Source organism: Triturus cristatus, chromosome 6 (genome assembly GCF_964204655.1).
Source record: "Triturus cristatus chromosome 6, aTriCri1.1, whole genome shotgun sequence".
NCBI lineage: Eukaryota > Metazoa > Chordata > Amphibia > Caudata > Salamandridae > Triturus > Triturus cristatus.
This window is the reverse complement of record NC_140589.1, coordinates 1,578,696,992-1,578,769,080: the sequence shown is the minus strand read 5'-3', so window position 1 is coordinate 1,578,769,080 and position 72,089 is coordinate 1,578,696,992.

Genomic DNA, 72,089 nt, shown 5'->3' with positions numbered 1-72,089 from the left:
TTCTATGATTGCAATCATTTTTAGCACTCTAGTCTCTCTGAACTTATCTAATTTACTTTTGGTACTACACTTTTTCTTCACTCTTTTTCCTAAGTTGATATCTGTTGCTTCTAATTTTATTTATCGTATGTGTTTTAAATGCATGCTCAAAAAAAGAAAATTGTTGCTCACTTGTCTCTTACTTAATGGTGTTCCATTTTCTATTTTTAATGGTTATGACCCTACCAGGCCCGACAGTCAATTTTGGTCTGATGTCTATCAGAGATGTTTACAATGCTCTGTTGATCATTTTATCTTTGCAGGAGACTAATCAGTTTGTTGACCATATTATTGACAGAGTTTCCTCCTCCACTTACGTGCCTAGCAAGTGTCAGAAATTGTCTCTTTGTGCCGTTACACAATGCGTATTGACAGATACGTGGAGACTTTCCAACCAAAAACTGTGCGAATACACATACTGCTCCCTCATACACCAATCTCAATCAAGAATCAATTACATATTTATTTCACACTTTATCACAAAATTTACAGTCAGCTGATATAGTCTCTATTCTAATATCTGGTCACTCCCCAGAATCCATACTTTTAGATATTCTAACCAACACTGATAGATCGAATCAAGGGAGATTTAATAATGTTCTTCTTGTAGACCCTTCTTTCACTTCTGCATTCTCCACACTCTTCCTTGACTTTTCCACTTGAATGATACCAACAAACCTGACTTTCTCGAAATCTGGCAGGCATTCAACATCTCTGCTTGCATTTTATTATTAGATATGTTTCAAAAAAGTAGAAATCTTCTCTTAAAAATAACATTGAATTGCTTCAGCGTATTAAACAATTTGGGGCATATTATCATCAAAGTGGGGAAGAGAGGCGTTAGCCGTCTTAGCTTAATGCCTCTCTTCGCCATTTCGGAAACGCTAGGCTGAACCATATTACCAAGGATATGGTGCAGCCTAGCATTTCCCCCTGTGCTGGCGATAAGTTTTACAACTTATCGCCAGCGCAGGCACCCTTGCACCAGTGTTCCTTCCTGCACATAAACAAAACATTAAATGCCATGTTGAAGCTTATGTGGGTGCTGCTTCATGCAGCACACATGTAAGATACAAATTGGCATTTTTAAAAAGAGGTTTCTTCATGTACAGGAAGGGACACCTTCCTGTACATAAAGAAACCTTGGCATTTTGCTCTTTCCACGTGTGCTGCACAAGGTAGCACACATGGAAAAAGCAAAAAGGAGGAGAAATTAGGCATTTCTCCTCATTTCGCCACCTTAAGACCAGAATTTTTCACCTATTATCGCCAAGCTTGATAATAGGTGGCAGCATCGAAGTGAATGGGTGTTGAGGTGGAACGCCCACCGCAACACCCACTGCACGCCCCCTTTCACAATAAGTTTATCCAAGGCAGCGTTAAGCCAATTAACGTGGGTTTAAGCCACGTTAATTGCCTTAAGGCTGCCTTGGTAATAGGGGGATGCAAATATCACTGTATTATTGGCAGAAAGTGCAGATAACGCGGCGATGAGGGGCTTGATAATATGCCCCTTTGAGTATTCTTATTACACTTGAAGGACTAATAAGTCCCTTCAATATCTCATTAATGCTCATCTTCATTATTATAAATCGTCAAGTGATGCTGCATCCTTTTTCTTCTCAAATCTAGTGCCAACTATTATGGGGGCCAGAATGAATGTGGTAAATTCTTAGCTAACTATCTCATGATAAAAAAGAATAGAAACAAAATGAATCCATAAAGGATGCTTATTCTACTTTATTATAGAAAGAAGGGATCTTAGACCAATTCGTACACCCCTGAACATGCCCATACAGACTCTGACATTACTCAATATTTATTTCACTCACAGAAAGATTTTAATAAAGCTACTGATTTCTCTGAAGTAGAATCCATTAAGTATGCGTATTCTACTTTATTATAGAAAGAAGAAGGGATCTTAGACCAATTCGTACACCCCTGAACATGCCCATACAGACTCTGACATTACTCAATATTTATTACACTCACAGAAATATTTTGATAAAGCAACTGATTTCTCTGAATTAGAAAATGATATAACCTTATTTGAAACTCTTATTGCTCTATCTCCTAATAAATCAGACAAAGCTCCAGGGTCTGAAGGCTTTACTGCTGAATTTTTCTCTCATTTTTCCAAATTACTCCTTCCTAAATTGTCTCTCCTCATTTAATATTTTCTGCAATCAGGGAAATCTTCTTGTTCCTTTTCTAATGCCCTCATCTGTCTTATTCCAAAGGAAGGCAGAGATTCCCAGCTTCATAAAAATTACCAACCAATTTCACTTGTTAATATTGAATATAAAATATTTTCCAAAACCTTAGTTCTCTTGGAATCCCTTTTACCTTATTTCCTCAGAAAAGAACAATCTGGATTTGTCAAGGGATGATATATAACTGATAACACTCATTTATTTTTTTATGTATTTGCCAAATCTCAGAAATCACTTAATCCTCTATCAGCAATCACCCTTGATGCGGAGAAGGCATTTGATTGTGTCAACTGGTCTTTCATTTTCCATACATTGAAATGGTTTGGTTTATTTGGACCCAAAGTTATCTCACTAATTTCCCTTTTATATTGTTCTCCTCAAATGGCCATACATGCAAATGGACATACCTAATCCTATTCCCCTGTAGTTAAGCGGGTTCATCAGGGCTGATATTCTTCTATTTATATCCCAGCCTCATGCTTCACTTTCCGCCTTTCTTCAAGAAGTCTCCTCTTATTCTCTCATATCTGATTATAAACTTAACATTTCAGAAATGTAAAATTGTAGCCTTAAATGAATACACTTTCAGACATCATTTTTCAGTGACAAATTACTTGTGGAATGCTTCCAAACTCACATATTTAGGGTTAGACTGGAAGAGTGTAAGCTTAAAATCAATACTATGGTCAATCATTGGAATACATTGAATCTTTCCTGGTGGAGTCGTTTGGACCACAATTTGCGCTCCCTACAGTGTTGACTGTAGTGTTACAGCACACTCAGTATTGACTGTAGTGTTGAACCAAACTTTGGTGTAACACTACAGTCAACACAGAGGGGAAAGCAAATTGTGGACTTCATGTACCATGATGCAAAGGCACAAACATTTCTGGGATATGATGTAGTGTCCAGTCACACCCTTTTCCCTGCCCAAACTGATTGTTATGACCTTCTCTACCATTTATCACACAATCCTAATGTTCCTTTTTGTACAAATGTAATTCCGTCCCATTGATTACACTATATCCGGCCCAAACCGGAGAGTACAGCCCGAGCCAGTGAGTAGGGCCCGGGTGGGGAGAGTACGGCCCAAGCTGGAGAGTACGGCCCGACTGCGAACTTAAAGATACGAATCCTAAATGAAGTCTGTGAATACCAAAAGTCGTAAAGTTACATTTTTGTCTCAGATTGCCTTTGTGAATCGGGCTCTAGGATTACTGAACATCAGAGCAATGTCAGATGCAGAAAGATGACAATGAAGATGAGTGCCTAATACATGGAGTCAGGGCACGCACCTGACGATCTACATTGCACTGTCTTTGAGGCCCATTCACATATAAACAGGGACGCCCTAATCCACAAAGAACAGCAGTGGATTTTCTGCCTTACTAAACATTTAATAGGGCTAAGTGACGAGATACCTTTGGTTGATGTGACTTTATTAAAACTATGACTGCACACCAACCGCTCAGAATCACGTCCCTTCATGTGATGTGAATTAAATTATCGACATCATTTATAAGCCCTTTCAACACCACACATTTCATCCTCACGACCAGTAGTGTAAGCCCTTTCTTTTGATATTGAACTAGGTATTACTATTACTACCTGAAATACCCCTGAATTATTTTTTGTCATTAATGTAACACCTCTACGACCCACGTCTTTTGGATATTTGTTGCAAAACATGTCCCTCATATCTAAAAAGCAGTTTTGACTTTTGGGGTATTCCCCCCTTCTTTAAAGTGTTCTCTTGGTCCACATGCTGAGGGACACTGCCCCCACGAGGTTTAATGTAAGACCGACTAGTCCATGAACAATCCACATCATACAACCCAGGTGTAATCGAAATAGCAGACCTCTCAATCACCTTCCAGAGGTCCTGCTCAGTCCTATGGTGAACAACTTAGAACACATGCTATCACTGTGGACTTCCACAAGGTATTCATTGAAACAGCACACACCACCATGCCAATTCTCATTGTCAACAGTGACGCACCGGATACCCTGTCACACCCAATATGCTGCCTATCATCGGAGTCACCGATCCACAGTACACGCTACAGCTTTGGTATAATCCGAAAAGCGGACCTCTTAACTACTTGTTAGAGGTCCCATTCATTCCAATGGTGCACAACTTAGACTGCATGCCCTCACTGTGGGCTCCCACTAGGGATTTAATGACATAGGCAAAATCACTCTACTTGTTTCGATTGTCATCAATGGCTCGCCGGTCACACCTCATATAGCATCCATCATGGGATTCACCGAACCACAATACCCACTGCAGCTAATGGTCACCTAGGCCGGTAATACATTTCAATATTCATACACCACGGAAACACCACTCCTGTATCAGCAGAACGAGGGGTAGATCAGCCGCTAGATGATATCACCAACAACTGTAAGTAACATGTGCTTCCTCCATGACTCGCCCCATATTTTACTCTCTGATCTGAACTGGAGCTTTGCATCTATTTCTCTCGCTTGTTATGATTTTTTTGTTACCCTCCTATTTAGTCTTTTTTGTGTGCCAGTGAGTGTCCGTTCTGGACCACACGATTGGTGTCCCTCATCCGTTGTGATTTGGTAAGTCCTGTTCATGGGACCTCTAGGCATTTGTCACAATTTACTTTGCACTCTATCACCTGGGCATACACTTCTATGTTTTGGCTTATTCTGTGGTTTTAACTTTTGAGGTCTACATTCCACACCTGGATTGATGGGGATGGCAACCTGCGTGTCTCTGTTGACATTTGACACAGCATGATGATACTGTATTTAACATTCTTTTCCCGCATTACCTCTATCCTCTCCAGGTCTCCCCCCAGAAGGTATATTATATGTTAGTGTGATTTATTTAGGGTATTGTACTATCTGCAAGCACTGGTCGTCTATCCCTACATGAGTAGATAAGGATTATTGGTCCTGATGAAATGCCAGGGTCCTGTAGACAATACCTGGCATGAAACATGTTGACCCTTTATTTCCTTACAAACACTATCAAGTGTTGGATTGTACCATTACATCCATCTTTCGCCTGAACCCACGTTTTACCCATAACAAAGGAACACAATGACTAAATAGCTATTTGGGCTCCTTTAGCTATTTTTACTGCACATTTTTCTTTCAATCTACTTACACTCATTTACACATTTCACCACCACACCTCACTTTTCACATCCGTAAAAAGAACAGAACTCCGGCAAAGAACCCCCTCACAGGGCCTATTGGGCATTGCAGCGCCAGCCCAATGAGGACATGCCCGATGATGAAGCATGACACCCCTTGCGTCCTAGTAGACCTTGATTCCTTCACAGCAACTCAAAGAATAAACATTGTAAAGAACAAAATGTATTCCCTAAGACTTCATGGCACTAACGAACGGCATTAAGACGCAAATTATCTGATTCACAAACTCTTGACTTAATAGTAAATTTACAACTGCGGAGACTAAATTCATTTGAGACCAAATATAACATTTCTACCTGTTACTAATCAAACATTAGCACTTGTTAAATAAAATAAGGTTACCCAATGGGAGAGGCAAGCCTCACAGTAGTGAAAAGAATGTAGGTGTTTTTTACCACCAGTATAACACATATCCTAGCTTTTAAATACAATGCACCCTGCCCTGTGGGCTGCTTAGTGCCTACTATAGGGTTTTCATAAGTATTTAAAAGGGATGTTTAGGCCTAGCAATAGGTTTGTTTAGCCAGGTAAAATTGGAGTTTAAAACTACACACAGGCTGCAAAGGCAGAGCTGAGATGTGTTTTCAAGGGATATTTAAGTGGATGGCACGATAAGTGCTATATGCCCACTGGTAGCATTTAATTGACAGGCCCTGGGTACATGTAGTACTACTTTTCTAGGAGCTTATAAGCAAATTAAATGTGTCAATTATGTGTTAGTCAATTTAACCATGTTTAAGGGAGAGAGTGTGGGCACTTGAGCACTGGTTAACAGTGGTGAAGTGTGCAAAGTCCACTAGCCAACAAAACAGATTTCAGCAAAATAGTAGGGATGAAGGCAAAAAAGTTTAGGGGAAGACCATTCTAATGATGTCATGTCTAACACTCTCATTCTGCAACAGCAAACCTATTTCAGTGGGATGTCGCTGAGAGGGAATCCGGCCTCATCGACTCATGTTTGTCTACAGCTTGTAGCCTTGCCCGACTGGAGGAATCCAAGCTCCAAAAAAAGTGACTTACTCTTGAACATATAAATCTTCCCCAGGTGAAGTTTTCTTGTGGGGAGAAGCCACCCCCAAACTCCCCTTGTAGTGGTTGGTTTGTTCGTTGCGCTGGCATGCTACACAACTTAAGGGGTCTGGTCTGAAACAATTTGCCAGGGCTGTTTTGATTGATGAAAATGTAGTAGGAGCTGCTCAATGAGGATGATATCAGCAAAGAAAAATTGCAGAGGCTTTGCAAGGAGAGGGCGATGAATGTGGCAAAAACGGCCACAGAGGTGGACCTCCAGGTAGTCGTCAGAGCCTTTAAGCAAGTCAAAAGGATGCAGTCCACCCGAGCAGAGCTGGAAGAGTATGGTCCTGAGGAGGAGGAGGTGGACTGCAGCACCCTGAGGAGAGGATGCCAGCCATGTTCACATGGAGAGAAAGCAGTGTGTCCTCTCAAAACCTGCACCCTGAGGAACTGGTAGACATGGAGACTGAGAGCAAGGCATGGCTGCAGGTGGCCAAATTGAAACTGGAAGCAGCCAAGGAAGAGGCTGCTACAAAGATCGCTGCAGAGGAAACTGCTGCCAGGAAAGTAGAAGGGGAGGCTGCTACCTAGAGAGCCCTGGAGACCGTTGTGTCCCTTCTTTGTTTTGACTGCAAGTTGGAATGTCATGTAGTTCCTAGGACCCCCCAGGACCTGCACATTTTGGATGACCTAAACTGAGGGCTTGGTGTGCAGACAGACTCTGGACACCCCCACATGATGAGTCAGCTGTTAGACCTGCTAGCTCTTCAGTGCCACTATCACCCCTCTGTACTATACAGTGTTGTAGGTAGTTTCTGGCAACCACTGAACATGACAACCCCGATTCCTCAGGTATTGTTGAAACAATACATTATCTTTCGCTCAGTCACTCATGCTTGCTTTTGTCAGAATACATAGAATGACGATTGGAATGGTTTCAATAATTATTTATTGGTCAGGCATCAGTCTAGTATGAAACATGTTAGCTGCAACAATCAAAAAACTGGAGCAGACAAATATAATCACTAGTACCAATATCGTAAAAATTAGATACATTTCTACCATAGTGCTAACAAGATTAATAAAAGCATATTGCATAAAACAATAGCATTGGCATACTCCTACGATGCGTATCCTCCCTAACCGTGCCTAGGCTAGCGGTGTAGGTGAAGAATGTATTTGTAAGTGCTAGATATATCTTAATGGAACCTAATGGAGCCAACAATTCCCCTGGAGAAGTGCTAACCCTTCAGCTGATGGTTCTGAATGAAGGACCCCGTCTCTGGGTCGAGGGTGGCACCCCGCAAGGGATGTCAGATCTGCTTGTCGAAGGATCAGCCTGCAGAGTCTCGGTCCAGCATGAAGGCCTCCTTGCAGTAAATGTAGTATCAGGGCACAGCCCAGATGGTCATCCATCCAGAGGAACAGAACACCTCCCCACACTCAAGGTCTATTTCTCAGTTCTGGGAGCAAAATAACACCTCATCAGTGGCCTATTCCCTCCTGGGTGACAGCTGGAAGTTCATGTAACTGGTCTTCTAAATGCTTTAGGTGTCAAAAAAGAGTGACTTTTAAATGATCCCTGTCCAAAATATGTATTAAAAAATATGACTTTAAGAATAAATTGGACTTGTAATAAATATTTCAAAAGGCCTAAGAAAGAACTTTGTAGTTGTTTTACTAGGGGGAGATAAAATTATTAAACGTAATATTGCATTCTTATGCTTTCCTAAGAAACAGCTAACCCTGCTACAGTGGCAGTTGCTTTTGGGGGCCTTTTCACTGTAAGGACATGTTTAACACTACACTTTCAAATGTTCTACTTTGAAATACCATGCACCCTAACTTATTGGCATTAAAGCTTACTTAGGGGCAACATTAATATTTCAAATGAGTGTTTAGGCATGTCTAAAAGTTTTATTTTGACAGGACAAATTTGCAGTTTTAAAACTGCGTAAACAAGCTACAGTGGTAGGCCTGCAGTCACTGTAGTGGTTGGCATAATGGGTGTTGCAATCCACTATTGACATTTAATTTACAAGTCCTTGGCATACTTTGTCTCATATACTAGGGACTTGTCTGTAAGTTAAATATGTTAATTCGGAATATAGCCTATTGCAACATGATTAGGAGTCATACTCATACACTAGGGCCCTCTATCATAGTCCCAGTGCACAGGGATCAAAACCCTGCAGCATCAGCCCAGACAAATGGGAGTAATCAAGCAGAAAGAGGCATTTTGCTACACCTGGTAATTGCCTCGTTCTGTTTCCAAGCTCTGTTGTCAGCAGCACAATCACTAACTTGGAGATTCTTCGAGTTAATGCATGCACTGTAGACAAAAACAAACAAACACATGTACTAACCCGTCCGGCCTCAGTCAAAATAATAGTGTAATTATACTGCTCTTGGTTTAAATCTGTATTGGGTGCAAACTCATGCTTGCACCAGAAATGGGATTTAAGCTGAGATTGCAATTTGGGCCCATGAGTAACACGAAGGCACATTGATAAAGTAAATTCTTTCCTCCTAGGGAAAAGTCACAACACTACAAGGAAGACATGAAAACTAGGTTGTACAGTTAGAGCAAAAAACAACGATTGAGGGGGCATATCATCAAGGGCAATATCGCCACTTTAGCGGCACTTTTTGCCGCTAAAGCGGCGATATTTTTATCGCCCTATCAGCAAGCTGTCACTAACAGCTGTTAGCGACAGTTTACTGGCAATATCACCACTTGTCAGCATGCCTCTCATCGCATCGCTAATGAGATGCAAAGGAGGTGTGCCTGACAAGACTCCCTTGGGAAAATATCACTAACCCAGCTTCGTCATATTGACAAGGAGGGTTAGCGATATTTAAAATCATGGAGATGGATTATGTGGCTAATACCACAGGCCCTATCATCTAGGATATCGCCGTTTTCCATGGTGGAAACCGGCGTTATCCCCACTATCTCTGGAATTATTATCACCTCAGCGATGCGCGTTGTTGATAACGCGCTAACCGGGTGATAAATTCCAGAGATAGCCGGCGATAAATATGCAAGCACTAAGCGCGCTTTGCGATATTTATCGCCGGACCTTGATAATATGCCCAGAGGTTCTTGGAACATATGTGCTATTAGTTAGAAGTATAGAATGAATGAATGAATAGTTTATTTGTGCAGTTAATCAAAACCATTACAAAATGCAACATATTTAAGAAGGAAAAAAACATCTTTTAGAAGTATAAAACAATAAATATTTGTTCAAATGATTATTAAAATCTCCGTTTGTGTTTGTTTAAAAACTAAAAAAGTGATTATAAAATCCTTAATGGGCAGAGCGAGTCAAAGGTTCAGTGTTAGCCAAGCATCCACGGCCCAGGCCCCCCCTTTTGAAGAACTCCGAAGGGTGCGCCTCACTCGGCGTATGGACAGTTGCCCTTCAATAGTATGCAGGTATGTTGAACAAATTTCCCAAAGCTAGCCATGTGCTTTACAATATCCAAAGTGTAAAGTTGTTGAATTGCGTCTTTTGCTGTACGGGTGCCCAATTGGAGGAGGAACTGTCTAAGATGGATTCTATGAACTGACTGAAGGGCTGGACAGCAAAATAGAATATGGGCCAAAGATTCTCATTTGTAATTGCAGAATCGTCACTCCCTAATGCCTGACCTTATATTCACAGTTGGATATAGTTCTTTTAAAGGGAGAGGGTGTAGTCTGGCAGCTAAAATCCTGTGTAAGGCTTGCTTCCCCAAAGCCTGCCTGAGATGAAGTTTCTGACTGGACCGTGTATGTGGAAGTCTTTGGGTCTCATGAAAGCCTCTTGCTGCCAGGGATTCCATATCCAAAGTGTGAGAGCGTAGGCTCAATTGTTTTTTTATTGTTGCTTTGAGAATCGCATAATTAGTTATGCTAGGGTCCCAGTTCTCTGTAGCAAGCTGCATGGGTTGCTGGGTTGTAGAAAAATCGATTTTAAAGCAGCCTTCATAGAGTTTGTGGGGGCCACCATTGTTAAAAAGAAGCATTTCGAGAGAGTCGCCAACTCTTCTAGCTTTTGTTGGTTGGGGTCAAATTCCAAATGAATTAAGGTGTTCCTGGTACAAGCTGGTAAACGGAATAATCTTTTGTAGATGGTGCAATGCATTTTTTCCAGGTCCTGCGCCTATTTCCCTGGAAATGCCTGTTGCGAGTCGTTAAGGGACGGTAAAAGTTTGGCCCTCAAGACTCTTTGTATGGCCATTGTTGATGGACTATCCAAAATCACATAGTGCAAAGTGCGTAGGTGACCATTTTACCCTTCTGCTGCAGTTTGTGGAGATGCACCCGTGGGCAGCCCGATTAGCTGATCCAAACCCCAAGATAATTATAGGATTAGACACAGTCGAGAGTGAGCATGCCCAACCGCCACTTTGCTGCCTTTTTTTTCAGATAGTGGCCGAAAATTACTATTTTGGACTTGGTTGGGTTAGCGACCAGCTTGTTCTGACCATTGTACACAGAAAGGGCCATAAGAGCTTTTTGGAGGCCTATTTTAGTATGATCGTGGAAAACCAGGTCGTCAGCATACTGCAACCGCTGTATCTTTGTAAGGCCAATCCTGCAGAGCCTGGCCCATGTTCTCAGTGTACAGATTGAAGAGCATCGGGCCAGGACACATCCCTGCTTTAGGCCCCGGTCTGTGGTAATTTTCTCTGTGGCGGACTGACTGGTAAGGTTGACCCTTGCCCAAGCTCGCGAGTATAGTGATTTAATGGCATGTAATAAGGGTGGACTGATGTTACAAGGTGCCAGTTTCTGCCAAAGGATGGAACAGTCTACACCGTCGAAGGCTGCTGGGTAATCGATGAAACAGGCAAAAAGCGGCAGGCTGGAGTGGGACACCGCTTGATGGACTAGATATGACAGGGTGATGATGTTATCCACTGTGGAGCCCCCTGGTCTAAACCCGGTCTGATAAAAATGCAGAAGACCTTCCGTCTTGACCCAGTCCGCTAATTCCGCCAAAAGTGAACTTGCATAGTTTTTTGCTTAACTCCTTATATGTGACCAGTGCACTGTAAATTAACAATTATCATTCAAGGCCTGTACAGGCCCATAAAGGAATTATTAAAAAATTTCAAAATATACACATATGTGTGACCATTTTGGGGGTAAACCAAATACCCTTTCCAACTTGTGGCCTGATGATATGTGAGTGTGCTCCCCTGCAACATACATGGTGGGCGGACTTCATAGTTTGGAGTCAGTAATGACCTAGAAGGCCGGGTGACAATACTCCCTGCATAGAGCTGGATGGGTCCCACAGTACCTATGGGCCTTCCCCTCACTGCATGGTATGTTTTTGCAATTGTAATGGCCCTGTGAACAGGCCCCTTTGGCAAGTCCTGTTTATTTAACTGAGTTTACCCTTGTCATGCAATATTAACCCACATACATATCTGAGTCTTCCTGGAGAAAAAACATTTAAAGTTGTGTGCGAAAGTCACACAGCTATAAGATCATGGAATAGAGGGACTTACCAATAGCCCCACCAACGTCATTTCCTTGGAGCATGAGGAGTTCCTGCCTCCCAGCTGACAACGTAAACCCATTGGTGCTTCAGTTGGCCGATGTTCGGCTGAACATTGAAGATCTGACTCATTTGGAAGTACACCTTCTCCCAAGCTCCTTGTAAGTAAGCACCTTAATATTTATAATGGAGTGCACATTTGATTTAATTCCAGGTTTGGTTATATTTAATAGTGAATGCATTCCTCATGAAGATTACCTTAATATTTTTCATTGTGAATTTTTAGTGGCCTTTCTTGGAATTCACTGTTTTGGAGACCATGTGCTATTTTCCTCTTGGACTATAGGTGTGCAGAGTGCGCATTAGCTCGAGGGGGATGCTTGCTGTCATGTGCTTGCATCTAATATTTATTAGAGGGAGCTGGATTATTTTGCATACTGATTTAATTTACTCACTTGTTTCAGTCAGTTTGTTTTTGTGGATTAAGGAGAGTAGTGGTGTCTGTGTTGCTTTTTTGTGCGCTGCTCCTTGCCTGCCATCTATTTTTGTTAACCCTGCATTCTTTCTATTCCTTGAAGCCCTCTTGTAAACCATTAGCTGCACTTAGAAGACTGGCCCCATCACATGACCTCACACATCATTCAATGGCTTCCACTCAGCCTTGTTCACTAGGGTGCCCTCTGGGGTGACATCTATGTTTTGGCATGTTACAGCCTTAGAAGGGCCTACTGACATACACTCTTCCCTTCAAATAAGTAATAGGCCAAATCAGACAGTAATACAAAGGTTCCTCCAGTTCAGAGTGGACAAAATGAACAATTACAGTGGGTTCCATGATTCTGAAGGTTATCCTTACAGTAGTTACAATTTGCTTATGGACTGCAGCTCATAAGAATACCACAGTAGGTTCTGTGGCCTTGTGGTTGTAAATGTCACCCCTACAGTAGCAGCAATTTTACTTCTCAGTATGCCCATAAACCTACGTTTCTGGCGTTTTGATGTAATACATAGGGTTGCAATAATTTTGTTTCTGAGTGGAGATCAGAAACCAACTTCAGTAAGTTCTGTGCTCCTGTGGTTCTGAATGTTACTTTTTGTAAGAATGCACTGAGCGTGCATATGGAATTCAACAATAGCGCTGCAGTTTTCTATCTCTTAACGCCTCCATCACTGATCACATATAAAAGAATGTAAGGGCCAGTGGCAGAAACATGAAAAGGCTGAAAGATAAAGTGAGCAAATGGACACACCAGACTCAAATACTCTAGCTCATCACTGCTGTTGATGACGGAAGGAATTTCGGAGCATATTATCAAGCATGGAGTTAAAATTATAGCCGCTTTAGCGGCACAAAACTGCAGCTAAAGCGGCGATAATGGGCTTGATAATATGCACTTGAGAATTCCAATAGAAGCCCACATTGTCACCAAAACATGGGCTTCTAATTTTAACTCTGTTTCTTGATAATATGCCTCTAAGATTGCTAAAAATGAGCAAGAAGAAACCCATCTGGTTAGCAAAACGTGAAAATGCAGATGAGGCATGGGCTAAACTTCTCTATGTTGCAAAAGTCAATAACAGTGCCAGGTTTTGGCACACATTGAACAGTTTACAGAACCCAAGGGCCCCTGGAATCAACTTTTATCTGATTGAAGAAGCCAGGTTGAACTATATCTGGCATCATTTTGACAGCGAACAAAACAAACACTATACATATAGCACAGGGGATCAGAAGATCCTGGCCTGGTCAAGAATGCAAGCTGGGGAGATTAACTATTCCTTCTCGACTAAACGGATTGTGACCAGAATTGCGAAAGGCAGAGCAGAGGGTGTGCCAGGCCCGAATGGAATCCCTCCTATCTTATATAAGCAAGACCCATGTTACTGGGCGGCAGCACTACTGCCACTCTTCACACATATTCGGGAAGCAGAAAGAATTCCAGACTACTGTAAGGGATCAATCATTTCCCCCATTCATAAGAATGGCAGTTAAAATGAAGTGAAAAATTACACCCTCGTCGCTTTAATAGATAATGATGCCAAATACTTTGCGGGCCTTCTACTAGAACAGCTCAGAGACTGTGCATCCGAAATGGCATCAATTCCAATCAATCAAACGGGATTCGAAAAACTTATGGGGACTTCAACAAATATACTTGCCTTATCGCTTCTAATTGATGCTGTCAAAAAAATGCTTTTTGTTTGCTTCATAGATAATACATCTGCCTTCGATAACATCGACAGGAAGAAACTCTGGGCAAAAGTTTCTAAAATGAAAATAAATATAAGACTCCTCTCTCAGTTGATTTTGCTCCACACTAACACATGGGTACAAATAAAGTTGGGCGCCAGCGATTGCTCATCCAGGAGAATACCAACAACCAAGGGGCTGAAGCATGGTTGCGTCTTGGCGCCGACTCTGTTTAATCTATTCATGTCAGATCTCCCACCAGAAGTAGATAATTGCAATCACCAGGCCCCGAATCTGGGAGGATTTACCCTCTCAAATTTACTCTATGCTGACAACTTTGTACTAATCAGCCGTACGCTGATTGGATTTCAGCATTTGATAAACACCACGAGCAACTTCTCCACCAAGAATGGAATAAGTATAAACTTAGACAAAACCAAAGTGATGTTAAAAAAACAGAAAAAGATCGAACATCGGTTTTGCTGGGATTTGGGGAGAATCAAACTTGACATTGAAGAAGAATCTCCTACGGAAGCGAGTGCCTAAGAGGGAGAGATGCAGGAATTCTGGTCAGGACAGTGTCCAGGACAATGAGAATAATATTTAACCTCCCGCAGTACACCTCGCCAGCACAAATAAAGTTTGGTCTACAAAAGCAACAAATAGCACGCAAGGGTGCCTATGTTAACTGCTGGCACAAAATAAAGGGAGTGGATTCAGAGACATTGAATGCGTACTTATGGAACAAGTTAAATCAGAAAAAACACTGCGCAGGCATGACCTATTTAAAAGCTTCAATAGACTATTTTGCTTTACAGGACCCTTGGGATACCATTGGGTCCCACAAAGGCTTTAAAGCGCTGGAAAATAAAACAATAAAAATATTATCACTTGTGGAGGACAAAGCTGCATTAAAGGAGCGGGCACAAATCTGGTTCGTCATACAGAGCTATTCTAGATCCTCCCCAAACCATATTTAGGTGCTGGCTTTACTAGAGTAAAGAAAGAAAAATACCTGCATCTGAGGCTGGGCCTTTTGCCATCAATGCTGCATCTGCCCCCATGGAAACGGACAAGGTCAACAACACTGTGCAGATTATGCAGAGAGGCAAAAGAAGATGTGCAACACTTATTGTGTATATGAAAGAGCTTAGACAAGGAACGAAGAATCATTTTAAGACTGGCCCTGAATGGAAAACAGGTAAGGACATGCAGACAGGCAGTGAAAGCAAGATTTGAAGGAGGGGATATCCAGCTAGCTTGTCGTTTTATTCAATTCATGGGCGTGGCAGGAATAAAGCTAAACACCAGCACCAGCACTTAGCTGACTCATTGGACACAAATCCTCGGCGTTCTGCTCTTGTTAAAATGAACTACATATGTTGGCATGTAACTAATGGTCTTAATATGGACTGGTTCTCATAATCTAGGGGCCCGATTCACAGAACTAACTTAAGACAAAATCCTAAACTTACCACCATTTTGGTATTCACAGAATGCACTTACCGCTTTTGGTATTCACAGAATGCACTTACTACTCTTGGTATTCACAGAATGGATTTACGACTACTAACTTTACGTCCGCACTCGGGCCGGAAATTCCGGCCCGGGAGGCGGAGCTTCCGGCCCGGAGGCGGGGCTTCCGTGCCGGAGGCGGAGCTTCCTGCCCAGAGGTGGAGATTTTGGCCATGGCTAAATCTCCGCCACTGGCCGGAATCCCCACCTCCGGGCCAGAAGCTCCGCCTCCGGGCCGGAAGCCCCGCCTCCGGGCCGGAATTTCCGGCCCGAGTGCGGACGTAAAGCTAGTAGTCATAAATCCATTCTGTGAATACCAAAAGTAGTAAGTGCATTCTGTGAAAACCAAAAGTAGTAAGTGCATTCTGTGAATACCAAAAGTAGTAAGTTTAGGATTTTGTCTTAAGTTAATTCTGTGAATCGGACCCAAAGTATACACTGAACTGCTATCTTCGGCACACGATTAAAGGTTTTAGTATAGCCAATTTGCATATTGCTGGTTTTATATATAATGGCCTAATTTAGAGTTAAATGATAGATTTATTAATTTTTTGAGAATGCAACACGGGCACTTCACCAACTGGACTCATGGTCGCTGCAGGGATAAAGCTAAACACCAGCTCTTAACCGACTTATCGGACATAAATCCTTGGTTTCTGCTCCTGTCAAAATGAACCACAAATGCTGATTTATAACTAATGGCTTTAATATGGACAATTTGGATTTAGCTGGTCTATATTATCAAAGCATCGAACATTTTATGAAGCAACTAGCGTAAGCGTCGTATATTTTATTGAAGTGGGGCCTTGGAGATTGCAGATTTTTTCCACCCAGCGTGTGGCATTCTCTCGAGTGTCAACAAAAAAATTTTTGCAGCTGAAAAGCCCCTTTAATTTTGCAGGGTATAACAATTTATAATCTCGACACATCTCTCTGACTTTTTACATAACTTCTATGAAGGATTTCTACTGTTGAAGAGATCATTATATTTTATAAACCAAGAAAAAACTATATTTTTGGGTGAATAACGTGTTTGTTTGGAGATTTAAGTAGCACGGCAATCACCCGTGAGAGCATCCAGGCGTAGTCCATGGGCATGAGGAGATTAAGGGCCAGATGTACGACCCGCCAATTCGCGGGACGCAAATTTCATCGCATTTGCTACTCGCAATTTGCGACTCGCTAATTGGAATGCACAACAGTGTCTCAGACACTGTTTGCGATTCCTAATGGGGTTGCAAAATGCATGCCTCATTAATATTAGTGAGGCAGGTGCAATTTGCGACCCCTTTAGGAATGGCTAGCATTCACAGGGATGGTGGCCTGCTGGGGTCAGCATCCCACCATGTCTGTGACTGCTTATTTAATAAAGCAGGTGTTTAAAAATGCGGCCTAAGGAAAACGTAATGCATTTAAAAAAGAAAAAAGAAACTTTTCAGTTTCATTTTTTTAAGGGCAGGCAGTGGTCACAGGACCACTGCCTGCTCTTCAAAAATAATTTCCCACATACTCAAAAAGAGCAAGGGGTCCCCTATGGACCCCCTCCCCTTTGTGAGTAGTTTACCACCTACTTGAAGTAGGTGGTAAACTGCAAGTGTTTTGCGACCGCAAATGCAGCCGCAAAACATTAGTGCATAGCATGTTGACCCACTATTAGGAAGGGACGCCCCTTCCTAATAGCGAGAGTCGCAAATGCTATTTTGCGATTCAGTTTCGCAAAATAGCATTTGTACATGCTATTACCTTATTTTGCAGCTGCAAATGGGAGGATCTCCCGTTTGCGGCTGCAAAACAGGGTCGTACATCTGGCCCTATATGATTTGCCAAGGATCACAGGATGCTGCGCCGACATAGAGACTCAACCCCAAATCCCCAGCTACCTAGTCGGCAGCTCTGACTGCTGAACCTCATCCTCTCCCCTTCCAAGGTTTAATATTTAATATGTAGTCTCATTGTGAATACATCAGTCATCCTGTGATGAAAGGGTGGGTGAGTATCCTAGGGCCAAGGCACCAAGGGTTCATGTCCTCTTAATCACAAAGCATCAAGAAAATTAAAGTGAGGCAGGTGCAATTTGCGACCCCTTTAGGAATGGCTAGCATTCACAGGGATGGTTGCCTGCTGGGGTCAGCATCCCACCATGTCTGTGACTGCTTATTTAATAAGGCAGTTTTTTTTTTTAAATGCGGCCTAAGGAAAACGTAATGCACTTAAAAAAGAAAAAAGAAACTTTTCAGTTTCATTTTTTTAAGGGCAGGCAGTGGTCACTGGGACCACTGCCTGCTCTTAAAAAATAATTTCCCACATACTCACAAAGAGCAAGGGGTCCCCTATGGACCCCCCTCCCCTTTGTGAGGGGACCCCCTCCCCTTTGTGAGTAGTTTACCATCTACTTGAAGTAGGTGGTAAACTGCAAGTGTTTTGCGACCGCAAATGCAGCCGCAAAACATTAGTGCATAGCATGTTGACTCACTATTAGGAAGGGACGCCCCTTCCTAATAGCGAGAGTCGCAAATGCTATTTTGCGATTCAGTTTCGCAAAATAGCATTTGTACATGCTATTACCTTATTTTGCGGCCGCAAATGGGAGGATCTCCCGTTTGCGGCTGCAAAACAGAGTCGTACATCTGGCCCTAAGTGATTTGCCAAGGATCACAGGATGCTGCGCCGACATAGAGACTCAACCCCAAATCCCCAGCTACCTAGTCAGCAGCTCTGACTACTGAACCTCATCCTCTCCCCTTCCAAGGTTTAATATTTAATATGTAGACTCATTGTGAATACATCAGTCATCCTGTGATGCAAGGGTGGGTGAGTATCCTAGGGCCAAGGCACCAAGGGTTCATGTCCTCTTAATCACAAAGCATCAAAAAAATGACATCATTGGCAGCCTCTTGACTCTGAAGTCTTGCCAGATAAGGAAAAGATCAAGCTCCTCTTTCCTGATCTTGGATTCTAATTAATGCACCTCACATATCCTGAATTGCATGTAGGATCATCATAGAAGAGGCATCCATATGGTCATTGAATGAGCATATTAAAACTATCTCTGGAACCTGTTTCGGCCTGATGCGCATGATCAGGAAAGCTTTTCACTGGGCTCCTCTACATGCCAAGAAAACCCTGGTCCAGGCGCTGATAGCTGGACTGTGGGAATTCCCTCATGTTCGAAATGAAGGCATGCCTTTTGTTCCAGACTTCAAGGGATACAGAATACGGCAGCGCACCTCGTCTTTAATTTTCCTCCGCAATCTCCCTCTGAATCATTATTACGCTTCCTTCATTGGCTTCCCATGAAAAAGCGTGTGCTCTTCAAACTTAGGTGTTTGGTCTTTAAATCACTGCATGGGAAGCGACGATGTCATCTTAAAAACAAACTACAGTCTTATGTCCCGGTACGCAGGCTCAGATCCAGTGAGCCACTACTGATATGCTCCAAATGTATCCACACAGCCAGATATGGCAGCCACTCCTTTTCCTTTTTGGCTCCCAAATACAGGAATCAGTTACCCTTGTCCCTTCGCACCTGGTCAGACCTTTAATCTTCTTCAAGAAACTCCTGAAAACTTGGCTGTTCAACCTTTAATCACCGTATGGAATTGTGACCTGTATCTGATGGCTTTCGGCGCCTAGAGATCCCCTCAAGGATGATTTGTGCACCTAATAAATATAAATATAATAATAATAATATTGCAACATTGGCTGGTAGTTGGGCCTGCAGCTCTGTCCCTGGGGGTTGCTTGGCAAATTTGTCCACCATATTCTTGTGTAGGTTTGCATTCTCTTTGTCTTTGGCTTAGCAATTGAATTGTAAATGTTGGCAAGTCACCTGCACTGTGACAGCACCACTTCATGGAACCCCATAAGCCACAACTATGAAGCAGTTAGAGGTACAACAGTTAAGGGTCACATCAATAAATTAAGAAATAGGAGGGATTCCATTAGCATCTTGTGAGGCCAGTCCTGGAAGCAAAAAGGTTATTTAAAATTGTTTTGTCTAAGTATCGTCTATTTCTTCAAAGCTTTTGTAGATTTCACGAGGAGTGCAGTGCAGGTAACAGTAACTGAGGGTGATGGGGCACATGTAAGATGTTCCACCTATCTTATATTGAGTGTCTGGCAACAGACGCCAAAACTGCCATTCACAGAAGGTGACGCCCCTCTAAGAATGGCCAGTCTCTTTACCAGCTCTGGAGAAACAACAGTGCAAGTTGTTTGACTTAAATACTCCAGTGGCACCCCCTCAAGTCGATAAGAAACACCATTCCTGAAGCATCAGGCTTCTATCCTAAATAGGGCCATTATGAATGAGGATAATGTAGTTTACCAATTTGTAAGTAACAAAACAGCTGTCGGTTAACAACCAGCATTTAAAATAAAGCACTCATATGGCGTGAAAAACAAAGACTATGATACACATAACTGCCTGCTAATGAGGTCTGGGGGAATAGACACAAGCAGTAAAGTGTAGAATTGGCTAACGTTCCCTGCAAATTAGATGTGAACCTTAGAATCGGAGCATTGCCCAGGAAACCCATTCTATAATGAAAGGAACACACCCAGGAGATTTCAAAATTGACACCAGTAGTGGCTGTGTTGATCATGTTTTACTATGAAAGCAGTACAAATGGAAGCAAGGGTTATTTTCAGAATTTATGGGGAATAGCATACTGATGAAATGGAGCATCATAGCAATGGCGTTTTTTTAGAACTACAGTTGGGCCTAACGGCGTGTCAGCATGGGCAGAACTGCAGAGTAATTAATGCTTTCGAGAAATCCCTCCAGGCAGGAGCTTATAAATACCTAATCAAGGAAATCCCGTGGCAGAGCTACGATGCCAGGGTCAGGGATATACAATGGAGACATGGAAAGAGATTGGATTAAACTTGGGAAGAAAGAAGAGGCAAATGCAGACAGCGAGGGACAGAAATGAAAAAAGAAAAAGTGAAGTGGAGAGAAAAGAAAAGTAGAAAAGATAGAAAAGGGGGAAAGGAAGGAAGGAACCACCCTCACATTACCTGGGATAGGAAAGCCTCAGAAAATCGTTAGTACATTATTTGTTGATGTTCCATATAGTATGCTCCATCATAGGACAAAAGGTCATGTTTCTGACATGCAGTTTGTATGTTGAATGTGGCATATTGAAGACAAAGAAGAAGAATTACCATCACATGAGATACACATGGAATGGACTGATAAATCCAGGTCATTGGCAAGGCAGGGCCATTCATGTGCAAATATGGGCAGCAGACTCTTGACTTCACGGAAGGTGCCCAAGCATGCAGGTAAAGTGTAATGGGGTATCCACTGTTCTAGGGTCCTACACAGCTGCAGTTAAGTATTTGATATCCTGACACCAGACACATACCGCATCTTTGCTGATGCCACTTGCCAGCCCCTTACATGAACAATTGTTCAGCAGACTGGTAGGAGTGCCAATGCATTTCCTATTTAGGCAGTGATCTTGCCAATGTTACATGTTAGTCACCCAAAGTTGCTCAGCATATGTGCGACATCACACCATAGATTTATGGAAAGGGCGGTGGGACAGAGTCGATGTACATCAGAGCAGACCACTGTTGGATGAGAGTGGCACTCAGTACCAATATTGCTCCACAGTATTGAAGATCTCAGTTGGCCACCAGGTTCAGCTTCTCAATAATGAGGTAGTGTTACGGGGATATTATCACCCCAGGCTTCTGGTCCAGTCCCATCAGAGATCAGCTGGTGACATGAACGAACCATGGGGCTGCAGGGAGTCCACATTAGTCTCTGGTCCATTCAGAACAGAGTGGATGTGTCACAAAGATGCTGCTGGGGGCAAGGACACATGGGCAAGCTATCACAAATTCTGGAATGCAGGCCCTGTTTTGAACATTAGAGTTTCGATAACTGGCTCTGAAGTATTATGATTAATTTCTTTCATTTCAAATAGACCCAGAAACCTCCACAGACTCGTAGAGCCTTAACTGGGAGTGGCATTTTTCACTCAGCCTAATGCTACCCTGCAAGTCCCTCCTTCCAATGTTTGCAGTCATGCCCCTAGGCTGACAACCTCACATCATCTGATATCAGGCAATCGTAGTGTCATAAAGACGTCACCAAGGGTCTTTCTAGAACCAACCTTACAAAGGTTTACATCTAAAGAGAGTAGTGGGAGACAGTTCTTTGGTGGATCAGAAGAAGAATTAAAACATAAACACGTACTTTATTACAGTTTAAGTAGTGCAGAAATACTTTACACATTGCCTCTAAATTAAGCCTGACAGCTTTTGTGCTAAGCTACCAGAGGCCTGAGCACAGGTTAGGTTAGTCACTTGTGTGGTTCACCCTGGCAAGCACTATGACTGCTGCTTGAGAAGGGCTCAGACCCCCCTCAACCAGCAACCCAATTTCTCACAATTCAGATTAAACTTTTGAAAAACAATCTCCAAGACAAATGAAAGATTGTTGAAAGTCAGGCTTTTGGATGTTGGTCTGCTAGGGTCAGCAGACCACACCTAAAACTGCTTTTGACTAAAGCAAACTTTAAAAAAAAGATGCATCGCATTTTCTTTGAAAGAAACTTAGCTGCATATAAAATCATTCGTCAACATTTTTCAAGAGTTGCTTGACAGTGGCATGTGGTCGTCCTGGGCCACTGACTACTCCCCAACATTTTTCATAAAGTGGGAACTCCCAGCTTGGGAGTTAGTAATTTTTCAATGTTTTTCAATTGACTTTTGGTCCCAAAACATTAATACTTATCATAGTGAATCGGTATTTGGAAGTAATCCCTACAATACGCACTTTCCAAATACAGATTTGGCATGGGATGGAATCCCATCCTAGGAGTCAAACGTTCTCAACCCTGGCAACCGCTTGCAGGTTCATGACAGTTCTTTCACACCCCACATGTACCACTCAAACACAACAACAGAACATAGCACCCGCTCACTCACACTCACATAAATCAGCAACCCAGTAAGACCATCATATTAATTTCTCTCTGAGACCTTCATTTGCACCACCACAGAACTACTGCCACTGGAACCACGCAATGCAGCTTGAAAAGAATCACAGAAGAGGACTAGACTTCCGCCCTCACGGTGCACCAGCCCAATTACATCAGTAACTTGCCAAAAGCCATCATAAAACTCATCAGATGGAACAATGAATGCATCTACACCTTGGCTCCCCTCAAGCACAACCCGTCAGCAAAAGCCCCACTGCAGGTCAGCTGGCACACAAAGGAACTCAGGCTGATGAATTGCCACTGCAAGCAACTGGAGTGCAAATGGACACCACAGAAAATGACATCTTCAAATCATCCCTAAGAGGCTACCACCAGCAGATACAGAACACTAAGTACACAGCTCTTGCAGATCATATTGTCGCTGGCATGACAACAGCAAGTAAATCATATCCATCATCAAAGATTTAATTGTGCCTCCTACTACCTCCAGCAACATAACTCCTTCACAAGACTTTTGCAACAAGCTCTCAAAATTCTTCTGTAACAAAATCACCTCCATATACACAAACTTCGACCCTCAACCGAAGCCACTTCACTGTTGCAGCTCAACTTCTCATCATGTCCAAAGAACAAACCCTGACCTCATCATCCACCAGTATCCCTGTCAAAATCATTGCTACCATGAAAACCCTTCACTCGGGGACCCATCTGTCCCTTACCCCCACCATGCCTTCACCAAAGGAGCCACTGATCATTGAAGCACTAACAGCCATCTTCAATATTCCATTGGCTCACCCGCATTACTTATTGCCACCACAGACAAAAGCCGCATGATCCTTGACCTAGGAGTCACGCCAGCCCTTATTCTCCTTTACCTCTCTGCTGCATTTGACATGGTCTCACAGCCCATCCTTAACATGCGCCTGAACAAGATTGGCATTCAAGGGCCCGCTATCATTTGGATCTGCTTTTCTTAATAGCTAGAGCACAATCTGCAAGCCTGGCGTCTTGCTCCTTAGAAGCCCACAAACAAATCTGTGGTGTGCCTAAAGGTTCGTCACTCAGCCCCACCCTCTTCAACACATACATGATTCCTCTGGCCAATGTCATACATGCACACATCAACAACTCTCCTACGCCAACTACACAAAATCCAAACTCTCCCTCTCAGACAAGACCCCCAACACCAGTTTAATGCCTGCATGACCGAAGTCACTGGGTGGATGAAAGCAAACTGTCTCAAACTCCACAAAGCAGAAGTAGAAATGTTTGGCAAGAACACCTCAGCAAAGGACTCCACCTTGTGGATGTCTAAACTGGGACCTACACCCAGCACCCACAACTGGAACCTTGAAATGATCATCAACAGCAAACTGGACATGACTGCACAAGTCAATGCCATCACTACATCCTGCTTCCAAACCCTGCAAATGCTGAGGAAGATCTTCAAATAGCTCCCAAACAATACTAGAGAAATGCAGGCTCTAGTCTCCAGGAACACTTGCTATTCCGGGATCACCAAGCAGCTCACTAGAAGACTGCAAACCATCCAGAACATGGCTGGCAGACTCTTCCTCAGCCTCCCACACATGACTCACAACACACTCAATGTCAGGGAGCTCTATTGGCACTGAAACACAAACATGCTCATTTCAAACTCATCACACACATATTCATGGCACAACCTAAATTGGAGACCCCACCTACCTGAAGTCCCATCTCCTTACACCAATCATCCAGACCCAGTAGAACTCCTACTTGCACACATCCCACACTTGCACAGAAACAGATCAGGAGGACGAGAGCTCATTTTACATCACTCCTAGTGAGTGGAATGGTGTTCCACCCCCATCAGAGCCTCCTCCTCTCTTCTTGAATGATGCAAGAAGCTGAATACCTGCCATTTCATTTACCCAAGCTTCCATTGGCATGGCTAAGCACACACAGCTGCTCAGCTACAGTATATCCTTGCAGGTGTTAGTGCACTTTACAAATACACACAATATAACATATGATTATTGGTACATGGGCTTTGCCATACAACTACTCATTGATTTGGAGAGAAACCCATATTAACCAGCAATAATAGACAGGGCTTTGCACCAAAGTATAATGGCTTAAAAAGGAGAAATACTTATAGTTCCTCGAACGTTTCCAACATTGCATATACGTGGTATTGTATAGCACACACTTAATGTAGGAAAATGTTTAAAGTTAGTCTAAACATGTGATTTTTCACAGAAAGTGGACCCTTCTAGAGCACAATCTATGGTAGATTTAGCTCACAAACTCTTGCACTATGGTCCAAGGGTGAGTGCATGGTGCAAGGCAGGCTCAAAAGACCAGTAGTGCATGGGAAAAGAGAAACAACACCATATCTCTGTAGATATGTTGCTGTCCTTCTCTCCTTCTTTCAAGTAACGCAGTGCTGTAACTTTGGTAGCGTGTTAAGTTTTAACGGGGAAACCCACAAATTAAAACTGCTAAGTCCTGGGTCAAAAGTACAGTACAATCATGAATTGGTCACAATAGCAGTTGTTAGTAACGAAGTTTGCACAAGAACATTCATCACTCATTGCTTCTTGTGATTACTGAGCCCTATTTAATAAGCAGTTTCAATGAAGAAGGCTCAAAATGCGATATTAAGTCAAAGCATTTGTTAAAGGCAACACAGTTGCTCAAAATAATTTCATTGCATTTGCTCAAAATCATTTCATTGTGGTAGAAATATAGTGCTCTTTGAGTGATAAGGAAGAGGAGAAGTCAGGTAGGTGGTGGTGAATCAGTGAGTGAGGGACAGGGTGAAGGTATAGTGACATAAAAACATCATAGTAGTATATCTAACAACCTTTACAGCCGGATGCAGGTCAATAGTTCCTAAACGTAATACATAGCTCAACTGTACATATAGCTTGTCAAAGTCAGTCCTTTGACCTTGTAAAATGGTTGTGTGTTGTCGAGGTTTCGACCCCGGGAGGTTTTGGGATAATTGGTGTCCTCAAGATAGGGTCTTCATCAGGACTTAGAAGAGCACCTATGAAGTAATCATAAACGTGTGTGAGGTGAGTAGCGAAATTGAGATGTGGGTGAATGTTCAAGAAAATAATTTACTAAAACCTACTTGTGTTGACACTGGATAATCAAGGTCAAATGGAGCTAAGGAATAGCTTAGTCGTTACTGGCAACAAACGAGGTTGAGGAATCTCTCGTATGTAGGAATCAATCCATGCCAACTCTAAGGAGAAAGGTAAAAGTTTGTCACGGTGCTACTGATTGAGGAAAGCACAAATACAGGCCAACAGGGGACCTAGGAGAGAGTTGAAAGTGGTTCACAGGGGTAAGATTGTCACGTTTCTAATTAAATGATCAAATGAAAAGAGTGAAACATGGTTTGCAGAGACATGTTTGGTAACTATGCAAACTGGCTAGTGGTAGCGTTGGAACCCGGAGGTCAATAGACACACAAGGAATGATACCCTTGCGGTTTGTGCATGCTTGCGATTTAAGTAAAATAACATGAATGAACAACTGAGAACTGGTCACTGGACGCCCTGTCTTACTAAAGAAACAGCGTAGTAGGAGTGGCGGCGTCAAAACCCTGAAGTCTGAAATCAGTGATAGGCGCTGCGGTCCCACATGAATGGGGGCCCATACGTGTTAAGGAAAAACAGAAAAATCGATCACATCATGTGGCTCTACTATGTCGTTGGACGTAATAAGGATTCAAGATGAGCTTGTTTTATGATGACTCGGAGACCATTAGGTGGTGGTATGAGTTCATAAAAAACAAAGATATTGAAGCAAGGTTCCGACTTTGACGAAGGAATGCTTAGGTGCTGGGTAAGGGTTTGGACAGTTGACCTGAAGCTACATGGCCCGCACACGGGTCCCAATAGTGTTTGAAGAAAATCTGGAGCACTTACCTGATCGACGTGTGTTCGGATCAGAGACGATCGCGAATGCCGATGTCAGAGCCAGATATACCAGGTGCAGACGCTGGGAGCTTCGAAGAAAGGGCTCGTCTATAGACGGCCAATCACAGGCTATGGTTGACGTTATAGGCGGCGTGAATAGAAAAGATTAATGCGTTGGTGTGTATGATGTTAAAAGGGTGTGCAATTTCGCATGTATAGCAAACAAAATGTTCAAATGCATGTTCAGGCGACATCCGCAACAGAAATGAACAGAATTTAACATGGAATGGAGATAAAGTACAAAGCGCTGTAAAGCTGTTGAGATTGCCAAGTGCCACATGAGAATTACTTGTTATGGTGACATTCAATGCAAAAACATAAGCATTTTGGACATTGTCTGGTGTTATACAGAGAAAGTTACAATTGTGTAAAGGCAATAGAAGGCAGCGGCCTCTTTGGACAAGAATGTGAAAGATTTGTAATCACTGGGAGATACAATGCGATGTATAGAATACTCCATAAATACAGTTTGTTGTGGTGACATTCCAATCAAGAAAAATCAAGGCTGTAAAGGTTGTTAGCTATACTACTATGATGTTTTTATGTCACTATACCTTTACCCTGTCCCTCACTCACTGATTCACCACCACCTACCCGACTTCTCCTCTTCCTTATCACTCAAAGAGCACTATATTTCTACCGCAATGAAATGATTTTGAGCAACTGCAATGAAAATATTTTGAGCAACTGTGTTGCCTTTAACAAATGCTTTGACTTAATATCGCATTTTGAGCCTTCTTCATTGAAACTGCTTATTAAATATGGCTCAGTAATCACAAGAAGCAATGAGTGGTGAATGTTCTTGTGCAAACTTCGTTATTAACAACTGCTATTGTGACCAATTCATGATTGTACTGTAACTTTGGTAGCAGCCCTGTATTTCTTGACCTGTTTGTAAATCTGCCCCCTTGTATATCATTCCAAACAAATCTTTAACATTCCTCAAAATTCAATCTCTATTACACATATCATAGGTTTGCTTGTAAGAGAATGGGGGCCGCAGCCGAGATGCCATTTTCAGAGTAAGTAGATTCGCTTCTTAATTCATAAACATCAGCAAATTGAAATTTCCGACTCTTACAGGGCAATGAGATGACTCAACAGGCATAAACATAAAAGGGTGTTTTACAGTTTTTGCGATTCCCAATGGATCGCAAATAGACCTACCTCATGATTATTAATGAGGTAGGTCTCAGTTTGCGACCTATTGGGAATGACATAAATGACAGGGATGGTGGCTTGCTGGGGTCAGCAGACCACCATGTCTGTGATTGCTTTTAAATAAAGCAATTTTTTTTAATGCAGCCCGTTTTCCTTAAAGGAAAATTGGATATGTTAAAAAAAACCTGCTCTTAAAAAATATTATTTTCATCCATTCTCATAGAGGATGGAGCCCCTTAGGGACCCCTTCACATTTACAAATGGGTTAAGTGAATGTTTTACAATCGCATTCTATTCGGTATTTGGAAGAGAAGAGCACAACACGCCCCTACCAAATGACAAATTGCAAAACCCAATTTGCAATTTGGTAATGACCAGAAAAAAGCTTTGGACATGTGGCCCTATATTCTTGCCAGCAGGGTATGAATAATATGCGTTAATATTTTCCATTTGCTTCATATTTTCCCAAATGAAAACTTGCAAATGAAAACTTCCCAGGTTGTGACTGTGAATACTCGTTCCCTAACTGCTGAAGAACATTGGAAAACATGTGTTTGCCTCTGGCTTGTGTGTGTGCTGCAAAATCCTAATCCTGAACTTAAGAGGCTCACTTCCTGTTTTCAGAAAGCGTCAAGATAGGCACTGTTATATACAATATTCAGTGCGTACTGGGGACTCAACTCCAACAAACATTCTACTTATAGGGGGTCCTTTGAAAAAGAGTCCAGCAAAGGACTTCATGTTAATTGCAAGTGAAGACATTACTGAGTGTACTACTACTAATTGTACGAGCAGAGCCAGTATACCTTTCCTGGCAACTGGTCCAAATGCTGGGGAACTAGAACCCTGACACGTAGTGTACTGATAGATAGGGTCGGGCTGGAACAAAAAATAGGCCAGGGTGCAAAAATAAATCAACACCCATTAGCGCAGCCGATAGCTACAAAAAGTGGTAATATCAGGAAAATCTAGAGTAAAAACCAGCCCAATTGGTCATAAAAATGGGTCCACAAATGCTGAACAAAATGGCCCACACATTGATCACTCAGACCAGCCCATCGGGTAGCGTCTGATTGCTCAATAGGCCTCTATAGACCTGTCCGACCCTACTTATAAAATGTAAATGCCCTGACACATGTCTGTGCCCACTTGTGAGGACTGCCATTACATTGTGTGAGGATAACGTTGCCATGCATCCACACATATGTTTATAAAGGTAACACATATTTTAAACGAGAATAGTCGCCCCATCCATACATGGGGCATACCTTTAAGTATTTGCTGTCTGTATGCATGCTAGAGCACTGGATTCACTGCACATGGGAGCAAATTAATGTCTGGATAAGACCTTATGGTGAGTTGCTCCTTCATGTACAATGCGCATTCTCACCACCTGTTTCCAAATCCACCTCCTTCCAGTTCTCACACGTTTTGACATTGCTCAGCGTTATTGCTACAGTACACACTTGGCTAACAAACACAAGAATGAGGTGAAAAAGCTCACTAGTGATTACTTGTTGGAAGCCTTGTTTATACCTGATACGTGGCTTAGCGGGCCCTTATGTCAAGATGGAGCCATCATCATTCCTGACTAGTAATCAAACTATCATGTGGATCATCAGATAGTTTATTAAAATAAATACCTTGTCAATAAATACTTCTCCAACCCCCTTACTGCATGACAATGGGATCTTTTTTGTGCAAATGTACCACGTTGAACATTAGTCTGTGTTATTTAGTGTATGTAAGCAATTGGGGTATAACCTGAGTGGGGTGAAAAGATCCCACCTCAAGTAATAATCACAATTCTTTGTCAGAGTGAAGCAAAAGTCAATAAATAAACTTGCGCTTAAACTTCTGGTAACTTTGCTGAAAGCAATCAGACTTACCTTAGAGGCATTGTGAAAAGTATTTATGCAGTACTCAAAGAGTAATAAAGTGAAAACATAACTCAAGAAAAGTACCAAATCAATTTAGAATAATAGAGACTACTTCAATATATGAAATATCAACATGACAATAATCTAATATGTAGAAGCAGAGTAATTAATTTTTAAAATATTCAATATAGCACCGAAAAGTGATATGCGCCAACTGTGTTCAACTGGTTGCATTTGACTGGGACCAGTCTAAAGTTAACGCTGACCATGATGGATCACATGTCCTGTACAGGTACCAGGTTCATCCTGATGAAATTTCTTACCTTCAGACTTATTCTCTGGGATGGAAGTTAAAAACCCACAGTGGGAAAAAGCAGCAGTGTGTTCCAAAAAGGACTCCATGTCATAGGATAGCCGCTGGACAAGAGCTCGGTGAAGCTGTTGACTGGATGGGAAATCTCCAATCAGAAGAAATTTGAATTTCACCCCCAGAGAAGGTTTCCTTGCCAGCTGGATACTTTTTGTGCCTTCTCCTGGTGAAGATTTCTTCTATCGGATATAGTCACTTTTTAGAGATTGAATTCTTCAAGGTGTGCAAGGCTGCAGGATGTAGCAATGGAGGAATCCACGAGGATTAACACCTCTGTAAAATCCTGCTGGATTGAATTTGCTGCTGTGGAGAAGAACATAGCAGGAAAAACCAGATTCCTTGTCCAAGAGGAGATGCACCTTTGTTTGATCAGCTTCGCAGGTTGGTCCAGGTCCCCAGTCGATTCTTAGAGCAAAATGTTTGCAAAATATTTTTTTAATTCCAGGTTTCAAAAACTTTAGAAGAAGCAGATTTGGACAACAGCCAAGGCTCCGGGAGCTTGGGGACAGCACTTGAGGGTGAAGCTTCACTCTAACAGAGGCCAACAGCAGGGTCTATGGCAGGTTACGTTGGAAAGGGCTAGCCACACATTGTAGAAAAAGCCTCTGGAAGCTTGTTGTGCCCCTGTAGATCAAACAAGAGGTCATTCAATTGACACTTAGAGTCACTTCAGTGGTCCTGAGTCTAAGGCAATGCTGTTCCAGTCTTTCTTGAGGTCTTCAGATAGCAGGGTAGTCCTGCTTCTTATTTTTCACAGGTCCTAGAATGTTCAGAGGAGGGTATAGGGGGTGCCACATTTATGGCCAATGCTAGCATGTGGGTGGGACAAACTAATGGCCACTGCCTAACCAATGGGGGTAATGGTCCCAGGGGTGACCCTACTTCAGGTGAACGATAAAATCCACTACTCCAGCAGAGTTGGCAGAGTTTTGCCCAGTTTCAGAAAAATTCTTGCATGAGGCTCGCCCACATTAAGTTGGCAAGTGAAAAAATCAAGCACTAGACTGCCTCCTATTGAGATTTCTCAATGCGGTCAGTTGTGGCAGGTCACTTCCGCTCGGCTGAGAAAGCTGCTACTTGCGTTGAGAAAGCTGCCGCTCAAGTAGAAAATCTACCGAGTGGCAGAAAGAAACAGCACCTTTTTGTGTGCCCTGTGGTGCCTTTTGTGCTTATTTTACAGTGCAGGACAAGCTCCCAATGCTAAAAATCAGCCCGAGCAGAGTGACTTATTAAAACTCTGCCACTCGTGGAACTCTGCAGAAACTTGCAGAGTTTTTAGATGACTTCAGGGAATTCCACAGAGTGAAACTACACAAACTCTGCCCAGGTCTAAACCATACCCATTGTGTACTGTAACCTATCCCACAGTGCCCCGCTCTACCTAAATACAACATGGCAGAACCCTTCTTCCCCTGCTCATAGCTCCCTGCGTCCACTCAGAGGTGTGGTTAGGATAATGGGCTAATCCTCACTTGCAGTCAGTCAAAACTATTTCTGGGACTGTTCCCATCTCCCACTGGGTTTGGAACCAAGCATAATAGGAAGATTAAGGGAGGCATACCTAGGTGTGAGATATATCTGCCAGTGACAGGGTAGGCACCCTTTAAAGCTTAGGAAGGGGCTGGGTACAGCTCCTCAGGCCATTCTTTTCAAGGGGGAAACACCTTTCCCCACCAAAGCCTTTTGTGCATTTTCTAGGAGCAATCCACATCTCAACACGGGTGAGTCATTGAACAGTCAAGTGACACTGGACACTGGCAGAAGGACACATTTGGCTCAAGCAGGAAAATTACTTCCTAAATGTCATCTTCATACTAGTAATATGAAATCCGACTTTAATCACTAATAAAACTAGTCCTTAAATCATCTTTCTAGCTGCTCCCAAACTAAAATGAATCATTATAAGTTGTTATAATATAACCCAGTTTTTCCATATGGGAGAGCCAGCTTTGCTCCAGTGAAAAACAACTATGGGCTGTTTTCACTGCTAGGATATGTAAGCCATCACATATGCATGTCTTAATTTTAAATGCCATACACCCTGCCCTCTCGGCATTTAAAACCTACTAAATGGGAAACTTCTAGGTTCCAAACTTATAATTTCCAAAAAGGAGGGGTTAGGCCTGGCAAAAATGTTATTATGTCAGGTCGAAACGTATATTTAAAACTAAACACACGTTTTACAGTGCTACTTTAGTGGGTGGCACAATGAGTGCTGTAGCCCATTGGTAGCAGTTAATTTACAGGCCCTATGTACATGTGCCAATGAGATGTATGGCAATTTTACATTATTTTTGCCAGGACCAGGAAAATTCTGATCAGAATTGTTCCAGGAGTCTGCAGGAGTGAAGCTGAGACCACAACTCCCAATGAAGGCTTGAACCATGCACACTGCACAAATAAATGTGTACAGGGAGCAGCACCCAAAGGAAAGAGGTTTGGGAAAGAGAAAATGAAAAAAAGAAGACAGTTGTCAAATGTCTTATATGAATTGGGTGGGTGTTGACTGACTTCCTTGGTTTCTGATCTCCACGGTTGCATTGTTAGTGGAGCTGAGGATCCCTTCTGTTAGGAGGAAGTAGAGCAAAGACTATACTACCTAATGATTGCCTTGTCCCACCAGTTCCACCCAACCCAACCCAGTTCCCGGTTGTGTACCATGTCTCTATAAGAGATGGAGTATTGGGGCTCCTAATTATTTCTTCTGTAGCGGTGTGTCAGTAAGTAGCATGGTTGATAATCATGTGTCTCTGTCCCAAATAAAGGTCTCTGGTTTCGTTTTTCCTTAAAGACACAAGGAGCAAATTAGCCTCAGGGTTAGTTACAACAGTGTGTTCCCTTGTAATCAGTTACCTATTTTGTGGGCTCTTCATCGTGTCTGGCCATTTCCTATAGTTCAGAGGAGAACCTTGCCTTCAGGGTCCTCTTAGTTCTTCTCTTCTGGCTTAAATGCTGTGGCCTTTTCATTGTGAATTTCTTTGGCTGCTGCTCCAACTTAAATGCCTAAAAAATAACTCAGCATTATATTATCCAAGAAGCCTACTTTTCATTTGCTGCAGTCTTTCTCCTGGTTAGCACAAGCATGCAGTAATTCTCCTTACCATGCAAGTAATGACTCTCGTTTGTTTTCCTTGCAGGTGATCACATTGGTCAGAAAACGTGGACTTCAGATGTCAGGATGTAAGGTAGATGCTGCAACTGAATTCGGATGCACAGGATCAGGTAAGTAGTATCAAGCCTTGAAAAAACAAACAGGACTGCTGGAAAAACAAATTCTCTTCTTGTAAAGTCTGAAAGCCAAGCAGTTGGCACAAGCAGAAGCCCAGCTTTTATACAAGAATGTACCCATGAAGGTAGCCAGTCCCCAAGGCCGTGTGAGCAGGCAGAGATCCAGGGGCAATAGGAAGGAGGCAAAAATTAAAAGGTAATGGCTGTAAGAAGGAGGCCAAACTTAAAAGGACAATGAGAGTGTGGGGCCACAGAGAGCTGGGCATCAGGAACAGGAATTTGGTGAGGTGGGAGGGTCAAGATAAAGGGAGGAAGGGGGTGGACTCGATCTGGGGTGACAGATAATGTAACCAGTCAGCAAAAACAGCGCAGGGGGAATGAGACATGACAGTTTAAGAGGGAGGGCACAAGCACCTTACCATTGGTTAGCAGGCGTAAAGTGCTCAGAGATCTATGGCCACCAAAAATGACTTTAGTTATAATGACAAAAATACGGGGTAACCCTGCTGAAAATGCACATTTCCAACAGGTTTATTTTACTGATCAGCAGCATGGTATCGATTTTTGTCTCATTACATCCTTAAAGCTCTCGCCTTTGTGTTTTTAGGTGATTTGAGCATTTGGGCAGACATTCTTAACGGCCTGAACTCTGTAGGTCGGCTCGATGCATTTTCCTCATTTGGCCTCTGTCAGCTCATAGCTGGACCCTCTAATACAGGGCGACCCATTTCACATCACATCACATCTAAGCCAATGGCTGTTCCATGGATTAACAATACCCTGGTCGCTTTTTCCTTCATGATTTTGGACATTTGTTCCCTGCTCCAACATCTTATTTTACAATCTGCAGATGATGGACCCATGTAACACCTGATATTCTATTTGGATACCACACCAGATTAGTCAGATTAATGACGACTATACATATTGTGTCCTAAATATTGTTTATATAAATCTCACCAAAATTGAAGTTCATTATGGAACTTTTACACCAAATGAGGCAATATTTTTGTAAATTATATTTAGGACAACACATTTATGCCAGAGAGTATTTTTGTCTACAGTGTTCTGGCATACAGCCATATGTCCACAGTCCTGGTAAATCCCCCCTCTACTTTGACCGGTCATACTGTGGCACAGAGAGTGAGAGCAGCTAAAAGATGCCATTTGGCAGCATGGTGTAAACACCAGCTAAAACTCATGAAGGACAGTGATCTCCTCAACAACTGGACATTCAGGCACATGTCCCTGCCTGCAGTAGTAGCCCTCCCTCTACTATTTCCTTTATTTCCCCCACCTTTATTGGCAGATTCTATCGCACCACAGTTTTGGAAGAAAATATGTATAATTCAGTTGGTCCAAAAACCCAACAATCATCTCTCTGTCAACTCTAACTAACAATACATTTATTTTCTGCTGCTGCTAGAAAAAATTTCACAGAGCACTCTGTCAATGAGCAACGTGTGTCTGTCTGGAAACAAATTATTTTCTAGATCTGGCACCGGCAGGATTCGGTCCTGACTACAGAAGAGAGTTGGTTATAGGAGCCACTAGTTGCCACTAGTAGATGCCGGAGAACCAAGCAGCTTCTGACACCATCCCTCAGCCCATACTCCTTTCTTGTTTGTCCACGACTAGAGGAAGATATGGTGCCTTGGAATGTATATCATTGTTTCTGGAGAATCAAGAGCAAGCACTTGAATATTTTTGTTCAGCATTTCAACGCTCCCCAGACAAATTTTAACTGTGCCGGCTTAATTCGTGAAATTTCTTGTTATGCTTTTTGCACAAAATTCCCCAAATTATGCCATTATGCCGGGTCACATAATTACACTGTCATTCAGGATAAATGTATAGCGCAGGTATAATGTGAACAACCAGAGCACGAATGGTTGTGGTTTGTGACAATTGTGTTTTTCGTATCGTTTTACAGTCACTTCCTCAAATACTTTCTTGCTCACTATCTAATTTCCATTGCATAGAGACATCTGATTCTGAAGAGAGACTACGTAGAGGAAGACATTCCCTTTCCTTCATTACTGCAAAAGCTGGATTTCTCTTTTAACACACCTATGGAATATCTCCTGCTCCACAACATTAAAAAAAGTATTCGCTTACTGGTTGTATAAATGTTTCTCATTAAACAATAAAGTAATGAATGAGAAAGGGGGTTTATTAAAGATATTTCATTACTTGAAATATACTCTTTGCTATATCAATGATCATTGCACTTGTGCAATTTGTATATAAGCGAGCAAAAATGGAATAATACACATTCAAGCATGGTTTAAGAAATATTTGCTCTATAGTTAATGAAAAGAGTTGACATATGTTCTCTAGATGTAGGTGCTATCAGCTAGTATCTACTTAAATTATGTAAAACGGTGACCTAATGAAGGCCTGCAAGACTTGTATTGCATAGGCCAAGGCATGTCACATTTAGTAAATAGGAAAGTAGAATGAATGATTAGAGTAATATGATTCAATGAGTGGTGAGAATTACACTCCATGAATGGAGTCATACAAATGCCTTATCCTTGAAAAGGAATATAATAATTGTTTATAGAAAAACACTTCCATGTGTATGGTACAAGATGAAACAATCATTAACAAGCTGCTACATTGTACACCATCTTGATATATGCAGGGAGGATGTATGGTGTAATGTCTCACACCGCAATTAATTGTAATGATTGGCTTGAGCGCACTTATGAAGCAACATAGTGTTATATATATTTGAATAAATTGAAAATAGTACATATACAATACATGCATTTAAAGGTATATATAACTAAAATGTGTTGCAAGAATAATGTTACCAAGATGACAGCTACGTTCTAATATTAACACTGTGGATATGACTATTGTAATAGCAATGGCATTGGTAAAGATGAAACATTTGTGATTTCTCTCTCAAATATTCACAAATACTACACTGATGCATGGTTAAAGACATGACAAAATGCTGGAAATGATATAGATTTAAGGGATAAAGTCAGCCATGTCGTACATTATAAGGATATCATAAGTCATCAAGGAGTTCTATAACCATATAGACTAATGAGGTCATAGTCCGAGTTCATTTATAAGGAAGGTTATGGAACTCCAGGTGACTTTCAATATCCTTATCATACACACCAGGGTGTAATTTATCCCATATAGTCACATGATCACATTTCCCACGAACCACTCGAAACCTGGGAGCGTAGCTCATTCATATGAAAGAGCGAGCATACTTGCAAACATGAAGAATAAAACTAAAACCTCTAGATTTAAATTAAACACATCAAAACGTTAGTTATTTGTTGCAAACTGATATTATTAACAGTTCAATAGAAGTCAGTTAAAAAAAAATGCACAGAGTGTAAATGTGGATAACTATTTACGCGCCCCTATGTGAGACTTGGTGAAACCACAACGTTTGTCGATTTGTTCAGTGATTTTTAAGAGTGTGCCAGGGCTCTGCACTGAACACCTTGGAGTTAAAAGCCATGAGAGTGAAATGATTTTCTGCTGCGCAGTACACAACTATTGCTTATGATAAATGTAGCATGGGTGGAACTCAGAAATAGAACAGAGCACCGGGGAAGTTCCAATCTGCATCACGTGACATTTGGTCATTCGTGGCGTGCCACGTCTTACGTTTCATGAATAGAGTGCGCTTGCCCTCGATGACATGTTGCACATTGGGAATAACGCAAAATGCCTGGGTGCTTCTCAACTCAATGACTGTATATGATTCACTAATGAGCAAGATGAGTCAACCAAGACTCATGACACAATGCTACATGGTACAGGATGAGGATCTGGACGTCAGTCACAATGACTGAATTGTTTGTGGTTCCATACACACCAACCTTGCATTTCCAGAAGCTTAAACGAAATCCCTTTGCCACAGTGTTTTCCACGCCTCTTCCTTTCCTCATAATTACAGGTTTTAATACAATGGGCATTTGTCATGATAGACGGAGATTTGAAAGCAGCAGCCTGAATAGTGTGGTTGGTGAGTGCTAAAGTTTTAACTGCTTTTATATGCGCTGTGACAAGTGACGTGGCAGTTTGCCTTTGATGGGTGGTGGCAATACACGTGTTAATTATGATTTTTTTTCTCGGGTGTATGTCGGTATTTAGTTTTATTGTACTGTGTAAAAAACCACATGCTTATTAATTCTTTTGTTTGCCCTCTACATGTTTTATCAAAGTGTATTTCTGGCTCCAAAATGCAATTCTTTGTGTGTAACGTTCTGACAGTTAGATTATAACTTTTACGTTGTGCTCAATCCGATGGGTGCTCTGTTGTTAGTGGCTCGTGCAAGTCTGCCTAGTATGCAAGTGAGTATCTGCTCTCTTGATGGAGACGACTTTCACCGACCAGAGGCTTCTTTGAGCATCTGTTTTCTTTGCATGCAGTAATGGGCATTTAATTTTCAGAAATTAAACTAAAATAAAAATTGGCTAACGTTGCAAATGTATTAATGGGTAAATATCTTAACAACTCTTTTATGGTACTCACATGATACAACAGTCTTTTTATATGGAAGGATTCTTTATACCATAGTACCTCATACCAATTGTAATTTATTATTATCGCTTCTTCTATAAACAACTGTCACATCACATATTGATATAAAGCTACTTAGAGCCTGATTCTGAGTCCTGGGGGTGGCGCTTCGTTGGCAGTCCAGCACTGCCACACCGACCATCCCATTATAAGTCACTTTTCCCATGATAAAAATGATGCAAAAGTGGTGCAGTGACTTGTAAATTTGCCCTATGTACCTGCCTTAACCTGGATTTATAAGCACTGCTGAGCCTATATCTTCACGCAGCCGCCTTAAGTGAACTTAGCGACAAACAATGATGAGAAACGTTTTTGGTTTTTTGTGTTGTCATTTTGATCCCCTGTGTGGTATATGGACATTCAGTTATGTTTATTTCATGTTGTCCTTCCTTTTTATGTACTCTTATTTTTTGGCATGTCGCCAGTAGGTAGTTATGGTTAGGACCAAGTTTCCGTAGGAAGAGCATTTTTTGTTTTGCTTATAACTTTGGCATCGTTTGATGAATCTTAATTACATTTTCCAAACACATTCTTTGTTCATATCAGCTCCTATGTGGGAAGTTTGGGGGTGATTCATCTAGGGGGGCTGAGAAAAAAGGGGGGTCCCAAAACGTGTTTTCTCCGTGTTTATTTCCACAGGAATCTTTAGACAAGGCTACAGGTCGAACGGGTGAACGGAATTGCCCCAAATTTGACAGGGAGAAGGGTCTAGAAAGCACGCCTTTGTTTATTTGGTGTAAATCCATTCAGTAGTTTTGGAGAAATATCTAAATTTACAGATATCGATATTTGGGAATTCTGCCATCGGATTGGCTGAGGCGTTACGAGCACGAGCTTGCTGCTTATTGGTTGTGAGCACTGCGAGCGGTTGCAACTAGGAAGTTTTGGCCGCCATTTTGTGATTCCATTGAAGCGAGTAAGGGGGAAAAAGGGGGAAAAGAGTAGGAAACAGGAGGATAGGAGCACAGTAACCTCTGTGGGGGAGTGCAAAGTGAAGTAGTCATACTTACCGGTCTGAAAGTGCGGTGTTGCTCAGAGTGACATGGTGCTGAGATGAGATGCTGCTACAGTCGGGTATGAAACCAAGAGCCTAAACCGGGAGGTCATTGCTGTAAAGTGATGTGCTTTGGTGTTTGTAGGATACCTGTGGAAGTAGTGTTAGTAGGCATTAATACCATACAGGGAGTGGGAAGCGAACTACTGAGCTCTATCGTGTGTTTATACTATACCGGAAGTGGGAAGCGAAGTACTACGCCTACCGGTGTGAAGACTCGGTGATCAAACCAAGCTGATTGTTGTAAAGTGATGGGCTGTGGGCGCTGTAGCATACTGGCCACTGTAGTATAACTGTGTAAGTAGTGTTAGTATGCGTTTATACTATACAGGGAGTGGGAAGCGCACTACTCACCCCTACTGGTTTGAAGACTCGGGGATTAAACCGTGAGCTTATTGCTGTAAAGTGATGTGCTCTGTGTACTATTTCAATGTAAGTCATAGTACAATGTTAGTATGTAATGATACTATAATGTAAGTATTTAATGTTAAAATGTAGGGCTGTCATGAGGGGAATCTAGGGGAGTTTGTACACGGTGCTGGAGAAGACAGATGCCTTGGTGTCTGGTCCTGTTGGTGGCCGTTTAAGCTGTCTTCTTTTCCTGCGGTAAATCTACTTATCGGATCCACTGCTGTCTTCCTGTTCACTACATAAATTTGTCGACGAGCGGGAGAAGGTGAAAAGAAGGCAGCACTCACCAAGATTTTGCGCTTGCTTGCGTTCTGCTGAAGACCCGTTTTCTTGGTGAATCTGTTTCTACTCATCCCAGAGTTGTCGGCGGATCGAACTATGTGATCCTAACTCTGGTAGGATTTATATTTTTTGATTTTGGGCTTCCTCTGCCTCTTCACTACACTCTGGTTACTGTACCACACGGGTGCAAGTAGTGTTAGTATGCGTTTATACTAGTTCTGTGGTTATGCATTAAACAAAGCATCATGGTCCCATGGAGCGCCACCTCCCAGGCGCAGGTCATACAATGTCCCGGGGTGTGCAAGCGCGGGACATTTATGTTTGCTATTACAGGGCAGGAGCATTGCTTGCACCCTGTGATAGTAAATTCTTGTTTGCCTCGTTGAAGCGAGAGGAGGAAAACCTCGTATTGTTTCAATAAAGCGAAACCGGATTGTAAAAATGGAGAAAAAAAAATGAAGCGGGGTCTCACCCGTTCATTTAAATGAGCCCACTGGTGGGTAATGTTCTGGGGCCAATCCTATTATTATATTGCGGGTTCTCTGCAGCACTGGGGATATTAATCTCACATGTAAATTAGGCACGGGAGGGCACAGAGACGTTTCGCAGACTAGGGGATTGACACCTCCCCGGGTATTGTTTATGAATTGTTCGGGGGGCTTCAAGGTCAACTCAAGAACGGGGTTCGGCAACCTCCGGGGCTTTATTTAAATATGCTGGGTGGGCTTCACCAGTCCTTGAAGCCTCGGTGGCCCTAGGCAGGGCCTTATTGGTTCTGAAATCACACGGGCAGTACTCATGGTGTTATAAAGTGATACACTCATAGAACTCTTGCCATTGTAAAATTACCCAGGCTTCATATATGTAATAGTCTGTTGGTTTATATTTGGTAGGTGCACCGGAAAATTAAACAAAATTTCCATTATAACCTATTATCAACCGCCGATTTTCACAATAAACTACTGACAAGTGTTGTCAGAAAAAGAAGACCAATACACTCAGTTATTTATTGGTAAAAAAAAGAACTTTTATTAACACAGCACAAATAAATGGACATGTAACTTTATTCGAACAACAGCAAAACATGAAAGAAGTGGGTGGGACTCCTCTGGAAGCAGCGTACAAAACCTGCAAGACAAAAAAGAAACATAAGTATGTGTGCCATGTCTAAGAGAAAAAGAAAGGTAGTGAGAATGAACGGAGGAAAATGAGAATGGGACAGAGAGCGAGTGGGTGGAAGGGAGAAGGGGAGGGAGAGTGAAAAGAACAGAGGGAGGAGGAGACAGAGCACCGGCCTACTGCACCCAGCCCTCACTGTTCACCTCCCGTCACCCGTGTGTCTGGGACGCTGGGGTCCGCGAGAAAGAGTGCGGTCCAGCAAGTCCTTAAAATGAAACAGAAATATGAATGAGGCCAGAGATTACATTATTATCTATGGCAACATCGCTTGCCTGCACCTGTGCACCCAGGCTGCTGCACCCCAGCCCCTTTCTCCGCTCTGTGCTCAATTAAAGCTCCTGCGCGCTGAGGCTTGACTGCTCATCTGCCACAACTGGTGTGTCCAAGGACATGCCTGTGCGGGTGGCCCAGCAGGTCTCCGGTCGGGGACAGTGTCTTGATACCACGCTGGAAGTAGTCAGAATGCCCAGGGCATCATCACGGGGTGAGCACCCGCTCTGCCCATTTTGGCTCCACTAACCCAGTGTCTGAAAAGGGAGAAAAAATATAATGTTGGAAACTTCTTGAGGTAAATGAAGGCTTCTTTCAACGTTAATAGAGAACACCAGTTGAGTGCGTCCTTCCTTCTAGAAGTACGATCTTCGAACTAATTAGTGGTATTCGTGGTTCATAGAGGATTTGGAGTGCACGGGAATACACAAGGTTAAATATTAATATGTTATGCCAACGTTCACATACAAAGGAACAGAGCGCATGGCAGAAGCATAATGTGTGCATGTAGACTTAGTAATCAGCTCACTACAATGCCCCAAAAGCCAACGCCACGTGTCCGTAGGGCAGCGCTGCCCGCTGGCTCAGGCCTACAGTATGGTCCAGCAGGTCCTTAAAATGAGACAGAGATGTGACTGAATGAGGTCAGAGATCACATCGGTACGCAGGGTAAGATCGGTTGTTCGCACCTTGGCACACAGGCTGATGCACCCCACCCCTCCCGCAGCACTGCGCTCAACACGTGTCTGTAGGGCAGCGCTGCCCGCTGGCTCAGGCCTACAGTACGGTCCAGCAGGTCCTTAAAATGAGACAGACATGTGACTGAATGAGGTCAAAGAAACATTATTAAGCAGGGCAATATCGCTTGTTTGTACCTGCGCACCCAGGCTGATGCACCCCACCCCTCCCGCAGCATCGCGCTCAATTGCAGCCCCTGTGCACCAAGGCCCCACTGCTCACCTGCTGTCACTGTTGTGTGTCCAAACACAACGGGCAGCAGTGTTCACAATTCAGGTGCAGTGTTGATTGCGACGATGGTGTACGCCTTATGGATCCCTTTTTTTATTGCGCATTGTTATATGCGAGGTGGATGCTGCCATATCACCTGAGGCAGTGTGGAAAAACTGGGATATGTGCATCGTCATTATCCTATTTATATGTACGTAAAGTGGGCTGGGCTTGCGTACGCCAGGCGAGCGTAGGGGTGTGAATAATAGTTCGAGGGACCTGGGCGTTGTTCAGTTTCTGCCTGGCCACGAAGTGTACTTATGTGTGTTTCTGTTGCAGTTTTGAAGTCACAGAATGCGCAATTTACATTAATGTAGCTTGTACCGGGAGGGCGGCAACTATCGCTAATGAGATGCTGTTCAAAAACATTGAATGACCAACATCACATGTCGTTGTCAAGGTTGTGGATATGCGCAGACACTCATGTCAATGGTGTGCGACATTATTGAAAGTGTTGCTATCGCGAAGCGCACACATGTGATGTGCTCGGATGGAGGGAGGATCAGCAGTGAGGCTACGTCATAAATAGTGATAACGTTCATTATAGTCAAGCAATGCATGCCAAACGTGAATCTGAAAGTCTCACATATGACACACTACTATACTGGTAAAGCCTGACAACAGAGAATACAGCAATACAAATGTACACATTACTGTTTACTGTTTGTCACATGTGATCTAGGATGTGCTCTCTACCTGTGGCTGATGATACCCCTTTGGGCCAGCAATACCCAGGCCGAAAGGCAGCACAATAATGTGCACACACACACACACCAGGGGCATTGAGTAACACACATTTGATTTTTGATGTAACGTTTGAGATGCATGGCCATCACACGTGGAAGACCAATGTACAGACCATGAATATTGATCAAGATGATTGTTGCATGTTGTGTGTAGTAGAAGATATGTGTACACAGCAAAAAAACTTTTCAAAAAAGCTCTCTAAGCAGAAGGGGTGTGTCTCATCAAACGCTGTAGAGAGAATGACTGAAATGGGTAGAGTCCTCCAACTGTTACATTGGGAAATGTTATGAACTAATCAAATGCCTTTATTTTAAGGTCACATGGCAATCGCGCATTGAGGGTGCAAGGAGGCCGCTCCTGACAAGATTTTAAGAAAATATATTTATCATAATATAAGTTTATTACAGTTAGAAATATATAAATGTTTAAAATATTTTAGATTATCACTTGCTCTCATATACAGTTTAAAGTTATTTAGATATAGTTTTGAGACATAAAAAAAATGAGGGAATGGCATACCTGGTGCGACACCATACATCTATGACGTAACACAGGGCCTAGAAAACAGCACCGGGTTTTGGCTCAAAAAACTCAGCTGAACTGAGCCGAAAATACTAGAAAAACAGAACAAACAGTTCAAGCTGAGAAAAACTCAACATAATACTTTAGTAGCTCCTAAAAAGAAATGAAACTTGAGAGGAGGGTTTTATAAATTTCCTTATTATTTGACGAATTGATTTAAATTTATTTCACATTTCAAAAATAATTTAGCGCAGAAACCTTTCTTTTTTTGCGCTAAGGTCTTATATACAAAATTTTAGAAAACATATATTACAATGACACATAACTAATGATCCCCTGGAAAAAAGAAAAAAATGCAAACATTCATCAAACACTCATGGCCATTATACTCATGCATACACAAAAACATACATACACTGTAAAGAACTGGGTCCTTGTGGCGACCTTTCTTCCCTTGTACAATTAATTACATCTCAATTTAAACATCAAAAAACATTTCATTTTTGCATTGCCAAAATGAATATAACAGATTGTTTTGAACTTCACAAGAAAAAATGTCTTGAAAGCGGTACGACACAAGGAATAAGAACTGGTCGACGCGTTTCGAACCACAGAATTATGGGTTCTCCTCAGGACCAACCAATTTCTGCAATGAACAATAAAAAACGTTTAGGATGTGATATTGTGACTCAGAGTTCCTACGAGAGGCCCTGTTGGTGCTTCGTAGGAACTCTGAGTCACAATATCACATCCTAAACGTTTTTTATTGTTCATTGCAGAAATTGGTTGGTCCTGAGGAGAACCCATAATTCTGTGGTTCGAAACGCGTCGACCAGTTCTTATTCCTTGTGTCGTACCGCTTTCAAGACATTTTTTCTTGTGAAGTTCAAAACAATCTGTTATATTCATTTTGGCAATGCAAAAATGAAATGTTTTTTGATGTTTAAATTGAGATGTAATTAATTGTACAAGGGAAGAAAGGTCGCCACAAGGACCCAGTTCTTTACAGTGTATGTATGTTTTTGTGTATGCATGAGTATAATGGCCATGAGTGTTTGATGAATGTTTGCATTTTTTTCTTTTTTCCAGGGGATCATTAGTTATGTGTCATTGTAATATATGTTTTCTAAAATTTTGTATATAAGACCTTAGCGCAAAAAAAGAAAGGTTTCTGCGCTAAATTATTTTTGAAATGTGAAATAAATTTAAATCAATTCGTCAAATAATAAGGAAATTTATAAAACCCTCCTCTCAAGTTTCATTTCTTTTTAGGAGCTACTAAAGTATTATGTTGAGTTTTTCTCAGCTTGAACTGTTTGTTCTGTTTTTCTAGTAACACAGGGCCTGGCAGCGTGCACTCGTCACATACGCAACACGCAGCGGGCGTGACCCCATACGTACATGATGTGACGCGTGGCTTGGTACTGCATACCCGTCTGATACCTATGTAGCAGCTGGCGGGATCTCATACGTATATGATGTTACGCAGTGCCACGAATCCATCGGATACGAAATGCGCATCCTTTACGAGTTTAGCAATATGGTGGATAGGATTCGCGTGGTGATGGAGCTTGGTACACTACCGGTATGGGAGTGCAGTTTTCTCAAAAAGAAAAAAAATATATACATATTTTGGGGGGAAGATATAAAATATTACCTAATTTTTAAAGTTAAAAAAAAGAAGTATAATAGAGTTCCAAAATATTAAAAAAAAACATAGAAATAAATATAGGTTTTATAAACAGTAAAATATGAAATTAACATTTAAAAAACCTTCTAAATTCACTGAAAAAACATAGGTTTTACAGATGTTATAGTTAGGAATTAGCATTTAAAAAACCTTTGAAATTCACTAAAAAAACATAGGTTTCAGGGACGTTATAGTTGGTTAGACATTTGACTCATATAAAACCAGAGAAATTCGCCTGTTATAGTTAATTGAGCTAACTATAACTCGAGCGACCACAATGCACTGCTGATGATGTCACATATTACATCACTCATGACATGGTCAGTGACATCACTGATGACATCTCAAATGACATCACTGATGACATCATCCATGTGATAATCTGATGCACATACTGATGTCCTAATATAAACTTTGATACACCCATTCTAAAATACAATTTTTGAAACTATACACACAACAATGCCATATACTACATACCAGTCACTGTTTCCTAGGTCTACACACACATCCAGTGACTTATACCTGTAGGTACTCATCAATACAGTAGCAAATAAGCACTCATACATCTATACATGCAGTCACACTTCGCCGCTCATCCATAGAGTTACTCACACACCTAGTCAGTAATGCAAAGAATCAATCACATATTCATTTACTCATGTATACAGTTATACACACCAAGTCAGTTATTTATAGACACACCATATCACTTATTTATAGAGATACTAACACATATTTACTGTCTTATACAATTACTGATACAAGCAGACACTCATTTATACACAAACTCTTCAAATAACTTGCTCTCATGTATAGTCATTTATATACTCTAACACTCACATATAGTGCCTTAAAACATATGTAGTTAGTCACACATATACCACTGAGACATTCATATACTCACCAACACACCCATACACACAGTAACTCATCCATACAGCCCTTCCCAGATGAGCTTTTGAATCCATACAACCAGTGAATCACCCACTCAGACATCTATGCACATAGTCATACACCCCCCCACCCACCCATACAGTCACTCAGCGATGCATACAGCTACTCAGACAACAAATCAATAACCCAAATAGATACTCATGTAGCTATTCAGCAACCCATGTAGTTGCTTACACACCAACTGAAAGAGTAATACAGACTTTCACACAGTGTAGTCACTAACCCATGCATTCAGTAAGACACGTTCAATCATTCACTTATACAGTCAGTCACGCACCTACTAAATAATCCCTTCAGACACTTGTAAATGCATTCATTCTTCAATACACCTTGGCATAGATATATATGAAAAATATTTAAACTTTACAGAAACACACATTCACTGGATGATGTCATCAATGATGTCATCAGTGATGTCATTTGAGATGTCATCAGTGATGTCATCAGTGTTGTCACTGACCATGTCATGAGTGATGTAATATGTGACATCATCAGCAGTGTATTGCAGGCGAGCGAGTTATAGTTAGCTCAAGTTAGATAACAGGCGAATTTCTCTGATTTTATATGAGTCAAATGTCCAACTAACTATAACGTCCCTGAAACCTATGTTTTTTTTGTGGTCATTTACAATTAACAATTAGATGAATAATTTTAAATAACTCAAAATTACAAATTATATTTAAAAAAATAACAACTATACAAACAATCTTAACACATAAATTATATGAACTATAACACATTATAACTGAAGATTATATGACAAACATTTATACTTAAAAACAATATAACTTACCAAAAAACAATATTCTTGACAATGATATTCTAACTTTACGACATTTTTGTATTGCAATATGTTATTTCTGATTCCGATATTTACAACTCAATATTTTGTCCAAACACTGCACAATGGCAGTGAAGTTAAGTTGACACCGAGATGGTGTGTTGCAATGTTTTCAGGTCCCCAGAGAAATGGGGCATAATGACATTTGTGTGAAGTCTCCGTAGAGATAGAATGTATTAGCGTTTAAAGGTCCCCACAGAGATTGTGTCCAATGACAGTGGGAACACATCCTTCCAGTGATGGGGTGTAACAATGGTGGTTAGGTCCCATAGCGAAAGTGCAAAATGTTAAGCCCACACAGAGATGATTTGTAACAGTCAATCAGGTTCCCCACCGAGGTAGAGCAAAATAAAGTGGTGTCAAGTCTTCAAAGAGGATGTATAGCAGCCACATTAAGGTCCCAATGCAGATGGGGAATAAAGCTATTGTTCATCTGTTATGTTATGGTCATAAAGAAAAGGTGCAAAATGATTCTACTGTTAAGTCCTCATAGAGCTGGTGTGTAACAATAAGATTAAGGTACCCATGGAGATGCTGCAAAATGACAGTCATGGTGTATTTCCCTCAATGGTAGCCTTCAAAGGTCATTTAAGATGCCCAAGTTGATGAAGCAATATGACATCTATGTTATAATCTGTACAAGCATAGTGTAACAGTGATGTTAAGGTCTACTCACAGACGGTGCTCAACTGTGATGTTAATGTGCACATATAGATGATGCAAAATGACAATGGTGGTAAGTCTCTACACATATGGCATATCACAGTCATTTTAACGTCACCAAGATGGTGCAAAACGACAGTGATGTTTAGTCTAGTGTTGGGCATAACCGGTGTAATTCTCTCTAGCATAAATACTTATAATTATGCATAGTTCTGTGAGCAGCTTAACCCAGTATCTAGCATTATTGTCTTCACCATCATACCCAAAATGGACCAGAGAATGCATTTTGCATTTGGAAAATAGTACTAAATGCTACATGATATGAACAGTAGTAGCCAGCAGTTGCTTGCTCTCTCTTAGTTTATTGTACCTATGTTTCTGTGGTAGGAGTTTTGCTCAAACTTGGTAATTTTGCATCATAAGAACAATGCATAATTAGTGAAATTACTCTAATTACCCCCGCACAATAAACATTTCTCCCAGACCTAGTTAAGTCCCAACAGGCACAGTGTCTAACAATGATTTGAATGTGATCTCATAGATCGTGTGTAACAGTCATGTTCAGATTCCCATGGAGGTGAGGCAGAAACATGACAGTGTTAAGTTCCCTCAGAGATGACATGTAACAACATGTAGAGGTCCCCACCTGAATGGAACAATATGACGGAGGTGTTAAAGTCCTCACTAAGATGGTGCAATATGCAGGGTGGTAATCCCCAATATCACAGAGTGTAACAATGATGATAATTGTACGGTGAATTCATGAATGGTGTGCAAGATTGCTAGTGCAAAATAGCAGTCAGTTTTGTTAAGTCTTTTTAAGGCAGTTTGTAGGAGTTATGTTAAAGAAAATAAGAAGTATACTAATACAGGGAGATGATCAAGTGGAAGCAAGGCAGGGAAAGGTCATAAGGAAGGAGTGAAGAAAGGAGAAAAGATTAAAAGGAAGGAGAGACAAACAATGGATAGTAGGAAGGTAAAGAGTAAACAACTCAAGAAGTGAAAAGACAGAGTGAATAATAATGGATGGAAGGAATATCAAGAGGAAGGAAGTAGAAATATTCAGGACTGAGGCAGGAGGGATGAGCGGTTGAAATGGACGCAGAAGGGATAGAAGGAAGTATTGAGGAAGGAAAGAGAAAAGGTCAGAATATATGAGGAAGGGATGGAAGAAAAGAGAAGGATAAAAAAGGAAGAGAGGTTGAAGGAAGCAAAGAGTTAACGAAGGAGCAAGGCAGGTGAAGAAAGTAAGGGTCATAGAAGGAGCACCCTAAATGTGGCAGCAAGAACTTCAGCTGTTTCTTTAAGAGACAGAAACGAACATTTTCATGAGGGCATTGTGCTCACATTTTGGTCAATGGATAACAGCTCAGATTCAATCTATTATGGAAGTCTTAAGCCTATACCCTTTTTAGTCTCTGTGAGACCTTTCACCATCAATGAGAGATTATTTAATGGTTCATAAGAGGAAATAATTTGGTATCCAAATCAAGCAAACGGCTGAGTGCATAATTATGAGTGTTATGAGCATGGGAAATGACCAAGCCCTAAGTAAGGCCCAGAAAAAGTTGTTGAGCAAAGAAACAAATCGTTTTAAAGGCTTTTCTTCCTGCTGAAACATTTATTCTGCCTTGTGTTTACTGCTATCTACCCCAATCCCATAAGATGATGATGTCTGCCTAATAAAGAATAGTGTGTGATCCCAGACAAAGGCAGTGATCATGGTGATTGTAGTGTTGAAATTGCGATTCTCCTATTACCATGACTAGAGAATCTGGATTTCATTAAAGACACGGAGGCTAACATTATGCATATTTCTTTTAATGCAGAACTCCAAGCCGCATACATCATAAAGCAAAAGTTCCAGAACGTGAACAACAATAAAAGGCATGAGCCCATAGCAATCTGCCTCTTTTAAATGAAGTGAAGAGCAGGATAAGTTCCAAGGAATAGATAACTTCGATAATCAACAGTGAAAAGACTTGAACAGAAGAGAAGAACATCCGAGCATCAGCAACATCCGAGCATCAGCAACATCCGAGCATCAGCAACTTGAAGATTAAGAAAGATTATCTGTAAAAAGAGAGATATGCAAGTAAATCTTGAAAAAAGAAGGATGAAGAAAGGAAGCAAAACAAAATTGGTTAGGCATAGGTAAAACAAAAGACATTCAACAAAGAATAAAATGACATTCATCAATAGAATTCTCAATATGTACTGAATGAACAACAACATCATAAAAAGTATGAACTTAAAAATATAATTAATGTCAAAGGGAAGCGGAGGGGGGGATAATGTTAGCCTCCGTGTCTTTAATGAAATCCAGATTCTCTAGTCATGGTAATAGGAGAATCGCAATTTCATTACAAGACCGGAGGCTACCATTATGCATGTTGGTAGCCTTGTAAGACTACATCAGACATATGAGAAATTGGTTTGCAATAATGGTGAGCAAAGGTACTAGCATTGGACCAATCGGCAGCTTTGAGAATATCGTCCAACTTACCTCCGGACCAGAAGGACTTACTGGCCATGGCACCCCGGATGGAATGGGGTTTGAATAAATTTAGATCTATACCTGCCAAGCTCATGGCAGTTTTAACCCATCTAGCGATAGAAGCAGAGGAAATAGCTTTGTGAGGTCTAATGAAGGAGATAAGAAGTTGAATAACGCCAGGGGCGCGAAGAGGATTCATTCTGCGGTCGTACTCTTTTAGACAATCAACGACACAAAGTTTAGGACATGAGTCAAAGCGCGGATAATAAATAGAGTCAGACATAGTCTTGGTTCTTCTAAATATATCAAAATTGACCCCAAACATGTTGTAGTATCTATTAGAGATGTCGAGGGCCTTAACATCCGAGACCCTACGGCAAGAGACTAGGCAAAGAAGGGTTGCGAGTTTAATAGAAAGATTCTTATTATTCAGGAGTGTATTATCAGGCCAATTGGAAAAGAGATTGAGAATCAAATTCACATCCCATAGAGATTGATATCTAGGCTTAGGAGGTCTCCTAAGTCTAATACTTTTGAGAACTCTACAAATGATGTTATTTTTACCAACGGTTTTACCATTAACAAGAGCGTGACCAGCGGAGATAGCAGATCTATAACAATTGATAGATCTATAACTAAGTCCTCTTTCGAATTGTTCCACGAGGAAGTTAACTATGTCAACAATAGGTGCCTCCACGGAATCCAGGTTCCTCTCCAGGCACCAACGAACCCATAACTTCCAGATGTTATTATACCGGTAGTGAGTACCGGGAGCCCAGGATTCTCCGAGGAGAGTAGAAGCTGTTGACGAAAGTCCTGAGAGATGGTTGGATCGCCTGACACTCTCCAGGCAAGAAGGTTCAAACTCCCGGAATGAACCAGGGGATGAATTCGACCATCTACGTCTGTAAGGAGGTCCCTGAGGGGAGGAATCAGGAAGGGAAGGTCGTAGGCAAGTTCCAGCGTTGTTGGAAACCAGGCTTGGGAGGGCCAGAAAGGAGTGATTAGGACGATGGAAGAGCGTTCGTGTCTGATCTTCTGGAGAACCCTCTGAATCATGGAGAAAGGAGGGAAAGCATAACCCTTGGTTCCAATCCAGGGTTGGAGAAAGGCATTTACTGCTAGAGCACCCGGGTCTGGCATCCAGCTGAAGTAGTTCTTTACTTGGAAAGTTAGTCTGCTCGCAAAGAGATCTAATTCCAGAGGACCCCAAGAAATGTTGAGAGAGTTGAAGACAGAGGGATTGAGTTTCCAATCCGTGTGGTCCAGGAGGAACCTTGAGTTCCAATCCGCCGAGATGTTTGTCTTGCCTGGGAGGTATTCGGCCCTTAGAGATATCTTGTGTTCTAGACAAAACATCCAAAGTTTCTTGGATAGATTTGAAAGATCTACAGATTTCGTTCCACCCAGGCGATTTATATAAGCAACTGCGGACATATTGTCCATCTTTAGAATGACAGATCTCCCTTGAAGGGAATGCTTGAAGCTCATTAAGGCATAGAGTCCGGCGGTCAATTCTAGGAAATTTATATGATGGGAAGATTCTTCCAGAGACCAGACTCCACCCGTGTTCTGATCTAAGAAACAGGCTCCCCAGCCATGGAGACTCGCATCGGATTCTAAGACAAATTCCGGAGTTGAGCCAAAAATTGCTTTCCCATTCCAAGCATCCAGGTTTTCTAACCACCAATTCAGTTCTAGAATTGCTTCTTGATCTAGGGAGACGCGATCTCCGTACCAGAGACCTGAACGAAGGGCTTTCAATTTTATTCTCTGAAGGGCACGATAGTTTAGAGGACCCGGAAAGATAGCTTGAATAGAAGACGAGAGGAGACCGAGTAACCTGGCTAATTCCCTTAGGGATAAGAACTGTTGAGTCAGAACATGTCTTATCTCTTTCTTTATTTTTGATATCTTCTTTTGAGGAAGAAGAAGGAGACATTTTGTGGTATCTACCGTGAAACCCAGAAACTCCAGAGATTTCGAGGGGACGAGAATAGACTTCTCCTTGTTTATAATGAAACCCAGGTTTTCTAATAGGTCTATTACAGTATTCAGGTCCTGAATGATTTGAGACTGGTCCTGAGAAAGAATAAGGATATCGTCGAGGTAAATGATCATCCGAATACCCTTTTCCCTTAGTGAAGAAGCGACTGATCTCATCACCTTGGTGAAGCACCATGGTGCTGAAGAGAGACCGAAGGGGAGAGCTTGGAATTGAAAAAGATGCTTTTTCCACATAAATTGGAGGAAGGGTTGATGACACCTGGCCATAGGGATGGTAAAGTAAGCGTCCTTTAGATCTAGTTTGACTAACCAATCTCCCTCTAAAAGTAGGTCCCTGAGAAGGTGAATACCTTCCATCTTGAAATGTCTGTAGACAAGGTATTTGTTGAGCTCCCTTAAGTTTATAACGGGTCTCCAACCCTTGTCTTTTTTCTTGACAAGAAAGAGTGTGCTTATGAATCTTAACATCTCTAAGGGTACTTCCCTGATGGCACCTTTCTGAAGCATCGAGGAAATCTCCTCTTCTATTATTTTTTCCTGATCTATGGAGAGAGGGATGTCTTTTGGGAAATGAGATTGACTCGGGAACTGAGTAAAGTCTAACATAAATCCCTTCACAGTATTTAAGACCCATGGGTCTTGGGTAATTAATTTCCAATTCTGGAAAAAGAATTTGAGTCTCCCTCCCACTTTGGTTGGAAGAGGAGCGAAAGGGAAAGAATGAGAAATTATACTTACTTTGAGGGGTGCCTTCGTTAGAGGGACCGCGGGATCTGAAGCCTCTGGATCGAAATCCTCTTCCTCTTTGTGGAAAGAACTGAGGGATGTTGGAGGGTTGGTACCCCCTTCCTCCATATCCTCTGGATCTAGGATAGGGCCTACGGTTGAACCGGCCGGAAGAGAGGCCCCTTCTCCCGGCCCTTCCAAAAAGGTTGCTGGTATTAAAGACCTTTTTCATGTTTTGATGGGCCTTGTCTAAGGCAGTGAAAGTAGAAACGTATTTGCCTAGAGTCTTGATAAGGTCTTCCCCAAAAAGAAGCCCTCTAGGATTTAGAGAGGGTTCCTTATCAGCAAGGTCGTTAAGTTTAGGAGAGATCTTATTAAGGACCACTCTCCTTCTTTCAGCGTTGAGGCTGGCGTTGGCATTACCCAACAGAATCAAGGCTCTCTGGCTTAAGCCTCTAACCAAGTCAGTATTAAGGGGGGTCCCATTAATGTGACTATCTTCTGCCATATCGATAATCCTTGCTAGAGGGCCAAGGATATCGAGGACCCGGTCTTGACATCCCTTTAGGGATCTCTCCATTCCTTTTCTTGGGTCCCTTCCGAGTTTAAATAAATATTTGATAAGCTCAGGGTCCAAATTTGGGGTTTGGCACGTTTTGTCATCTATTTCAGGTCTTGAGCATTCAGCTCTCAATAAATTACGGGTATTTCTTTCAAGGGGAAATCTTAACCATTTTTTAATGAATTTACTGACATGATCCTGGGGAAACCATTCGGAACTCCTAGGGTGTTTTAAATTGAGGGGAGAAAACATATCTTCGCCAAGAGGATCTTTAATATTGTCATTAGAAGTAGAAGGCGTTTCCTCATCAAGAGGCTGTGAGTTAAACTCTTGGTCATCTTCGTCGAGGTCCAGGATATATTCATCTGGGGGGTCAGAGGAATCGTTATCGGTATCCTGGAATTCCTCATCTCCAAATTGGAGATCATACTTATGAGCACTCCGATAATTTGTGCCGCGAGGGACACCCTGATAGTTTGTGCCGCTGAGGACACCTTTAAGATTTGTGCCGCTAAGGACACCCATAGAGTCTGAGGTGCGGTGACCTCCTGTAAGGGAAGAGGTGCTGAGACCTTCCATAGTGCTCTTGGGGGTTGCATGATCAATATTCTTATTCTTTTTAATTCTTTTCCCCCTTATCTCACTGAGATCTTCGTTAGGTAGAGATAGATAACTCTCAGTGGTATCGAGTTCATGAGATCTTTTAGAGGTTATGGCTTTAGAAAGTGTTTGAAACATACAAGATCTCATTTCTTTGTGGATCATGCTTTTGATTCTGTCATTATCCATCATAGGTATAGAGTTACCTTCGTCAGAATCAATTTCAGACATAATGAGATGACCAGGAGTATTCAAAAAGGTTAAAATCTTAAAATCTCTAAAATTTCCCCTCCTTTTTTTTTTTTTTTTTTTATTATTTTATATTTATTCTTATTTTTTATTTAGATCTGGCTGATTTAAATTAAATATTGGTATTTAAATTAAATATTGGTATATTTAATTAAAATTGGGAATATCTGAGGGTTTTAGTCATGTAAGGAGACTAAAAATAATTAAAATGATAAATTTAATTAATTCTGTATGGTAAACGAGTGGTAGAGCTAAAGTGGCGATGTAATAACAGACATCCGTTGAAAACGAGCCAAGCAAGCGGCAGTTGAGGGGCTCAAGCGATCAACACGACAGAAGCTGGCCGGCCGGGTGAATGAATAGGAGGAATGCACCTTAGCGGAGAGGCCACGCAACGTGTGCGTTGCTAAGGTGCATTCCTCTAAAGGCAGTCTCCGTGAGGGTGCCAACGGACGACGTCTATGGAGGAGTTTCCCGATACAAGAAGCGGGTAAGAAACGAGGGGAGAGCCATGCTTGAGACGAGGCTCTCCCCCCGTAAGAGGGTACGAGTATCGCTTGCAGTACGAATTTATTAAAGGGGTGAAAAATAGGCAAAGTCGATCTCCGTAAATTGGAGGTCGTTCGAAAAAAGGGAAAGAAAAGTAGGGGAATTATTCCCGAAGAAGAGAGAAACTGGAAATAGACAGTGTAAGACAATAAGAAACAAGCGCTTTTTTTTTTTTTTTTTAAACGTAATAAAACGTAATTACATTAAGACAAAGTAGATTAAAAGGCAGTATTAATAAACGGAATTAAACATAATAAGTGTCAATAAAATAGAATAAACAATATAAGATCCTAGGACAGTAGCGAGCGAAGAAAAATAAAATGACTTATCTTGCTTGGAGCCGCATTTAAAAGAGGCAGATTGCTATGGGCTCATGCCTTTGTAGTGTTGAAATCAGTAAAGCTTCGGGTGTACATTTAATTATGTGTTGTAGAAAAAGATAGTTAAACAGTGATACCAAGTTTGGGGACAAAGAATAAACCAAGAACAATGAGTGTCGTTTCTGTGGTTTTTTTCACAACCTGTTGTTTGATGAAAAGTTGCAACCATCAATTTGAAGCACATCTGGAGAATAAACATAAGACAATCATCAGTGAGCCAGGCTACATTCTAAGCCTACCCAATTTTGAATTAATAGAATTGTAATGATTTACTATTGAACAATAAAATATAGAAAAATCATACAAACAAAGTCAAATAAGGTAAAAAACGAAGTATGCAAGATAACCTGGAACTACTGCTATCAATGCCATCCACGTGTAGTGGAGAATTTCACAATTACTCAGAATGTACTGAGCATGAGGAGAACTTGCACTGATGTTGAATGTTCTGTTTCTTTTCTGTGGTAATGATGAGTACTCTGCTACTGTCTTTGATGTCTGAGGGAATATTGTACTATTTCTTATTTTGCTGTTTTGTTCCGTACTGTACGTGTGTATGTGTAAAGGGAGACATGTACTCGTGTTGCCTGAGCTGGCCTTGTTCTGTTACAGTTGATTGCCCTCTTGATTCTTGGGCTGTATTTGTTTTGAGTGTGTGATGAAGCTTGCACTGGTAGTCTCTGTGCAGCGTCTAGCCTGGGGGTGAGGGAAGCCTGCACATCTTCTGCTGCCTTTTCTGGATGTATTTGTCCTATTGTTTTTAAGAAAGGACTGCTGCTTTCTACATTGTATGGGTATATGTGTGTTGGAAAATATGAAGACAACGTTAGCAAGTAGCAGGTGATGATGGTGTTTACGCCAAATGTATCAAAAATTTTCTGATTTGATTTCACTTATACTATAATTAGTTATTCATAATTTTTGCAATTGGGGACCCCCCCCCCAGTAAGTTCACCCAGATAGTTTTGCTTTTTAATCACCTGGTTTTCAATTTTTTACTGTAGATGTATCTCATCACTTCTGTCTCTCTCACAGTAATCACATGGTAAATGGACTGCATGCGGTTGCCACCAGTGTTCACCTTTTAAGGTCACTGCAATGCAGCAACAGTAAGGAGCACTTGGCATGTTACATGTGAAAATGTGTGCACATGTGTGGAGCCTGTGCATCAGAGACTACCGTTGTGAGCAGCCTGGTAACTAAGCACAGGTATCCTGGTGCAGAGGGGACTCTGCAAGGTTAGATGTTGACCTGAGATAGGCCTTATAATATTGGTGGGAACTCATAGGTAAAGTCAGTATGGCTTACTGTTTTGCATGCAGTGACAGTCTATTATATTCATTGGGGAAATCTACCTTGGAGAGGAGTTTCACTTACCTTTCACCTGCAAAGTCTAGGAAAATATCAAACTGGGTGTGAAAAGTGTGCGACATGATTGATTATGTAAGTCTCAAGCAAATATATGTAGACCAGAATTTTCATTTTCTCTGGCCCGCTTCAGGATCAGAGTCCATGCATTTTGTCACCCTGCTCGGCCAAGTTAATTACTCTGCTCCCCAGAAAAAAGAGCAAAGGCCTCCCCACACAAAAGCAATAATTAACAGTGTTTTCCTCAGCTCCTGAGATGGTAGGGGTGGGGAAGAACATCTGCATATGGTATTTAGCTGTTACACTGTCCCAGTGCTGGAACTGTCCAGGCCCACTGCACAAAGAAGGAAGCCCAGACAACTGGAGCTAACACAGAAGGGAGCTCCTCTTTCAGGTTTTGGTGGTAAAGGCCTCGGCAGTGATGTCAGCTAGGAGGAGAGCTGATGCCCCCACATGAAATGTGACCACTGACTTCTGGATGGTACCATGTTGAACTATCCCAGCATGCTGTGCAGGAGAGTTGGGATAGGGGTAGAGAGGTGGTGTGGCTCCCTAGGGAGAGTCAAGGGTGCCTGGCTTCCAGAACCTTTCACACCAATTTTTAAACTCTTGCACAAGGGACATTGCTTGTTGGATTTGGACAATGAGAATGTGATAGCTGCAGCAGCCATGGACAATTGCAACATCAAATCCCATGCTGGCCTAATGGACTATGGGGCGTATTTACAAGCCCCTATCACCTCAGGAACATCACTTTTATTGACATTCCCGTGAGGATAGGGGCTTCGTCTTATTTACAAGGTGACAATAAGACACTAAGCATGTCATAATGCCGCCTTGTAAATAAGGCACCCTTTCACACTACAATTAGCGTGAAAGGGGTGGGCAATGGGTGTTGTGGTGGGCGTTCCACTGCAACACCCATTAATTTTGAAACTTCCCCCTATTTACAAGGGTGGCGTACATAGGAGGGAATGCCAATATTAAGACCAGGGAAAACCTGGTCTTAACATGACAAAACGAAGAGAAATGCTTTATTTCTCCTAATTTTTGCTGGTTTTATTTGTGCTGTATTGTGCAGCACACATAGAAACAGCAAAACACCAAGGTGTCCCTTCCTGCACATTAACAATCATTCCCTCAATGCAGGCACTCTTCCACTATCGTGCAAGGGTGCCTGCATTGGTGCTAGGCACCTGGGTTCAGCACCAGCGCTCGGGAAAACACACAAATGCATCGTATTGTTGTGAATATGGGGCATCCCTGTGTTTTCGGAATGGCAGAGTGCGGCATTAGCTATTTTGGCTTAACACCATGCTCCACCATTCTTTTGTAAATATGCCCCTATGTATTCTGTCTCCAGCTGACCTTAGGACTACTGGTTTCTCCAGGACCAAGAAAGCTGTTTCCCTTACACACAGTTGGGGGTAGATCTGGACTTCTGCGCCCAAGCAAGAGCAGAGGTGCACCAGAGACAAGGGAAAGGAGTAACACTGGCCCAGGGGGAAGCACAATCAGCTCCCTGTAGAATGCACCACCTTGAAGGCCAGGAGGGTTAGTAAAACGTGCTTAGTAAATCTGCTCCTGGGCTCTAGAGGTTGCCATCAGGAGTGAAATGAACCCAGGAACTTTGAAATTGACCCATCAAGCTCGAGGTATGATATTTTAATAATGAATCCTTTGACCACCATCTGTGAGCACTGAAGTGATAAAGTGTGTGGTGCTTTGTTGCAAATCTCATGAATTATTCCTGGGGGTTGGGCCGGGGTATCAGCCTGAGGCTTAATTGGTTCCTTTGCACAGAAAGGATGGTGCATGGGGTCCCCTCCCCAGAGCCCTTGAGGCCCAAGGATCCGAAGCTCTGGGCCAGTTTGTGCACAGGTGGCCCCCTGGACCCAATTTCTGGGCCCCATCCCAATGTAGAAAGGACGATGAGTGCTGTTGCTCCCCCCAAAAAAGATGAAAGGGACCCGGAACCTCATCTCCAGGCCCACAACTCAGGAGGTAATAGGGGAGCACCGTCACGCTCCCCCCAACAATGCTGGGCTTTCCTCTGCTCTCATGCTCATTTCTGGGGGAGAGGGCGGTCACCACATAAAGTCACCCTGCCTGCATGGACCATCGTACAGACAGTTCAGCACAATGGACTAAAGGTTTACGGGGCATCTAGGTAGGACCGGACACCCCCACAAAAAAGGAAAAAGAAAAAGAAGCATGCGGCGGCTTATCATTCACTTCATGCTCTGTGAGGTACAACCCCATAATGTCCTGGGAGGCTTTCTCTTGCCCAAGTTCCCCTTGGTGTGGTGGTGCCAGAATGGCATGGGCACCACCAACAGCCAAAAGAGAGGGTAGGTAGCTGCAGGAGTGGCCGTGCAGGTAAGAGCAATGGGAAGTAGTGGGGGGACTCAACAGATGACGATGAGGGAAAATTAATAATTGAATTTAATTTTCCCTTGCCGTCGTCTGTTGAGTTCCTCCCACCCCGCTCCACCACTATTACCTCCCCCAACAGAAATGCGAAAAGATACTGACCCTAAGTTTTCTTGGGTTTTAGAAATTATGACAAGCAGGATTTACATAATTTCTTTAAATACTCCCAAGGGTGGAGCTTTTGCTCTACAGCTTGGAGTACATCGCCCTCTAGGGATTGGTTCTAATGCTGCATTTTATGTGGCCGTAAGGTGTATAAAAAAGACAGAGGCCCATGTTATGTTTAATAATCATTTACGTTGAGAATTATTTTTGATACATTTTTCATTATGGACAGTAGTGATCGCATTTAAACATGCTTATTGATTACATTAGATTATGGTGGTTATAATGTGTGTTTTTTTATGTGATGACCCTTTGACAAAGCTAGTAGGTCTGATTTAAAGTGGTTCCACCTCATATTGTGATGAGCTGTCTGCTATAGGTGAAGGGTGTTGTGATTTTGGAGGGTCATGACCCTTTAGGGGTAAAACATGATTTTAGACAGTAACAAAGGTGTTTTTATCTGTGTTGTGTATATAGTTGTAAGTTAATGCATAGTATTTAGTGGTGTGTGTGCTAACGTTTTTCTTTTCCTTTTTTAAAAAAAAGCACTGACTGAATGATCATTTTTTTGACTATTAATATTGCATGCCAGTGAATGGTCATTAGTAGCCCACACCACCTCCCCTGAGTAGGCCTTGGACTGCTCTGCTTCACTACCCTGAGAGAATCAAGCTCTACAATGGTTTGCTTGTTTTCCAGTAAGGAGAAATTGTGGACCTATTACCTGCGCAGGCCTCTGATCCTGCACAACGAATAACCCAATTACTTAGAATAATGCTTTTAATTCCAGCATCTTGGCATCAAGGCAACTCTCTTTTTAAGGCGGAATTACGATCCAAAGGTCTGCTCATGTAATTACTCAAAGCATTTATTAAAAGTAGATGGTACGGTTTTGGCAAAAGTCCTGTCTAACAGATTTACTATATAACACACAAAATGAATGAAGGGGGTCCAAGGGAACAAAATTAAAGACCTGCGAGAAGTTTTTTTCCCCTAATACGTAATATACAACACACAAAAATAAACTCTCGGGTCTGAGCAACTTTAGAACTAGAGCATGAAAGGAGAGATACTATAGTCAAGCTGTGTCTAAAATGACAGTGAACTAATCAGAAAGGAAAGGAATCCCTTTAAGGATGAATGCCCTCACTCACCCGAAGGTGATATGCTTCATCATTTGGGCTTTCTCCTCTCAGTGGGAAAACCTAGTCCCACTGAGGGCTACAACCACCGCACTGAGAAGTGGGAGCTCAGGGATGTTTTTGTTTAAAGATTTTAGGATACTCAGATCCCAAAGATGAGCACTAATGTGAGATGAGGGCGCAGCGCAAAGAAATACAAAAATGTGTGAAATGTGAGCTAAAACTGGCTAGCGCTATTGAAAAAATCCCTGAGCTCCCACTTCTCAGTGCGGTGGTTGTAGCCCTCAGTGGGACTAGGTTTTCCCACTGAGAGGAGAAAGCCCAAATGATGAAGCATGTCACCTTTGGGTGAGTGAGGGCATTCATCCTTAAAGGGATTCCTTTCCTTTCTGATTAGTTCACTGTCATTTTAGACACAGCTTGACTATAGTATCTCTCCTTTCATGCTCTAGTTCTAAAGTTGCTCAGACCCGAGAGTTTATTTTTGTGTGTTGTATAACAGATTTACTACCCTTATACAGGATATAGTCACAGGTGAACAATATGGTATCATGACTCGGAGCATGACTGTGGACCATAACTAAAACACTTCTGCATTATTTTACATGGCTTCAACCTATGCAATCCCTTCAGGTGCTATCATTCTTGGCACTGAAAAAGACTTTAATCATAGGTCATGAAACATTTTGTGGAAAGTCTTGGAAAAAACAAGTTGCCAAACCCTTTCCTTGAGGCAAATAAAATACGATATTCTAACCGAACTGTTGTCATTTGCATAAAGCTGTCAAGTGCTAACACCTTTAACATTGCATGATGTACACAATACAACTACTGCCTCTATCTTGCCTTCTTTATGTTTTGCATTGAATCGTTTATCTTGTCTATTGGAGGCTCATGTAACATCCTGTTTCATTACTTACAGAATTGAGTTAGGTCAACCCCTGGACTTTGCCGACTATATTGCCATTTTTAATGATTGTCAATTATTTCAATGGGCAATTAGATCCATGGCCATAGAATCTAGCATGAGCTCAGACTAAAATTTACAATGTGATAAAACACAAACTTTCCTATCTAATATTATGCCAGGTGGTGTCCCAGTTAAAATGAAAGTTAAGTATCTAGGGATTAGGATTCTGTCCATTTGTTATTTCATTTGGGCAGGTGGATTTGAACCTTTGTCTTCAAAACTGATCACTATTTAAGGTAATGGCATTACCTGATAATTTTTCCATTAGGGTGAGTTAATCTAGTTTAAATGACAGTCCTTCAAAATAACCCCTTGACAGGATGAAAAACTTGATTTTGAAAATAGTGAATAAGCCACCCATAAGAACACGTAACTGTCCACAAAGGAGGTATGGGTGCATAATAGTTAAGAATAGGACGTGTTGGATAATAGAAATGGAACAATACCTCATTGACTAGGCCCAAAATGACATTGTTACTGGGTATGCTTTAACTATTGCATAGCAAAGTTAAAGCACACATTCTACAATCTAATGTAAATCTCTTAACCTGCACCAGCTACAGATTTCATTTAAACACTTAGGGCCTGGTTTAGATCTTGGTTGGACTCCTGTCATCCCTCATTTATGGTGGTTACAAGTACTCCGTTGAGCTGATGGGATCCAGCCCACCGTATTTAGATGTGGGCTGGCTGAACCGCCATCTGCAGACTGTTCTCCGTTACGTAAGCGGATCACCTCCATTGATGCAGCAGACTCCTCTGCTGTTTAACTGCACTCCATCGCTGTCAGGTTTGCGGCAAGCCTATTTAGGTTTGCCTGTTGTGTTTGCGTTCTCCTAGCAGCAAATTTCTGATGGAGTGAGTCCTTGTTGGAGAGGAGACTGGTAAGTATTACTTATTAATGTGTCACTACACAAGTATGTTGTGTTAGCTTAAAAAATAGTTGTAGGTAATATAGTATACCCCCTTTTTTACATATAGAATAGCACACAAACAATATACACACTTTATTGAATGTGCACCCACAGAATCGGCAAGCACAACACCCACAACCACCACAATAAAAAAAGAAAAATTGAAGTGTCAATACAAGTGTGTTCATTTCATCTTGAGATGTTGTAAAATGAAAACTAATGGAATAAACATAATCAAGAAATTGCTTGATCCCTTTTGAGTACAGCATCCACAAGCCCAGGAATGCACCTGCTTCTCAAAAAGGTTTAATTCAATCTCTAGGATCGATTTCATTTCGATTTCACATCAGTTGCTTAGGGGGAAGTCTTAAAAAATCTCACAAACCCCTTTTCAGATCATTCTGTCCTAGTGAAGGAGCTAAAGGTGAACATTAAACAGGCAGAAGGAACACAATGGGCATTAGGCAAATGATAATGGGTGGGTAGCGGTCATGCAATCTAATCTTGTGGGTTTCTTAAAGAGCAATATAGGCTTGGCTCCTACATCCATTGGGGAGGCATGCAAGGCCTTCATTGGGGTGACACAATTTCCTATAAAGCTTATATAGCTGAGCTATGGAAGGAAAAAAAACTGGCACTCCAGCAAGATTTAGATCAAACAACACAGACGCAGTTGACATGCTATTCCCTGATAACAGTCCAGACTGAAGGAAACCAGGCAGTGACTAAAAGATCATTATGAGTCAAAGGCAATAGCCAACCAGAATACATGTTTTCATCAATATTATGAAGAAAATGAGCATGTTGGAAGGTTTCTGGCTTAGTAAGTGAAGAAAGACGTATTAACGCATCCAGCAAATCGATATAAGACGAAGACAGGGGTCAGACAGCAGATCTGACCAAGGATATAGCTAGGGCTTTCCTTACACACTAAATTAAGCTATATGACTCCCCATCCACTGTTCCCCCAGAAATAATTACTAACTACCTTGAGGCAATTGACCTGCCTACACTCAGTAGAGAACTACAGCCTCAGTTGATGGCTCCTATTACGATTACCGAAGTCCAGGAAGCTATTAAGACCTCTCCCAACAGGAATGCCAGTGGGTGTAATGGATTGCTCGCTGAATTATATGAAACTTTTACGGCCCAAATCGCGGAAATATTGGTCAAATTGTTTAACAAAAAGTTTGAGGGCTGCCAGATTCCTATTTCTTTCATGGAGGCCGTAATTGTTAGCTTTTTGAAAAGGACAACCCCACCGACAAGCAAGGCTTATATAGCCCTACTAGCCTGTGAATAATGGCTATAAATTATTTGCAACGATTATTGCCTCAAGAATAACCCCCTTAGCACAAGAAGTTGTCCACATGGGCTAGCGTGGCTTCGGACTAGAGAGATCAATTGCAAATAACACAAACTTCCTGATACAAGCTATATGTTACTTCACAAACAAAAATGTAAAAGTGCCTATCATTATGATAGATGCGGAGAAAGCTTTTGATCTAGTTCAATGGAAGATTGTATTTGCCATTTTATACAGTTTTAATTTTTTCCCATGAGTTGGTAAGGCTTCTGCAAAATTAAGGCACCTTTGCAGGAGGCACCCAAACTTATATTATTTGCACATGACCTGATTCTATATCTGGTTGCAAAAGAAAAAAAACGTTGCGAGAACATTTGCCAAAATTTAAAAAAAAATTGATTTAGGGGGTTATCGAAATAACTACGTGTGGGCGGAGTTCGTGGTGTTGTGCTCAGTGAAGCTCCGTGAAATGACAGAAAAACTCTGCCGTGCTACGCGAAGTTCCACGAGTAGGCGGAGTAAGGTCACAGAAATAAACACTGTAGCTGGATTTCACTCTTCTAAGCTCCAGCAACAGATGCACACTTACCAATGACAGCGTGCACTGCCACTGCCCTGCAGGCTGCAGCCTCCACAAGCCGGAATTGCCCTCTCCACATTCTGCTCCAAGTCTCCTCTGCAGGCTCCACTCTGGTCGACTCGACAATGATATCTCATCTCTCTTGTCTCACCCCAGCTGAGCACTGCAGTCCGCAATAGAAACGATGCACTCCTGAGTCATGATGACTCATCATGACAGTGGGCGGGCCGGATGGCTCTCGCTCACCATGTATGCCACATAATGGCGGACCCTTTGAGAAAGATTCCATACCTGAGGCGAGTCTCTGCCAGCACCAGGCGCACAACAATCCCACTTGCAGGGCAAGGAGTCGCTGTAATGCGAAGGCAGCCAAGGCAGCCAGCAGTGGGTATGTAAGGTGCCGCAGACGCTGGGAGTGACAACTGTTTTGGGGTGCAGCATGGGCAGTAATTAATAATTATGTCGGAGCTGCCTCCAGACACCAGTGTGTGCTCCTGCAAGCCTCTCGAGCCCGAGGAATGCATTCACAAGGCGGTGCAGTCAGGGGGCCCAGCACGCACACAACTGACAGCCTTCCTGGGTACAACCATGCCTTTCCAAGGGGCCTTCTCCCCCTCAAACAACAGTTTATGTTAACAGGATAAACAGGGAATCAGATAGATGACTGCACACACACACATCCGCACACAACAGCAAGGAACTCTTCAACATCGTTAAAGAGCTCTCCAACCCCAACGCCGGAAACAACGACATCACCCCTTCGCAAGACCCCTGCAACTCCCTCGCCTCCTACTTCCACAACAAGATTGCAGACATACACAACAGCCTCAGCACTCAACCGACGCACACCATGACTGAACCACCACCCCCCACCACCACCCTCCGCGCCTGGACCCCGATCAGCACCGAAGACACCAAACGCACAATGAACTCCATCCACTCTGGATCTCCGACCGACCCCTGCCCTCACCACGTCTTCAACAAGGCCGACGCTGTCATCGCACCCCACCTGCGGGACATCATCAACACCTCCTTCGACACCGCTACCTTCCCGGAGAGCTGGAAGCACGCCAAACTCAGTGCTCTACTAAAGAAGCCATCAGCCGACCCCACCGACCTCAAGAACTACCGCCCCATCTCGCTGCTCCCGTTTCCTGCAAAAGTCATCGAGAAGACCGTCAACAAGCAGCTGGCTGCCTTCCTCGAGACGAACGGATCCCTCGGCCTCTCGCAGTCTGGCTTCCGGGCCAACCACAGCACCGAGACCGCCCTGATCGCAGCCACCGATGACATCCGAGCCCTGCTCGACAACGGAGAAACAGCGGCCCTCATCCTCCTAGACCTCTCCGCGGCCTTCGACACTGTCTGCCACCGTACCCTAGTGCGGCGCCTCAGCAACGTCGGAATCCAGGAGAAGGCACTGGAATGGATCATCTCGTTCCTCGCCGGAAGGACACAGAGAGTCCGCCTCCCGCGTTCAGATCAGAAGCCACCGAAGTCATCTGCGGCGTTCCTCAAGGCTCCTCGCTCAGCCCAACCCTCTTCAACGTCTACATGAGCCCCCTCGCAGACATCGCACGCCAACACAACCTCAAAATCATCTCCTACGCCGACGACACCCAGCTGATCCTCTCCCTCACCAACGACCCCGCCACCGCCAGAGCCAACCTACACGAAGGGATGTCAGACGTAGCCAAGTGGATGATGAACAGCCGTCTGAAACTGAACTCAGACAAGACGGAAGTCCTCATCCTGGGATCCTCACCCTCCGCCTGGGACGACTCCTGGTGGCCCCCCGCCCTGGGCAGCGCACCCAAACCAACAGACCACGCACGCAACCTGGGCTTCATCCTGGACTCCTCCCTCTCCATGACCAGACAAGTCAACGCCGTCTCCTCGTCGTGCTTCAACATCCTGCGCATGATACGCAAGATCTTCCGGTGGATCCCCACCGAGACCAGGAAGATGGTCACCCAGGCCCTCGTCACCAGCCGTCTGGACTACGGCAACTCCCTCTACGCCGGAACCACCGCCAAACTCCAGAAGAGACTCCAGCGGATTCAGAACGCCTCAGCACGACTCATCCTGGACATCCCCCGTCGCAGCCCCATCTCCGGACACCTGAGAGATCTGCACTGGCTCCCGGTCAACAAGAGAATCACCCTTCGTCTCCTCACCCACGCACACAAAGCCCTACACAACCAAGGCCCAGGATACCTCAACAGCCGCCTCAACTTCTACGCTCCTACACGCCAGCTTCGATCGACCGGCCACGCCCTCGCCGCCGTCCCCCGCATCCGAAGAGCCACCAGAGGAGGAAGGTCCTTCTCCTACCTGGCCGCCAAGACTTGGAACTCCCTCCCGACCCACCTCCGCCTGACCCAGGACCACCTTGCCTTCAGGAAGCAGCTCAAGACCTGGCTATTCGAGCAGTAGCGGACCCCCCCTCCCTAGCGCCTTGAGACCCTCCGGGTGAGTAGTGCGCTATATAAATGCTTTGATTGATTGATTGATTGATTGCCGCCAGAAGCTCAGATAATTGTTTTACTTTCCTTTTTTGCTCTGTTTTATCTCTGAGAAAGATAATGAAAGAGGAGGCTTGAAACCGCGTGGCCATTGATGTTCGGATATACCCAACCACAAGATCTGACGAACTATGATGCGCACATTAAAGAGAAAAGCCTTTCATTCCAACAAAATTATCCCGACACTGTTGTGGCGCTGATGGGCCTATTTTTGGGCCCGAGGGGCAAATAGACACAAAGGAATCTTCCCATTTGCTGCGAACCAAGTGAAAATGCTGCCTGTTCTGCAGGATTAAGCAGCGGTGGGTCTTACCCTGCTAGAGAAAATCTGTAGAACTGAGCGCTGTTGCTTCCAGAGTCCAGACACAGCAGAACTCTAAACTGCGCCATCAAAACCAGAGGTGAGCAGTGGTGCGTGGGTAAACTCTGCTCCGCTGGCGGATGGCAACGTTTTTTGCCAAAACATTGCATTTGTAAGCAGAGTGCGGAGTTGCAAAACTCTGCAAACTCTGCCAACAGAGCTGAGTTTGCCACCCACAAGGTTTGAAAATTGTAGGGGTGCATCATATTCACTGTTAGTTGGCATCCGCATATAATCAATGTATATTTAGATATGTTGTGCGAAATGTATTAAGAAATGTATCAGCTATATCGTAACATAGAAGTGTTAGAGATGTGAAGTGTATTGTGAATGTATTCAGTAAATTACATGATGATTAGTTTCCGTTCAATGCAATGTATTAGTTAAACGTGGGACTTGATTAACAATTTACTCATGTAGGTCCCCCATTCATGTATGTGAAAGTAAAAGTACTAATGCTTAGAATGTGATTTAATAGTGTGTTTAACCGAGTAGAGGCCCGAATGCACATATATCGTTGAGAAGAAAGGCCTGTTAGTTTCTTATGTTAGCTGAATGCGGTAGGCCGCAATGATTTATTCTGTTAGAGGTTTTGGGCTGCAGTAAATTGTAAAGTTAAAAGATGCAAAGTATTTCTCCATCCCATGATCTCACCGCAGGTGCAAGGACAGTTGGTTCGTTAGTAGAAAAGGTCTTTGTCTAAGAATTGAATTATGGGGGAAGCCAGACATGGGAGTACTTTGGAATGTGCCAATCGCAACTCCTAGCGCGGACGGTGTCTGGGACTCAAGGCAAAGCTGATGGACGATGGATGATGGACAGCACTGGATGGAAAAGTACTGGAAGAAGACATGGTCGAGGAGGTGTGCGGAGGGTGTGTTCTATGTTTTGGGGTTTCGTATTCGGGACAGTGCCCCGAGGGTAGAGAGCAGAGTTGAGAGAGAGCAGAGGAGAGGAGAGGAGAGGTAGAGAGGAGCAGAGAGAAGAGGTGGGCGAGGAGCTAGAAGAAACACTTTTAGATCGAACTCTCACTAAGTGAAAACTTCTTAGGGAGTTTCACTTCTGACACCTTTTCACGAATTCTTGGGTCTTAAGGGAATGCTAAGTAGGGATGTCATCTAGCATAGGGTAGGGACAGAGATGCTTTGGTTTAATGATTCCTAATATTGAGGCTTACCGGAGCAGAGTTGTTGGCTTCTTTGTCGTCGTCCCAGGAGGGGCAGCCTGCTGTCATCACCGCCGAGATAACCGCGCCTGGAGGTGCTACTGCGGGGCAAAGGCGCTACACGGGACTCCGTATCCCAGGAGCCCGTCTGTAGTCGCACCTGTGCTTTTCCCCGCCTACCCGCCTGAGAACATTTAAAAAACCTTGCGGAACCCGCTGGCGCGGGTCCCGCTGCGCTCTGAGGCTTACCGGAGCAGAGTTGTTGGCTTCTTTGTCGTCGTCCCAGGAGGGGCAGCCTGCTGTCATCACCGCCGAGATAACCGCGCCTGGAGGTGCTACTGCGGGGCAAAGGCGCTACACCGGACTCCGTATCCCAGGAGCTCGTGTGTAGTCACACCTGTGCTTTTCCCCGCCCACCCGTTACATTTCCGCGACGCCCTATTAAAGACGCGACGATATCCGCTTCGCGGTACGCGAGCGGGATGCGCCGGACGAAGCCCGGACCAAGGGCGGGCCCGTTTGAGCCTGTTAGAGACCGAGTGAGGCCGGGCCGGGCCACCTCTCATTGAAGTACTGTGAACGGTTAGTTACCCCTAACTATTTACTTCTAGTCTGCAATCAAAGGGACGTATTTATTCCCAGATTTAATTGACTAAATGTTGTCACACTAGTATCACCGCATAGTGTATCCTGGGACTATAAGCTAACATCAACTTAAATTTCCCTTTGTACAATGTCTGCCGCCCCTGATGCGGGACGGAAGTCCCTGGTTGGTACATTAGACCAATTCCTGGTAAGAGTGTCATCTATCCTGGACAACGAAATTGACTACACTGAGAAACGCCTGTCGCTGGGATCTCTTGTAGAAAAACGCTCCTCTCTGGGCTATTTGTCCCATGCACACTCCCCGGTACGCAATGTTGAACAGGGAACTGATAATGACACAAACTCTATGTCTGGCGTGCCGGGTAATAACTCTCCCTCACATGGATCAACTCATTGTAACCCAGTCTCTGTAAGAGTAAACCTCAACACCAGGTCAAAACCAGGTCAACCAAACCTAACTGTAATTGCTGGTACACCTGCGAATGTAAAGACTCGGTCTGCCATGAATCCAAAGGTAAAAATACCTCCCCCAAAAATCAAGGAGAACATGATTAATCCGAGATCAAAAAGGAAACGCAGAGAACCGCCAAATTGAGGACAAATTGCAAAGACAAGGAGAATTATCTCCGAGGAAATTGCCGAAGAGCCCCCTGTCCTCATAGGAGTAACTCCCGAAGACAGAATGGAGGGAGCATCAACCTTGTCCACACTTGTTCCACCTAAGGATCTGCAAAACGAAGGAGTTGATTTTTGGGGAAAAATGGAGGCTATATTTTATAAGACTTGCCAGCCAATATATGACAGACTGGATGGCATTGACAATATTATTATTTCTAAATTTCTAAAGCGTGAACAAATACCATAAATGGTGTCTCGGCGCTGGGCAGACAAGGAGGCACGTCCTGTGCATTATTGAGTGAATAGCCATGTCTTCACTTGCCTTCTGAAGAGCAATAGTGAGGGGCTGGTTTTTATGTGATGGGGCAAGGAGTTCCAGAGCCTCGAGGCGGCCACCATGAAGCGTCTGTCTCCCCAGGTGACTGTTCTCACTCGTTGAATGCATAGTGAAGCGGATGAGGCTGATCTTAGCGCTCTTTTGGGAACGTACAGCTGCAGTGATTCCCTAAAGAAGTCGGGTCCTTGGCTGTTCAGTGCTCTGTATATAATGCACAGAGCCTTGAATTTAGTTCTCTTTTTTATTGGGAGCCAGTGAAGTTGGTAAATGACTGATGAAATCGGTGCAAACTTGGGTGTTCTGGTCAGGATTCGTGCCGCGGCGTTCTGCACCATTTGTAGCTTTTTGAGGACCTGCTCCTGGGCGTTCAGCAGAAGCCCGTTGCAGTAGTCCACCTTGGATAACACCAAGGAGGACATCAGGGTTTTCCCAGCAGACAGTGGTAGGTAGGGTAGTAGCTTTTTCACCTTCCGTAGCGTGAAGAGGGAAGAGGAGACCACTGCGTTGGCGTGATTGGTGAAGCTTAGTTTGTTGTCGAACAACACTCCTAGGTTTCTGACCTTAGAAACTGGGATAGGTGGATTGCCCATTTCCGATGGCCACCAGATCGGAGACCAAGATGGTTTTAGGTCTCCAAACACCATTACCTCGGTCTTATCGGTGTTTAGTTTTAGACAATTATTGTCCATCCAGTGACTAATGGCTCTCATACCGGTCTGAAAGTTGGCTGCTACTTCAATCCCGTTCTTATGTACTGCCAACACCAACTGGGTATCGTCGGCGTACGAAGTCACTCCCATTCCATGGGTTTTAATGATCCTCGCCAGGTCCGACACATAGATGTTGAAAAGTGTCGGACTCAGCGAGGATCCCTGGGGGACTCCGCATGGCAGCACGAACGTTGGTGAATAGAAGTTCCCCATCTTCACTGACTGTTCTCTATTGGCTAGGAAAGAGGTCAGAAGTTCCACAGCCCTGCCCTTTATGCCCATAGCTTTGACACGGTCGATCAGGATGTTATGATCGACCGTGTCAAAGGCCGCTGATAGATCTAGCAGGATCAGAACAGCCGAACCGCCCTGGTCCATGATCTGTCTGATCTCTTCAGAGGCCTTGATGAGCGCTGTCTCCGTTCCATGTCCTCTTCTGAACCCGAACTGGGTGTTATCCAACAGGTAATTTTGATCAATGTAGTTGGCCAGCTGTTTGTTTATGGCTTTTTCAAGAATTTTTGATGGGTAAGGGAGAGCTGCTATAGGGCGGTAATTTTTTAATTCCAAGGTGTTAAGAGTTGGTTTCTTTAATAGAGGCTTTATTATTGCAGTTTTCCAATTTTGGGGATATGTTCCTGTCTCACAAATGGTGCTGCAGATGTTCTCCAGGATTGGTGCTACTACATCAGATGTTAGTTTGATAATGGTTGGTGGGCATGGATCAAGAGGGGATCCTGACATAGTGGTTTTAATGAGGTCTTTTATTTCTGTTAGTGATGGGGGGATAAATTCGTTCAGAGATGAGGACGTAAGTTCTATGTTCTTGGTGTCGTCTGACAATTCCTCATTCGTGATGTTGTTAAATTTATCGAAAATTTCAGTTACCTTGGTCCTGAAGAAGTCGGCCATTTTATTGCAAAGGTCTTGGGAGGTTTCAGTGATATTGGCTGTTGGTATCGTTGTTAATGTAGCTACGGTCTGGTATAGTTGCTTACTGGAATTCTGTGCTCTTTCTATCTGTTCACAGAAATATTTGCTTTTTTCCTGTCTTAGCGTTTTCCTGTAGTCTGATAGCGCTTGTTTGTATCTTTCTTTGTCGTTGTTGTCATAGTTGACTCGCCAATGCCTTTCTAAATTGCGGCATTTCTGTCTCTCTATTCTTAGCAGTTCGGAGAACCATGGGGCTGATGGTGTTACACGATTAGACCGCACTCTTTTTAGAGGCGCTACTTGATTTAAAGTATCTGTAAGCCATTGGTTATAATTATTTGCTGCTAGTTGAGGGTCAGATACTGGGGGTGGTTTAGTGTTTTCGAGAGTTTCGGCTAAGGTGATCGTTTCTATATTTTTCCAATCCCTGCAGAGCCTCTGTTGTTTTTTTGCCGAGGGTTGATTTTTGTGTTTTTTAACACTAACGCAGAAAACCACCACTGCGTGATCTGACCATACAATTGGAGTTACAGTAGGGGGGGCAATGGCCGGGTTATTCGTGAACAATCCGTCAAGAATGTGGCCTGCTTTGTGTGTAGGTAAGGTGACCAGCTGGTTTAGGCCGGCTGCCTTAAGGTCCTCAATCAAACTCAGAGTATCTTTGTCTAGGGTGTCTAGGTAGATTGACTTGTTTGGAGTTGATGTTCTCGTCAGCACAGTCCCGACAGAAAAATGCTAGTAACTAACAGACGGGTGATAAACCATCTGCCAATCCCCCTAATAATAATGTTTCACCTGTTAATGTTGCCCCTATTTCCATCCCAACCTTAACTAAAACCAATCTTCCAGTGTTGTGTCAGGAAAATGGGGATACTACCAAGACCATTACTATAGGCAATGCAGTGAGGGGGAGGAGCGCATTGGCAACAGCAAATGGTAGCCCGGTAGAAAAGCAGCAAGGAAGGGACGCATCTAGTACTCCGGTAACCAGAACATTTCCAAATATACATCTCCCCTTGGAATCTAGACC